Genomic DNA, 72,089 nt, shown 5'->3' with positions numbered 1-72,089 from the left:
TAAAATTGAATTTGTTTTGATTATATATATATATGTACGATTTTATTAAGGAAGTCTAGTTCAATTGATTGAGTAAGATGTGTTAGTGTTATAAACTCTTTTAGTATGGTGTTTCAGTTCTATGGATAAAAGAAAAAGTTATCATCTTATTAATTAGGAAATAAAAGAGAGTGGATAGTAAAGTACTCATATTTATGTTTTATGTGGTTACTTGTAATTTGAAGTTACTAAAATAATTTTTTAATTAAATTTTAAATAAGTTACTTTAATTTATTTTTTATTTTAAATATATATATATACATATATTTTAGAATAAATATATATTTTTATAATTATCTAATTTAATATAAATATATATTTTAAAGTTATTTAACTTTAGTATAAATACATGTTAAAATTTGATTATTTGTATATTTAAAAATTTATATCCGGATAAGTATACATAATTACTCACACACAAAAAGTAAATGTCCAACTTAGTCCTTGAACGATGGTAGAGGTATCCAATAGGTCTTTGAAAGATTTTGTGTGACATCTAGGTCATTGAATTTTAACTCTGTTATATAAGTTAATCTTTATGTTATTCCCAGTTATTAACTCTATTAGTTTGTTGAATTGTTAACAATTAAGTGTTAGGTTGATACTTAGTCTTTCTCTCCTAGTTGATTGTTCTTTATTTCCTAACCACCTAATATATGTGTGTATATATATATATATGGACAATAATGCAAGATTTAGGTGCTTTGCAATTAGTAACAAACAATTTGTTATATTTAAATATTTTGGTCATGAGTGCTTTAATTAAAATGGAAGGTCATTGTCTATTTTTGTAGGATTTTTGTAGTTGGATTTTTCTTTCTCAATCATCCTTAATTTCTTTGTTGTTCTGGTTATAAGTGTAGGATCGTAAACCTTAAATTATTGAATTTGGAGTTTGACAAAATGAGTGGTTGTTATGAAAGATCTCAAATAAGGATGTGTTAATTAAATATGTGTGTAGGAAAGAACTTAATGCAATGGTCATTTTTATTAACTAGGAGAGATCATACGTGTCAACGTGAGAATTAACTATTGACTAGTTATGAGACTAACATAATTAACAACTAAGTATAACATAATGACTAATTTACATAACAAAGTTCAAATTTAGGGACCCAAATATTTCAAAAATCTTTCAGGGATCAATTGTTCACTTTTACCATCTTTTAGGGACCAAATTAGATGTTTACTCTCTTTCTTTCTTTCTCTCTCTCTCTCTCTCTCTCTCTCTCTCTCTATATATATATATATATATATATATATATATATATATATATTCATAAATACATACTTAACAAATATTCGTGTAGATACAAGACAAGTATAGAATAAATCTTTATTCAAAATATAGGTAAATGAGATAAAAGTTTATTATATATCCTTGTTTTGTGTCATTAGCATCCATAAATACCCATAATTCCTTATAATAAGGGGATACTAAAATATAAATAATTGCATAAAATATTATTTTCCTCCTAAATTTTGGCTTGCTTTATGTTTGTGACACTCTTTATCCTACATGCTAATATACTCATAAAATAAAAGAGACAACAAAAAAATTTGAAATAAACTTTAATAAATGGAAACTAGTTCGTAAAACTTTTGCATAGAGAAAGTCACATTTGTTAAACATAAACCAAAACTAAGAAATATTAACACAAATGACTAAACAAAGTCATTACAAAACCAAAGAACTAACATAAGTCCTAAACATTGTGAAAACTAATGAAAGCATGAAATTCTACCTAAAACCCTGATGTTACATCCTATCATAGCTCAACTATCCCAAGCATAAGACCTAAACCTCGTCTCTAGCATCATCATCAAGATGATGAACTACACCTGTAAAACATATATTCAAGAACACAAAACAAAGAAAAGAGAGTGAAAAATATCCCCTTCTGACTATTAGTGTGAGATATAGTTAGATAGTCACACAATAAATACATAACATATACAATACTTGATCAATATAGCATTAGCAATTGTAACATAAACTCACTTAACATATTAACAAGTCGTGATTCAAACCAATGCAATGGGCACAAACTTCACTAGTCTATATGCATGTTGTGTCAATAAAACACTTCAACCCTACTTAGAGGCATACATAAAGTAGCTTAGGAAAACATATGGGATCAAGTCATCACAACACTTTACACTAGGAGAAGATACACCAAAGTGCATCAAGATAGTGGAGTCGTGCAAGTTATATCTCATGAACACAAACAAACAGAACTAGAGCTGCAAAACCCATCTATCTTAATGGTCATGAATCCCCAAACTCACACAGGGATACCTTCTTTGGCTATTATGTTTTGTATCATATCCATCACTAAAAACATTTTATGCTCATGATGCATGTCACACAAGACTTAATAGACAAATCACATTATATCATCTTCAAATGTTCACATCATATATCATAATCGCGTCACTGCTAGGCAAACACGCCCAAACTTTGTCCTAACTAAGCCTCAGTTTAGACTTCATGTCACTTGACCATCACATGGTTTGCACGTGTATATTCCATACATCATCATTAATTAACCTTAAGGAATAAGCATATAAGTAAATATTTTCCTTAAATATAATACATCATTTAACCATCATTCTATATTCTTCAAATAATAAAGATCAATCACTTGATTAAATACCTCTAAACCCATCATCACATGCATAAAATAAGTATCTAATCACATGTAGGGTGGCACCTAACTCGAGTCCCCCACACTCGACAACCCTTCATGCGGTGCTTGATGCCAAACCAGATTTGATGCATCTACATGAAGTGCAAAAATGACAAAAACCTTCCCAAAACCTAAACCTTTCAATTGCAATTCACATGAAATTCACTATACATATAATACAATCACATATAATGCACACATGAAGCATACGAAACACAAATTCACAACTTATAATCTAAAATCGAGATTTTTCCTTCACAACACACATGAAAAGACAAGAAATTGAGAGTTAATCTCACTATCCAGTAAATAACTCACACCCTATAGCAAAAATACTCACTCCCTCTTACCACAATGATCGTCAGATGAAGGGTGTGAAATTCTGAAATGATCTCTAGAAGCCTTAAGTTCTTCAAACATCTCTTCAAGCATAAAGAGAAAACATAAGTGTAAAATGAAAACCAACTCAACCTTTCTTAAAAACTTAATTTCCTATTTCTCACTTAAAATAAACATTAAATAAAGTTATAAGATAAAGCGTATATAATTAAATAAAATAATCTCAATTATTTTCAAAACCCCCTTAATTAATTAAAACTCTTTTATTAATTTAGGCTTAATTGTACTTCTACTTCCCATATAATATCAAATTTGTAATTTTGGTGATTCTATTTTTAATTCCACAATTTTAGTCTATCAATTGTATAAAATTCGTAGTTTTGATCCCTTCATTGAATATTCATTCATTAATTGTTAAAATTGTAACATTTGTTGTGACCCAACATTTGATAGATACATAATGCTTAATATTTAGTAATGTTTAGGCTAATTTGTACTTTTTATTTTTATTTTTTTAATCACATTTTCATCTCATTTTATAACTTTTATGAGATAAAAGTGAAAGCTAATTATAAAATTTAGCGTAAATATTATTAAATATATTTATCTTGTCATTTATTTAATGTCAGATCATGACTAATGTAACAATTTTAACAATAAATAAATAAACATTCAACGCGAGAATCAAAATTATAAATTTTATAAAATTAAAATATTAAAATTACAAAATTATAAAAAAAATGAAGAACTAAAACTGCAAATTTAATATTATAAGAAGGTAAAAATATAATTAACCATTAATTTATTTAAACAATTTAGACTGTTAGACTATTGAGTAAACCAAATGTGGGGTTATACACTTTCACTTGTACTGTTCACATGTAAATGACTGTAATTAAGAAAAGTAAGGTGGTGTGAGACATAGATATAGTTGTAGGAAGAAAAGAGAGATAATAACACATGTAATTTTTTAATTGGACATAGAATGGTGTATTTAATTAATAGATAATGAACTGAAAAGACATAAAGAAATAAAATTAAAATGAAACTTGAATAGATATAGCACGTTTCTCATCTACCGTCACAAATAATAAATGTGAACTAGTTTGAATTGGTACAAGACTTAATTATATTGGTGTGTAAAATCGTACCATTTCAATTGATTTTTTTTAATTTATATTTATTTATAAGAATTATAATGTAGACAATAATATTCAAATTTAGAATTTAGAATTTACTTCAATTTATCACTAAACAATTCTTTCATCCTAACTTGCATTGGTGATGAAGTAGACAATATATAATTTTACTAAAAATATTTAAAAACACAATAATTCACTATAACTTTATATGTAATTATGTCTTATCTAATCTAAACTTTCGTTTAAATTTTTTTTACCACTATATTGAACATAATAATTCCTACAATTTCAGTCGAGATAATTTAACAAGATATTCAAAATATATATAACAATTTATAATAATTATTGTAAATAAAAACAAGTAGATCGTAATTACATATATATATATATATAATATAAATATATTTTTTATTTTATTTTATACAATTATTTATTATTCATAAGTATGACTTCATTTGATTTAAATCCGTGATTTTTTTTTTATTGATTTTAATTTTAATAAATTTTGAAATTTTAAAAATAATTGTTATTCCTGTTCAGCGATAATGTGTCGTACATGTAACTATATCACCTTATACGTTGCTTTATAATGAATGATATTACTCTAGAATTACAATAGCCATTTAAAAAATTTAAAATTTAGAATAATCAAAACTATTGATTTTTTTATGACCAAAAAGAAATGAACTTATATTTATAAGAACTTATTTTTTTATATTGCACTTTTGATCCTCTTATAATATTAAATCTACAATTTTGGTCAATTTATTTTTAAATATGTAAATTTAGTCTTCTAATTTTATAAAATTTACAATTTTAGTCTTCAAGTTGAATGTTTATTTGTTGATCATTAAAGTAACATTAGTCATGATTTATTAAGTAGATGACATGACAATTAATATTTAATAATATTTAGACTAAAATTTATTATTAGTTCTTTTTTTAATCTCATAAAAGTAAAAAAAAAAAAATTGAATGAAAATGAAAATGAAAATGAGAACTAAAAGTGCAAATTAATGCTAATATTATTAAATATTAATCTTCTTATAATCTACTAATGTTAGATTATGACCAATATTATAATTTTAACGATCAATAAATGAATATCTAATAAAGGAACTAAAATTGTAGATTTTATAAATTGAAAGACTAAAATTATAAAATTAAAAATAAAGAGACCAAAACTACGAATTTAATATTATAAAAAGACTAAAAATATAATTAAGCCTAACTATTTTTAATGTGTGTACATCTAGGATATTTCTAGAGTAAGCAAGAGACATGCTACAAGAGACATGCTACAGCGGATATTCATTAGCCCCATTCCGTCCCAAATTTTGTAATACCATGTATATGAGTTATATTTTTTGGCTAATCAGGGAGGAAAAAACAAAACTACATCACGTAAGATCGAGGGTAACAAATTTCCCTAAAAGCATCCAAAAAATTAGTTATATCTTTCATAGGTTCATGTAATGTGAATGTCGTGATAAATTTATACTCAAACTATGTTATACTTGATAGTGGTATTGAACTTTTTTAATTTAAATGACATCTAAGAAATAATGTATTATAGATTGGTATCCAAACTTAGTTGTTGATCTAGCATGTGTGTAAGCCATGGAAAAGATCTTGTTGGTTTGATAAGGTCAAACCACTTAAACTGTTCACCCTGTTGTTCACAGGTGAATGTGTAATGACGCATTAGTTGAGGTGTATGCATATATATGGTGTGATTTGGTGTTGTTGGTAGTATAGTTGTATTTTATCTATACTTGTTATATATTAATTTTTTTGAAATCTAACTTATCCTTCCATGTTTTTGTGATGATTAAACTACAATAATTATGATTTTCAAGGGAGTAAGACAGAGATAGATTGGATGGTGATGTCTATTGGAATCATGTCGTTGACGTGTAGCTTGGTACTATTTTTGGACAGTGATTGGTGGTAGTAATTATTTGATTGACAAGTGTTATTTGTTTTTACAACATTAAGAAAATGTTAAGAATTTATAATTAACAGTTTTTTTTCTTCAAAGATTAAAATAAGACAATGACATATTTGTAAGAATTTAAATATTTAAGTCAAAATATATTTATACGCCCGAATAGCACGGCTACCAACTCTAGTATTATTTTTTTTGTCTGCAAAAAGAATTAACAACTTATGAGTGCAATGAGAACGGGCCGTTCTGAAATCAGAACGACCCGTTCTAGATCCTAAGATAACATACCACAGGTGCAATGAGAACGGCCCGTTCTAGTTTCAGAACGGGCAATTCCAGTGCATCATATAAAATTGATATTTTTATTGAAAAATTTATATAATTTAATTTTTATAATTGAATATATGTATTTATTGCCATGTTAAAAATTATGATATTATACTGAATATTATAAATTTTAGAATTTGAAACAATATTAATGGAATATTTATTTTGTTTTATATTTTATTAGAAATGTCTCGTAGAGGAGTAGATTATGTACCTAATAGTGACGAAGAGGAAAACATTGTTCGATCGGAGGAAGAATTGGCAAATGAGCAATTGTTGTCAATAATGAGAAGTGCTATGGTTGCTAAACAAGCTGAAGAAGTTAGAGAACAGGAGCCATTGTCTCCGTTGTCACCCCCTACACCAAAACTTGGGGATGACAATAACGAGGAGACATCTAGTGCACGTGACATTGGCTGTCTTATTCCTGGACCAGCTGGTTTGGTCCAAGCTACCATGAGGAACAGGGAATCTGAAAATCCCTTACCAACACAGCAGTTCTTGTCTAATCTTAACGGACCTGCGATGATGGTGTTCAACTCTAACCCATGACGTTATGTAGTTCATTATGTGAAATCTAGAGGTTTGTGTAGCATATTAAGTTTCATGTGTGTAAAATTAATCATGCAAATAATGTTAATTTTTTTTTTGTTTTATTAACAATAGAGCTACCAGAAGTCACAACATTGATTAATATCAACCACAATTTAGAAAGAGTTCCAACAGTTGTTGCTTTTGTGGAGTCTATGACCCCAACTGGAAGGGGGAATTATACTATTAATTTAAAGGTATGGTTAGTGAATTTTTTATACATTAAAAGAAATTGTTCTGTAATTAATTATAAATATTTATTTCAGGACCCAACTGCAACGATTGGTGCAAGCTTACATTACAAAGTTAAGCAACACCAACAATATGGGAAAGACATTGTTGTGGGGTGTGTGTTAGTTCTGAAACAGGTAATCTTTGTTGTATAATATTAAATTATATGTTATTTATGTGTTGAATTAAATTTGTTTTTTTTTCTTCAGGTTTTCGTGTTTGCCCCAAACCGTTTCCGTGGTCCTTACTTCGTGAATATAACTAAAAATAATGTACAACGGGTGAGTAGTGTTAGTCAAATATAATTTATTGTGTAACTAATATTGTTTAACAAATGTATGTTACATTTTTTGTAGGTTATTCCAAAGGATATTTGATTTAATGAGAAAAAAATATTTGTAATTTATTTTTAGGTTTATTTCTAATTAGGATGGTTGTAATGTAATGTTTTATGTGGATTGTAAAATTAAAATTTGGAGAATATTATTATTAAATATTGGTAAAATTATGCACTTCAGTTAATAATATGTATTTGTTATTGTTTTGTAATTGTGTAATGAAAAAAAAATGGTTAAATTATGCACTTCAAATTATTTTATTATTTTAGTTAGGCTCCATCTGCCTATAAATGTAAGTGTGTGTGTTTTATGTTCAGATAGTTAAAATATTGTAGTAGTGATTTCGAAGAATGGCTTCAGCAACAGTGTTTGCTCTTGTGTCTCAAAATGTTCAGATATTTGAAACTCAGTACGGTCTTGATTATGCCATACAAATGCCATCTAGTGGAAGAGTTATCAAACTTAACGAAGACATGAGACTTGTTGATTTGTTGAATGAGGTACATAGGAGGTTGATCAAAGGGGATAGCAAACGCATAAGTCAACTTCATTATCGTTGTCCAATTAAATACGAAGAAGGAGGAAAGCAATATACTCCATATCCTTTAACCTGTGATGAAGATGTGGCATTCATGTATCACAGATTTGCAGAAGACCCGAATGAATTACTACTGAATTTATTTGTTACTTTTGAAGGTCTGGAGCCTCAACAATTGCAGATGTGGAACATGGTCAATTCATTTGAAAGACAACTAAACTTCATGTAGGTTACTGTATATGTTAACAGTCAATGTTTACTTTGTTAAGTTATAATGTTTAGTTTTGCAAAGGACTGTGTTGTTTGTATCGTTGTTTATTTTGTTAACAATCAGTGTTTACTTAGTTAAGTTCATGTTGTTGTTGTCGTTGTTGTTAAACAATACTTAAGTGTTTGTTAAAGTTTAAAAGTGTTGTCTTAATTTGAATGTAGTACTAAAGTGTTGAAGTATGAATAATATTTACGTGTGTGATTAAGAAATGTGATAATATTTTCGTTACAATGAAAAATAACAATTGAAAATGTAAAGCATAAAGTAGGTAAAACTAACGGCTTAGATCGCATCAACAAAATGAATGGTGTAAAGAACGACCTTGATTACACCGACAAAATCAACGGTGTAGATCATCTTGATTTTGTAATGAACACTGTTCATGGGTCAGAGGTTTTGTGTCCTAGTAACAGGAGAAAAGAACGGCCCTGATCGCATCGACAAAATCAACGGTGTACATGATCTTGAATTTGCAACAAAGACTGTTCATGGGTTAGAAGTTTTGTCTACTAGTAACAGGGGAAAAGAACGGCCTTAATCACACCGACAAAATGAACGGTTTAGATCATCTCGAATTTGTAACAAATACTATTCATGGGTCAGAAGTTTTTCCTCCTAGTAACAGGGGAAACAAACGGCCCTGATCGCACCGACAAAATCAATGGTGTAGATCATCTTGAATTTGCAACAAATACTGTTCATGGGTCAGAAATTTTGTCTCCTAGTAACAAGGGAAAAGAATGGCCATGATCGCACCGACAAAATCAACGGTGTACATGATCTCAAATTTGCAACAAAGACTGTTCATGGGTCAGAAGTTTTGTCTACTAGTAACATGGGAAACGAACGACTCTGATCGCACCGACAGAATCAACGGTGTAGATGATCTTGAAGTTTCAACAAACATTGTTCATGGGTTAGAAGTTTTATCTCTTAGTAACAGGGGAAACGAATGGCCCTGATCCCACCGACATAATCGACGGTGTAGATCATCTCGAATTTGCAATAGACACTGTTCATGGGTCAAAAGTTTTGTCTCCTAGTAACAGGGGAAACAAACGGCCACCGACAGAATCAACGGTGTAGATCATCTCGAATTTGCAACAAACACTGTTCATGGGTCAGTGATTGCCTATACCACACCATGATCATGGGTTAGTGATCGCACTAGAAGGAGAAATCCATCGTATTGTATGTTTCCTATACCACACCATGTATTCTGAGCTATTGCTCAAGTGTGGTGTATCACATGCAGCTTGTGTCCATACACGATGAAGTCGTGTTTGCCACTCTTGCACAAATTGAACGTGTATGCGTGACCAGTCCATGTTATCCTTGCTTCTCAAGGAAAGATCATGCAATTTCTCCTGATGAATAGGAGGCGGAGGAATGTGTTGGACCATCCCAAATTGTCGCATGACACGATCAACGTAATGATACTCGACGATGTGGAAATTAATCAATGGGATAGTTGACCTCCATACTTGTGAGTCCTCAAAACAGTAAGGAGGTAATGTAGGTAGTAACTCCAAGTATGGTTGCCATAGAAACTGCAAAACAACATAACAAATAAGTAGTTAGCAATTATCATTTATAATTACAATTTTTTATATATAAATCTTCAATAAAATATTATAAATTAAGACTTACATCCTCTCTTTTTAAACGGTCAAAATACTCTCTATACTTCACAATTTTATCTTTTGTTTCCTCTCTAGGTTTATGCAAGGCATAATTCCACCTGTTATAAAAATAAAAAAAACCATTAATACTTCAATATACAAATTAATTCTAAATATATTTATTCTTAAATCGATCACAAGTAATATAGTTACTAACCATGCCCCTAGAGGAACATGAAATGTAGATAAAGGTGGATGAGGTGGTGCAAGAAATGGAAACCGATACCATGCCCATAATTGCACTAGAATACCTGAACTACCAATTTCCTTATGATCATAATTCGTGCACACGCACAACTCCCTGTACATATTCGCCAGCACGCATGACCCCCAACTCATTTGACCACAAGCATCCAGGTCTTCTAGGAAACTCAGATATCTAAGGGATACAAAGGAGTTAGAGTGATCAGTTAATAGATATCCCTCGATTATGCTTAAAATGAAAGTTCTAGTATAGCGTTCCAACTGTTCCTGGCTATGTATATGCTTAGAAACATTAGAAAAGTGTCGGTCAATCCAACTCATCCTCAATCGACCGCCAACAAGCATTGACTCAGGGGGTGTCATGCCAAGAAGGCGCTCCACAAGAGCTCCCCAATCCATAGTTGCGTATCCAGTAATGGGTGCCCCGAAGATCTTCAACCCAAGTAACATTGCAACATCCTCCAACGTGATAGTACACTCGCCAAGGGAATGTGAAACGTGTGGGTCTCTGGTCTCCATCACTCAACTAAGGCAGAAATCAAATGATTGTCCACAGGAAAGTAACTGATTTGCGCCACCCCCAAAAACCCAGCCCTCTGTAGAAGATCCTGAATAGCAGCTGGAATCTCAACACCACGCAACTATGATTATGTTGCTCTTCTAACCTTCAAAACCCTATCTTCAACTCCATTCCATATATGCTCAGATATATGGAATGGTTGAAGCCTTAATAACGAATCGTCGATAGGTCCTGCATGAATCATCTGTATAGACATCCTGATATAATTAAACAAACAAACAAACAAAATATTAAATTCAAACAACACATAACTTATAAATTTTCTAAATGCCTAAATGCCTAATTTAATCCCTCATAATAATTAAAAAATTTCAATTGGGTCCCATACATATGTCGTTGTCCTCGTCCTACTCATCTTCGTGAGTGCAATCAGAATGGTCCATTCTGAAACCAGAACGGGCCGTTCTCATTGCACAAAAGGTGTCTTAAATTGGGTTCTGGAACGGCCCGTTCCGAAAGCAAAACGGGTCGTTCTGATACCTTTCATTATTCAGTTACGCAAGCAACCAGAACCCGTTCTACTATTAGAACGGCCCGTTCCGGATCCAAAATAACGACCAATATGTTCAATCAGAACAGTCCGTTCTGATTGCAGAACGAGCCGTTCCAGACCCAGAAACCATAAACGAATCAGCCCATTACATTTTAAATTTTAATATTTAATTCCAAATTTAAATAAATAAACTACAACTCTTACCTGGATAAGAACGTGCAAGAAAATATTTTGTTGTGCGAAAAAATTTCTCTGAAGAAGCATTTTCTTAAAGCGCAGGGAGTACAAGCGTTTTCTCAAAAACAAATTTTACTATCTCAGCACTCACCTTTTAACAGAAAATGGAGGGGAAGGTGTTTAATATGGTGGCGCGTGGGGTGTAGGCGTAATATGTATAATATACATAGCGCCTAGGGTGGAGGCGCATTACCACGTGTCAGAACCTGTACAGATGGCGCCTGGGGGGAGGCTCCATCCGAAAAACTCCTCCCCCCTGCTCTTTGTTCTCCACATCAGACATGTGTCACGTGGGCCCATATAAGGCGCATGGGAGGAGACTTCTTCTGAAAAACGCCCAGCCCCCTGCGTTTTCTCATCCACGTGACCTCCTACGTGTCAAAAATTACCTATTCTTGTAATTTATTATTATTTTTTTTAATTTATTTTGTGTATTTTTATTCTTTTTTTAATTTATCTGGGCCCAAAAGCCAAAAATAATTGAAGAACACGTGTTGCCAGAGCTTTTGGGTGGGCTAGCTAGTGAATAAATGGAAAATTAATTCAAAAACACATTCTAATAAATTGCATTAATATTTTCAATTAATTCCTTTTAACTTTTTGGGCCGCGTAGCATGTACCTGCACCTTCTAATTGCAACAAACAGTAATAGTTGCACATAAATATGCCCAAAATAAAAACATCACAAGTTTAATGAGCATAATTTTTTCTCTTTCTCGAGTTTAATTCTAGTATACAGTTATTTTAAATATTGAAAAAAAGTGTTAGAAATTCCGCGTGGACCAGTGACATAACCATAATAATATATATTCTAGTTATTATTGATTATTATTTATATGTATATATTTTATGCTGTAAACTTTGATTGAGATATTTAATTAATGGTGTAAGAAGGTGTGTTGGAGATCATACATTATCTAATGATATATAATAAAAATATAATATATAAAAATAATTATTATTTTATAAGTTGTAAAACTAAGTTAACTTATATTCAATTATTTGAAGAAAAAAAAATTCTGATATTTAAGAAATTATTAAGTAGTCCTATATTTTTTGTATGTTAAAAAAAAAAAACCTTTCTCTCTTATATTCTTTATGTTGACGATGTGTAGTATCGATCTATATCCAAGTTTTTCATGTAAATATATTTTCTAGATTATAAATTCCAACTTTTTATATTAATTTCGTGCAAAACTTCTTTCAAAAGCAACCATAAGAAAGGAGGTAATCAACTTTTCATATCTAAAAGAAAATGACTTGTTCATGTGTTCTTATAAATAGCCTTGCTCTCAGTTAATTAACTGCACTTTTAATTAAATAACCAAAGTTCAATTTATCTAATGATTATTTTTTATAAAATTTGACAAAAGCTTCTGCCTTTTTAATATTTGATATTTGTTTTTATGGTTAACATACTTTTTTAATTCTTATATTTTTACTTATTTTTATTTTTATCTTTATACATACATTTTTTTAATTCCTTTGAGTCTTTATCATTACTTTGTGTGAAACTTTTTTGATTGAAACAAAAAGAGTATTGTAACCTATTTTTATTTTTTAAGTTTCTTCTTCCATACATAGAGAGTTCTCTGTCAATACTAACCATACTCTACTGTTCATGCTCGAAGGTTCCGGATGCAATAACACATGACACAAGGCCCAATTAAGACCCATATAATTCTATGAGACCTAAACTAAAGTTGAGAAGGGTGTTCGAAGAAACTGTCAAACTTCTAAACAGAGGTTTATAGTTAGAGGCATTGTGTTGCATTTTTTTTAGATCAACATATTTTTTTTATTTTCAATAATTTAAGTTTAATTCTCTGAGATCATGTTCCATTCCATTAAGTAAAATCCGTTGAAAGTGCTTTGCCAATGTAACAGAACTTATTCAATTGATAACTCAAATGATTCGGAATTATCGAAGTGCTCCACCGAGATGCATTCTTGCGTTTGTGGTTTAGATTTCAAGGTCTTTCCTGCTATTACTATCATCTGCACCACGTATTTTCTGATTGAAAATAGTACTCTCTCATCTTAAGAATTTGATATCTGAAGGATTGATAGGAATTAGGAAGTTTAATTCATCTAATGCATATAAAACATGCCACGAGTTTGGTATTCCTATTCTAATAATAATAAGGTACTTACCGATAAAATAGATAAACACTCGATTTATTAGTAGAATACAAGTGTCATACTATAATTATCACCAAACAAAGGATAAGATAATAATGGTTTAAAACTCCTTTTGACTTGTTCAACCAAAATTCCAACCCTCTCTGTCTCTCTTGCCTAAAACCATGAGGGCTATCTCATTGTGAGGCTCTCTTTGCACTCTCCCAAAAGAGACCCCTCACCATGCATGCATGCAGGGGTCACAAAGAAACTAAGGGAAAAACGAGAAAATATCAGAAGCAAGCAATGACCCCAAAAAAGTCACAATCACAACATTCCATGATAGTTGTCAATACAGCTTGAAGCACAAAATTTTGATGAAAGTAATGGCGATAGCTCCGGCGATAATCTTGCAGCCAACTCTTATCATCATCGTGGCTTTGCCTGTGATATATTCCATGACAGAAGCAGAAGCTTTGGTGGCACTAAAAAAATCGTTCTCCAACTCCGAAGCTTTGGTTAGTTGGGTGGCTGATTCGGTACCTTGTAGTGAAGATGATCAATGGCAAGGCGTTGCTTGCAACAATGGCCTTGTCACGGGGCTTCGCCTTGGAGGAATGGGGCTCTTAGGGGAAATAAATATTGATGCATTGCTTGAACTCAAGGGTCTTCGAACTATTAGCCTCAACAACAATTCTTTCTCAGGCAACATGCCAGAGTTCAACCGAATAGGGTTCTTGAAAGGGATGTATTTGCAAGGGAACAAGTTTTCTGGGGATATTCCTCAGGAGTACTTCCAAAGAATGAGGTCTTTGAAGAAATTGTGGCTCTCTGATAACCAATTCACGGGGAACATTCCTTCCTCGTTGGGAGAGATGCCTCAGCTCATGGAGTTGCATCTTGAGAACAACCAGTTTAGTGGAAGCATTCCTAAGATGAATAACCCGGCGTTGGTGAAATTCGATGTTTCCAACAACAAGTTGGAAGGTGAAGTTCCGGCTAGTTTGTTGAAGTTCAACAAGAGCTCCTTTGCCGGGAATTCTGGTCTTTGTGGTGAGAAGTTTGGAAAATCATGTGAAGAGAAAACGGAGAATCCAAGTCCCATTGATGCAAAAAATAGTAGTGGTTTGCCAGGTGGTAGCTCTTTGCAGATTATTGGCTTTATAATAGCGAGTGTGGTGCTTGTCTCGCTTGTTGTGTTTTGTATTGTGAGATCAAGGCGAAAGAAGGAGGAGGGGAGTTTTGTCATGTTTGAAGATATCAATGAAGGTGCAGTGGAAGTTCAAGTGACTGCACCAGTGAAAAGGGATTTGGATGGAAGTTCAAGTGCAAGTGCAAGTTCATTTTCAAGTTCAACAATTAGAAAAATATCCTCCGGCAGAAGGGCATCTGGTCAAGGTAAAAACGTGGGGGAACTTGCGATGGTGAATGATGAGAAGGGTGTGTTTGGTTTGCCAGATTTGATGAGGGCCGCTGCGGAAGTGCTGGGAAATGGATGCTTTGGATCTTCTTACAAGGCCGTCATGGCTAATGGAGTGGCAGTGGTGGTGAAAAGGACTAGAGAGATGAATGTTTTGGAAAAAGATGATTTTGATGCAGAGATGAGGAAGCTTGCAAAGCTCAAACACTGGAATATATTGAGCCCTTTAGCTTATCATTTCAGAAAGGATGAGAAACTAGTTATCTCTGAGTATGTTCCGGGAGGCAGTCTACTGTTTTCACTTCATGGTAAGACTCATTCTTCCTAACTTACTCAGTAATATGCGTAATAAAAACTTAGTATTAAAGATCAATATAAATTATCAAGGTGATTGAAAAATAGCACTAAAATACTTGTTGCATCTAAGTTTTGTCCATTTCAAATCTGGTTTAATGCATCAATTGGATAAATAGAATAGAAAGGAAAAGGTTTCCATAAGCTTAATTAAACACTTATATGTTGGGAATAAGGGATTAAACATGAAAGAGAAAAAACACAAATGAATTTGACACCATATAACCTTAACACATCATATCTATGAGTCTTTAAATAAACTCTTATCAAATAAGAACCGAGAGTTGCTATGATATTTAGAGATGTTTGTGTTAAAATAGTGGATTAAGTCTAACTCAACCCTACAAAACCGGCTTGTAGGGTGAGGGTTGCTTTCCACTTATATATTATTCAATTGCCTAATCTCTAGTCGATGTGGGACTTGGGTTTTTCCCATACACCCCCTCACGTCCAGCACTATTGGGCTTGGTACGTGGATAAATGGTGGGTGACCCTTTTTAATGATCTAGGATTGGCGGGACTTGGGTTTTTCCCAATACACCCCCTCATGCCTATGAGGCATGCATCAATGGTGGGTGGCCCATTTTTAAAGTGGATCTAAATGGCTCTGATACCATGTTAGAATAGTGGATTAAGCCTAACTCAACCCTACAAAACCGGCTTGTAAGGTAAGGGTAAGGGTTGCTTTTCACTTATATATTATTCAATTTCTTAATCTCTAGTCGATGTGGAACTTGGGTTTTTCCCAATACACCCCCTCACGTCTAGCACTATTGAGCTTGGTATACGTGAATAAATGGTGGGTGACCCTTTTTAATGATCTAGGATTGGCAGGACTTGGGTTTTTCCCAATAGTTTGAAGGTCTTTGTACAGTTATTTTTTGAGCTAATAGTTAAATGAGTTTCCACACCAAAAGAGAAAAGAGGAGAAGGAGAAAAGTTTCTCAATAATAGTGCTAAAACCCTTGAATTTTCGAAGGTAATAGAATTTCTCTATATATAGTAAGCGTGCAATGTTGTGTTATTTGCAGGTGACAGAGGACCATCGCATTCTGAGCTTGATTGGCCTGCTCGTTTGAAGATAGCACGTGGAATTGCTGAAGGGATGCGTTTTCTTTACACAGAACTTGCTACCTATGATCTACCACATGGCAATCTCAAGTCCAGCAATGTTCTCCTAGGACCAGATAATGAACCAATGCTTGTAGATTACGGGTTCAGCCACATGGTGAACCCTTCCACTATTTCACAGGTGCTATTTGCTTTCAAGGCACCAGAGGCAGCACAACATGGCCAACTTTCACGTAGTTGTGATGTTTACTGTCTCGGGGTTGTCATACTCGAGATGCTCACAGGGAAATTCCCCTCTCAGTACCTTAGCAATGGTAAGGGTGGAACTGATGTGGTGCAATGGGTTGAGAATGCAATCTCTGAGGGAAGGGAATCCGAATTGCTTGATCCTGAAATTTCAAGCTCTAGGAAATCACTTGGAGAGATGCAGCAACTCCTCCACATTGGTGCTGAATGCACTAAAAGCGACCCTCAGCAACGGTTAGACATGGGAGAAGCTATTAGAAGGATAAAGGAGTTAACACCCGAGGGTGGCCATCAAGAATCAAGAACAATAGAGGTCTGGTCATCTCCTAGAGGGTCTCCGGTATTTGACAACCAAGAACCCGGGATTAGACATGGATCAAACAGCTTCGGAAGCAGCAGGGATAATTTTGACTTCTAGGTAACACAATTTAGATTGTCTTCATGGGAAAAAGAACGAGTCATGTGTGTATCTTTTGGAATAACCAGGAAAAGAGTGGCGATTATGGATCAGGGACTTGTGTTATTTGGTACATTCCTTAGAATTTTGATGTTATAGATCAGAGACATGTGTATACTTTATGATACTTAAGTTTACTGATATCTCAGTTATAGGATGAAGCTTTGTAAATAATAAGAATTACCTTTTTCTGTTTTTTTTTTCTTCCTTTGTTTGTACGTAAATTTTTGTAGTCACTGATATAAAAATCTTTACTTACTCTCCTACAAGTATCGTTGGTTACATCAAGCTGATTAAGACTACCAATAGCTAGAGAAAAAAATTGTAGTTGCGAGTTGTTTTGTCTGAGTTGTGATAAAATGCACACAAACACAAGTGTTTGCCGAACAGAAAAAATAGGTTATACAAGTGTTGACCAAGTGCTAATTTATTTAGTGGAAAAATTCACAAGCTAAAGACTTCAGAATCACTTAATATTAATTGTTTTCACATATTTTCCAGAAACCCTACTTGGTTTTCCTAGTCTAATTAAGAGTCTCTAGCATAGAAGTATAAAAATGTACTCTCTCATTTGGGACGCAAAAATGTTATTTCAGATGAAGTTTGTAGGTTGATTGTCTCCTCTGGTGGACGTGGTCAGCTTGGTGCTTCAAAATGAATTGAATATATCGTAATCTGTGATGATTGTTCGAGTTAATATATAGAGGCTATACAGTTTCGGAAATCATATAAGTGTTTTGAGGGTGAAATAGCATGTACTTGTAACGAGTGACCGAGAGTGGTGGGATGTGGGACACCGGGGAGTTGGAGGACAAAAACGTAAACTAAAAGATTACTCTAAAAATATAATACTTCATGTGACTAATATGTCCTAACCATTGAATTTTTAATTAATATATCTAATGGTTCTAAATCGTGGTTCATCATGGGTGAGGAGGCATTTAAGTGTTTCATGATAGAAGTTTTCTTAATTTTAAACATAGTATGATGTATTGTTGACTTTGATCGAACTTTGAATTAAGGCGTATGTTAAGTGAACAAAAATCTAGGATATATTGATGGTTGTCTTACTTTCTAACATAATTAAGATGTTGGGGATAAGGAATAAATGTTCATTAAGGATGTTTCGATGTTCAAGTAAGTAGTAAGTCTCTTAAAGTGACAATATGTATTTATAGGAGATTTAAAGTTAAATTTTCAAATTGAAGATCTAAGGTCTCTTTAAAGTATATTATGTTATTCTAATATAGCAAAGATATAATTTTACTCTAAATTAAAATAGATTCATTGTTTATAAGTATTTTAAAATTTTGTAACCAAGTAATATTGATTGGGGTTAACACTTACGATGAGTAATGTGAATCAAAATGGTCAATTTCATAAATTTTAGTTGAGTTTGATGCACCATGTAAGTTTGTTTTTAAAAATATTATGGTAGGCAAGTAAGAATTAAGGTGAGAGACTTAGGAGATTTTATATTTTCTTGTTCAAGTATTTAGATCTTGTACTGATATGGAAGATATTCTAATTATCTAAAGGTCATCCAAGTTCTAAAACATTCAAATAACTTAATTTAGCTAAACCTAAAACCTATATCTTATACATATATGTTCGCATATCAACATCCCAAATTCTTTTGGGGATAATTCCAAAAAGTCTTGGAATAATTATCTCTTTCTTCATTTAAGTCAACTACTTAAGTAGTACTCCCAACTAATTGGACCGTTACTCTAACGAGATTAGCCTAGGTCAATTGACCAAACAATTACAAGATGAATCTACATCAGATCTCAATTTTGAGAGATACACAACTTATCAATCTTGAGTACAAGATGTAAGAAGGTTAACAAGTTAGTTAAACACACATTACATTCTAATTCTATGGAGTACACAACTCCACTAATCTCAAATTTTTTTTTTTCCAAAGAATCGATTAAATACATTAAATTTTGATTGTCAAAAATACAAGTTCTATTTTAAAAAGACCATGAGCAAATAAAGATATTAAGATATATATAATATTTATTTAAAAGGATTCAAGATAAAAAAATTGTTTAAAACTTATTTCCTTTTAAAAAAATGTTTGTAATAAAAATAAGGTTTTTTTTTATGTATTTGTTTAAACTGTTTTTAAAAAATAAATACTATCTACTTCAAATTACTTTTTTAAACATCACTATGTTTTAGAAACATCTTTTTTAATTTTAAACAAACTTAGCCAAAGTTGGATGTGACAAAATTCAACATTTATTTACCTCCATTGTCAAGCCCACATAGAAAAATGAATAACGAGGCAACTCGGTCAGTATTAACTCAGTAGTATGGGGTGCAATAAGTGAATTGAACTAAGTAACGTTTTTCTCTTTTGGACCACAATTAGGTCACCATATTTTAAACGGGCTACAAAAAATTCTAACTTGGGCGTGTTGGCTTGAAAATTGACAATCCAGTTATGTCCACTATTTTTTTGTGGATTATTTTATTTTTGCCTTTGTAATTTTTATTTTTAACAAATGAATTATTTGAAGTTTTAGATTTTATTTACAAATTAAAATCATTAAACTCAACTAGGCTTGATAAACTTTTTTATTATTAAGTACGAGAACCAACTTTAAAAAAAAAAAAAGTTGAAATAAGAAAGTTAGGAATAAATATTTACCAAAACAGTACAAAACGACCTTGTTAAATACCTTAACACGCGCAGACATTAGAAGCTTCAGATAGTGACCACCAGTTTAGCCAATATTTATTGCATAGGGTGTTAAATATAAATTCTAATAGTTTACAGTTGTAGTAGTGATTCATCCATGATGATTGGACAAATAATTTACAAACAACTTTTGAGGCAGAGTTTTTTTTTTTTTTTTTTTATAAATTTTTTTTATCTTTTATAAAGTTTTTAATAGGAGAGATTTGTTTTGTTTGGTGAATGAATAGAAGAGGACAAAAGTTTATGATTAAATAATGTTGCTTAAGTCAACCATAATGTAATGTTCACAGCATGCTACAGCTGGACCTTCATTGAAATGCATAATATATGTTAATTAATTGAAACTCTAAGTCTCAGCATATCCTGGCATACAACAATAACCCACAGTACTCTTCCATTCTGCAAATTTGGATATCCCTTATTATCTGTACTTCAAATCTGTCATCGAATTTTTAGGTGCCATAACCATAACAACAATTTCATCACACGCTGATCTGGCTCTCCTCACATGACATTATTTTTCAAATCTCTATAATATCTACACTCTCACCATATTCCCATATTTCAATTTCTTCTTTGAAAATACATTTTCATATTTTATAATTGTTGCTATATAAACAAGTTCAACATCGATAAAAAAAATAATTTATAAAACACATATTTTTTTAATAATTAAGAGAAATGATCATAAAATAACTTCAACAATAATTATATTCTTGACCCATTATTTTCATTTCTTTTATTCTTCATATTACAGTTTTTTTTTTCTTCTTTTCTACATTGGAGTCACCAAAATTATATAAACTCGAGTATAATGAGTACCTTTTCATTTTTTATTTATTTATAATTTCTTATATCAAACAGATGTAAAATTTAAAATTTTTGTCTTAAGCCTATGAAATATGTGCATAATAATAGTAATACTTAAATTAAATATCACTAGTGACTTAATTATTTTCGGTCTTTTACTAACTTAGAGTAACATTTTCTTATTTACCGTGTGTGGGACAAGCAAACATGTTGTACTTCTAGAAGTTTCATCTAAATTAGTAAATTTCACTCAAAATTTAATTGTAATATCTTCAAATGATTTGGTTGCACCACCACTCGTGCAACTCTAAATTCTCAACCATTTTGTCTTTTTGTTAGTAAAAAAACAATTTGTTGCAGGAAGAGAACGCCTTGAACCCATACTATACAAGATTCCTGAAAAGAGAATATTAAAAAACGAACTAATTTTTGTTCATCATACACGTAAAATTGTAAGAAAATCTCTCTTGCTCCCTCCCATGGCAATGCTATAGATTATTTAAATGTGTGAATATTCCTTTTACGTGAAATGCACATGTCATTCAATTTCAATATGTAGTGAACAGGAATATGTGCTAATTAATTGCTGACTAAAATATTTTCTAACATGGGGATTAGGGACAAACCTAAGCGAAGTCGTGCATAGCTAGCTTGCAATATGCTTGAGTTGTGCAATACAAATTGTATAAAGTTTACTAATTTATTCAACCATTCATTTGTTGCACCGAATGGGAGGTTTGGAATTGCAATTTAATTTTAGGGTTATAATTATGATGTTTGAAAATTTTTTACTGCAACATTTAAATAACATTTTTAAGGTCTAATTTTATAAAAATTTTAATATGACTAAAGTTGGTATTTTTGAATTTTCAATCTTAAAACAATTTCTGACCTTACTCTATATTGTTCAATTATATTCATTGTTTTTTGTGTCCACACCATTGCCCGTGCATTAGAGTTTTTCATTGATTGTCTCGAGTATAGAACAAGAGAAATTCTATGGTACCCATCTTATTTGAGAGGGTACTGATACAATTTTTTATATTTTATATTTTTAATAATTTATTTAAATAATATTTATGATATTTTATTTTTTTATTTTTTAAACTATTTAGTCATTTTATTTTTATTTTATATATTCTAATTTATTTGTAATAATATTATTATATATTTAAATAGTTTAATTTTAATAATTTTTTAAGTATATTTTTTATCTTTTTACTTAAAATTTTTGAATTTTTATATTATAATCTTAATAATTTTTTAAGTATATTTTTTGTCTTTTTGTCTTAAATTTTTGAATTTCTATATTGTAATTTTAATAATTTTTGAATTTCTATATTGTAATTATAATCTTAATTTTTATAATTTTTATAATATTATTGTCCTAAAGAGATATATGTTTTTACACATATGACTAGTTACACTAGAGTTTACCCACATGAACCAACACCTATCATGTTGATTTTGAAATTGAATTAATATCTTTGTCATATTAACATGAAAGAGACAACATTACAAAAAAAAAATTAAAGTCGAAGACTAAAATGATTAAAAAAAACTACAAATATAAGGACTAAAAGTATTTATAATAGAAGTTGCTTATAAGCAACTCTCAACCACTTTAAATGGGTCCTACTGTGCCACATCACTCATAAGCAAATCATACTATATTTTTACAATCTTTGCTCCAATGAAAATTGCTTAAAGCACCCCTACTTTTTTACAACTCATACTACACTTTTTAACACCTCACACTATACTTTATGATAAATTTTTATAAAATTAATTATTATGGATAATATATAAATATGAATAACAAACAAAAAAAATGACATAATAAAAATTTTTCAATAATAAAAGAAATTACATAAAAAGAATTACCAAAAATTACAACAAATTAAATTCAATTACAATAAAATTAGTCTAATTTGTGTAAATTAAAATTACAATAATATTTATTCTCCTAAAGTGTGAACATCAATTTATACACACACCACCAATGGCTCTCTCAACGGTTCTCTTGTCTATCAACAATTTAATCCAACGTTTTTTCTTTTTTTTTAAGTCTCACTTTCTCTTTAAAGTCTCGTCTCTCACTTTCTCTTTCTTTTTCTCTTCAAGTCTGACTCTCACTTTCTCTCACTTTCTCCTTCTTTCTTTCTTTTAACCAGTAGGGGGTTTCGCCCGATTGAGGGATTCGGTGGGGGTTTCCACGCGCGCAGCTGACGGGTCTGGTCGAGGGTTGCGCGCGGCTGGGGGGTTCGGGCGGGGAGTTTCGCACGTGCGGCTGAGGGGTCCGGTCGAGGGTTCCGCGCGTGCGACTGAGGGGTCCGGTCGGAGGTTCCACGCGTGCGGCTAAGGGGTTTGGTCGATGGCTCCGCCCGCGATTGAGGGGTTTGGTGGGGGGTTTCCGCACTCGTAACTGAGGGGTCTGGTTGGGGGTTGCGCGTGCATGGTTGGGGTGTCCAGTCAGTCAGGGGGTTCCGCATGCGGCTGATGGAGTTTGGTCGGGGGTTCCGCGCGCGGCTGACAGGGTCGGTCAGGGGGTTCTGCGTGGTGGAGGATTTTGGAGACGCGTGCGCTTCGCGAACGATTTCTGCCAGTGCATGCGACCACGTATGCTCTAAGCACCGTTGCTTCTACAAGCAACAAAGAAATTTTTTTTTAGAACTTGGGCTGCCACGTGTTGAGATTTTCCGTTGAAATACTTTTGTTATAATTGTAAATCAGTTTAATTCTATTAACGGTCTCAAACACGGCAAGTATACCGGTCGTTCAAGTAGTAAAATTATCGTATCCACAGGGATTAGAAGGTAACATAAGCATTTATTGACTATTCGTGACTAAAGAATAATTCCATTTTTCTAGTTTTTTATGTAAATGTGAATTGAAAAGCATGACTACTGGAATGTTAAAACTATAAAATATTGGTTTTTGTGTGGAAAAGAGTAGAAATGGTATTATGGTTTTTGTGAGATTGTGGGGTCAGATTTTACCAAATGTCAGACTAATGATTCCTTAATCTCTTGTTACATACATTGCTTAGTCAACCCATAAGTTTACTCAAACCTAATCCCTTAGAGCAAGAGCCTAGGTGCGGATATTGAATATCAATTCCTTGAGTACCCAATATCTACACCCGCATTACGGGCTAGGGTTTAAGACTACTAATGGGCTAAGCTCCATTCCTAGATACATTTCCCTCTAGGCATTTGTTTCAGAGCTAGTTTCAATGGTTATTTTCAAACACCCAATGGAACCTATATCATGCAAAGGAGAATCAATCCAAAGCAAGCATTAAGAATAGAAACAACACAACAATGAATGAACAACATATATATATATCATTAAAAACGTAAGGATTACATTAGAATTCGTTGGTTACATCTAACCCCACAAAAAATGGGTAGAACCACTCAAAACAATGAGGGTAAATACAAAATAGAGATGAAGAGAGAAATGAAGAACCGAAGGAAAGACCCACACACGAACGACTCCAAGCTCCGGGAATCCCTTTCACAGCTCCTAAAACGCGCCCAATGTGTGAATGAGGAGAGAAACCCCCGAAAATGTCTTCAAATACGAGCTTGGGGAGTCAGATTAGGGTTACGCGCCCGACGCATAAGTCTTCGCGCCCGGCGCAGGCCTTCCAGGGAAGTTAAGCACTTCCTGCCTCAATACATGCCCGGCGCAATTCCTTTTACGCCCGGCGCAATGTCTTCCAGAGAGTTTCAGGTACTCTCTGTCTCGATCATGCCCGGCGCGGGTAATGTGGCGCCCGGCGCAGTCACTCTTCTCTGCTCCTTAGCTTCTTAGATTTCCAATCCAAAGGATCTTCTATCCTCAATTCTCTAGCTCAATACCTGCACAAAAATGAGGTGTATTAAGGTATTGTTAGCTACATTCTGGGTTAGCTATATCTGCACAAAAAATAAATAAAAAAGAGAACAATTACCTTGCAATGGTGCAAAGGATGAGTGGAATTGTTGAATAAGTCTTGTCCAAAAAGAAGCATAATTGAGACTTAACACCACATATGTTTACTCCAACGGGGATTTCTTGTAAGCATCGTTGCTTACAAGTAAGATACATAACAATCACCTCCCACTGGAGGTGCTCTAAAAAATCTATTTTAAACTATAGAGACTAAAAATGATTAAAAATAAATATAAAGATTAAAAAGGTCTATTTTTAAACTATAAGGACTAAAAGATAAAGTAAATAAAACTATAAGGATTAAAAAAATATTTTAACCTAGATTTTTTTATCACCATTCTTATTCAACAACACACATTATTTTTTATTGACACAATACTAAAACCTATCTTTTTCCTTTCTTTGCTTGTTATTTGATATCCTCCACCTCACATGTGACAAATAGCATAACAAAGAGTGCTTTAATTAAAAAAAAAATTAAGTCCATGCATAAATAACTAACTGAATAATACAAGTTTGGAAGAAGATACTATATAATTAACTCTTTATGTCAAAACTTCAATAATATCTCCAAAATAAAGTTTAATAAAATATTCTAACATCATGTCCTGGAAAAATTTGAATAACATAAATAAAAGTCCTAACGACGTCTCAATGTCACATTTCTTATCATAGCACTTTCATACAAAGACTAAGTTTTATCACCAACATCATCAACACCTTGATGAGTCTCACTAACAACAACATACATACAAAAAACAGGAAGTGAGAAAGATCTCGCTCTGACTTATGACGTAGAATAATGTTGGGTAGCCAAACACACACAAGGACAACACACACAAATAAAGTAATCTCAACAAGATACAATATGTATCAATTTGTCAATTTGCATGACCCTCACAGGATCCACACACACGATTTGTCAATATGCATATGATGCATGTCACATACAAGACTCGATGCAATATTAATATCATGATACCAATATGTTACATTCACAACAATTTGTCATTTACAACAATTTGTCAATCATATTCCATTTGCAACATTCATTCATCATAACATCACAATTATATAAATTCAATTATCATACCCAATCATATCCCTCAAATAATCCCAGAGTCATCAATATAATTCACCATTAGCTTCAACAAAGAAAAAGTACCAGATGTAGGACGACACTAGGAGGCAACCAACCCATGCCCAACGTGATGCATCTATTGAGCACACGAGCCCTTTGAATGACTAGTGCTCGACATTATTCACTTCACGCCCGATGAGGTCACCATAGAGAGCTCCCAAGAGTTCCTACACACTGACGTGAGTGGCATAGAGAGCAACCTTTACTCCTAGTCACAACAACGCTCGACGTTGTATCAAAAACCAACAATTTGCAAATTTTTTTTTGAATATTATACAACACATGTACAAGATATTAATTGATGAATCCAATCAGTAAAACACTTAAAAATATCAAGAATACACTTCTAATAAGCACAAATTACACATATTTGCACACTCATATCATTTCCTCATACAATCACCAAAAATGCATTCTCTTTGGGTTCCCACAAGAACCCACGAACAATCCAAGATTTACAATATTAGTTCAATGTGCGAAATTAACCATATACTTATGTTAATAATATCAATTAGAGAGTTGAAGAATCATATAAAAGACAAAAATGCATCACAAGTCATAAATTGATATTTCCTCCTTCATACAACATATACAACAAAGAAGAGATTAAGAACCAATCTCACTATCCAATAGATATCTCACGCCTAGAACAAGATTACTTACTCATCATGTACCTTGATGAACAATAGTCCCCTGTACCCTAATGAATACTAGTCAAAGGATGTGGATTTTTAGGATGATCTTCCACCAACTTTGATTCTTCTCTCAACTCTTCAGAGCGTATGCATAAAATAAAAAAGATGAGAATGTAAAAATAAGAAACTTTTGTAACCCCTCTTTTAAAAACCTAACCCTCATTTAACCTTTAAGTAAAAATATTTTAACTAAGGTTCACCTCTCCTTCCCTTAAATATTAATAAAACATATTGTAATGAAATCTACATATTTCATGTAAATAAAATATATAAATTTATAACAAAAAAAATTATCCCATCATTTATAAAAATTAAAATTTAATAATTAATGAAAATCTTGGCGTGTTACATGTTACGATTCTCATTATTATTCATTTATTCTTATGAGATTCGCTTCCATTTCTTAGAGGACTGATTTTCTAATGGACCTTCTTTCATTACATGTATTTTTCTAGTATATAGTTTATAGTGTTGTTTTGTTTACGAAACTATTCTTCTAAATGAAAGTGATTGCCTAGTTGTGCAAAAGAAATGTACATTTTTTTAATGTTTTATACTTCTTTTATAGTTATTAAAATGAGTAAACAAGATATTTCTCATCCGTTGTGCCTTCCATCATGTACCTTGCTTCAGGATTTTTGCCAAAATTCCTTAGCTGATCCAAAAGTTTGATACATACCAAATAATGTGTCACATATACCTTTCAGAATGTGTTTAAGACATATACCAAAAGTTTGAATGTGTTTGATACAAACCCTAGTTATCATATTCCCATTTGTATTTCTCACGAGTTTCAAAATTGTATCATATTCTCTATTTACTAGTCATAAAGGCTTTGTTTGGATTTGAGGATGGAAAATGGGGAGTGGAAAAGGAGGGATTTGAAGGGAAAGTGAGGTTGTTTAGATTAAGGAAAAGTGAGTGGAAAGTGTAGAGAAAGTTTGTGAAAGTTTGTGAGTGAATTGATTGATGTGATAGATAAAAATAAATTTTATAATTGATGATTTTGTAAGATTACTATTTTGCCCTTAGGTTAAAAAAAGTTATTATAATTAAAAGATAAATATAAAAATTTTAACTAAAAAAATAAATATAAAATGTTAATTTAAAAAATAATTTAATTTAAATATTTGCTTTAAATTTAATGATAGATAAAAATTAAAAATTTAATAGATGAATATGTAATTTACACTTTTACGTTTGGATTAAAAATGAGTATAATATTATTTATTGTAAATAATAATAATTACAATAAAATTATATTAATAGGTATAATTTATTAAAAAATAATAATAAAAAATGATAATAATAATAAATATTAAAAAAATAATAAGAATCATAATAAATAATAATGATACTAATTATAATAAATAATAATAATATTAATAATAATGATAATAATAATAATATTTATAATAATAAATAATAATAACAAAATATATTATGATAATTATATTTTCTAACATTATTTTATTAAGGTTTATGAAAGTGTTATTATTTTAATTTTATAAACATGTATTACTTTATTTTTTTTATATTCCCACTTTTTGATGTCAATATTTAAATAATAGAATTTTCTTAATATAAAAAAAATGTACAAAATAAATTAAAAAAATTAATAAATTATTGACATAAATTAGAATGAAATGAAAATACATTTGTTAATTGTACAAGTTAATTTTTACCAATTAAAAAATTAAGAAATTTTTAACATTACAAAGTAGATGAGTAATAACATATTTGTAAAATGGAACAGAAAATACAATTCAGTCATCAATTAAGTAAACAATAATTAAATATGACATAAAATAATAGAAATGAAAAATGTTGCAACTAAATAAAACATATTTAAATTACAATAATAAAAAAGAAAATAAGATAACGTAGTTTATTCAAATGAACGCTGAAAGTCATCAAATTTTTGTTCGAGGTCATCAAGCCTGTTATGTACTCGATCGAAACCTGTGTTAACATTGATGGTCAAATTATTTAATCCTTCTAGTAACCCTTGAATGCCAGTCCATATTTGGGAAAGCATTTGACCATCATACTAGACTGGAGTTGTTGTGTGATGTCGGCAGGCTGCTCGTCAGCATGGTCCTTAGGCATTGCATGGTCTTCATCTTCAACATTTTGGCCATGATCATGATTATCCCTGCCATGTAACCAAACCCCGTTGACATTCACGACATTTAATCTTTTCAAGGTTTTTTTATTAAAAAAAAATGTCCCCACCCTAATTCGACTGCAACATCAATTGATAAGTCTACACCAGAAACATCCAAAATGCGTGAAATTAAAATGGGGTTTGGAAGAGGCATCCCATTGTCCTTGCATTTGACCATGTGTTGCCTGATATAATGGGGCCAATTGATCAAAATGTTATTCTTTAAGGCCCATAACACAAAAATGTCTTCCTACAAGAGTTGGGAAAAGTTACTTGATCGGGGAGCCAATATATGGACGTAGACATAATTTAGGAGTCTGTCATTAATGTTAAGACTTCCTACATTTCTGACATTTCGGCCCTGCAACTTTGGTCTAATCATAGATGTTAGTGCTATGTCACGGTCGAACTGCATCTCCTCTGGGATGTCTAGAAATGATAATTTTTGCCGCTGATACTTCAAACTAGCTAGAGTTAACCAATCATATGGTTTTATTTTTATCTTTGTTTTGTTCACGTCACTATAGAGGAAACCAGCTTCAGATACTCTCAAGTTCGAATAGAAGACCTTAATAAGATCTTCAAAGAAATCACATTTGAGAGCCACAAAATGCTGCAAACCTTGATATTCTATATGGTGGTGAAAATACAGCCCTGATGTGGCAAAGTAGCTAAAGTCCATAACCTTTGGATGAAGGACTATCCTGTGGTAAAACTCCTTGCCATATTTAATCATTTGATCACGCTGACTAAAAAAACGTGTCTGATTTAGAACTTGTTTAATTTGTGGTAGTCTGGGACCAGCTGCTCTGTCCGAGGTGGCAGGAGTTTTTCCTTTTATTTCTTTTGAACTTCTTTTTCTTGAACCGGATGCCATACCTGAAAATTATATATAAAATAACCAATAACAAATATGATATTAAACATAAGACATATTCCATAAAACATAATTGCAAGTAATAACATTAAAATGTGTCTTTGACCATTAATAAATACTTTTATAACATTATGGTCAAGTTTACAATGTTTAAACCATTAGTAAAACATTACATACAATGCATAAAAAAATATAATAACTACGAATCACAAATCAACCACTTTGACCCATGAACTTTAACAATTGGTTGAGGCGGAGATGTGGGGGTAAGCCAAAAAGTCGCCTAACATGTGATGGATTATTACACAAAAAATCATAACACTGAACCATAACTTACTCGTCTTGCAGGTTCATAGAGAATAACATGTCCCATATATTTGATTCAGAATATTGAACTGTTGATGTTCTCCTCAAGATATTAACTTGCTCATTAATTACTTCATTTCTTCGTTCAATGGCGACCACTTGTCGTTCAACAAATAATCTTTGGGTCAACGCATTACCTTGACCAAGGTAATCTGTAAATGCATCGAGCCTCGTAGTTAGCCTGTCAAATTGTGCATCCATCACATCAATCATTGGGGCTTTTCTTTTTGTGCCTCGAGATGACGATGTTCCAGTAGTACCACCAGATGCAGCAGATGGCACTGACTGAGTATCATCACCAGGACTATATGAACCAATGTGTGGTGGCGACCGATATGTTATATCAAACCCTGCCTGAAAAGGGTCATCTTGTGGTATGTTATCCACATCATCGTTCAAGTTGACCGTTACACTTGGCATACCGATATTTCTACGGGCTTGTCGCGTAGTCCTAGCCATATGGCCTGTCGCCCAATCAACTCCCCATAATTCTTCCATCAAGTCATAGTACCTAATGGAAGACACTCTCCATTTAGCTGCAGCAGGCTTCGCCTGCAAATAAAAACCATGATTAACACCCATAATTGCTATGTTTCACTAATTCAATAAATCATAAATGTTAAAACATTACATGTAGCAGGTCATCCCATTCTTCAAGCTCAGCTGTAAACCGTTTCGTGGACTCATCCCACGCAAATCCACTAAGTCCACTAAACAAGTCGTGAACCTCCCGCCATCTATCCTTCAAACTTTTTTGTCTATTTTTAACATTATTTTTCGTGATACCCGTTAATCCAGTCTGTCGGAGGGCTTCAACAATATTATTGTATGCTTGGGTTGTCCAACTACCATCAACCCGATTGCCCAACCTAGCCTCGTCAAGCATGGCAGTCAATAAACGAAAGTCCATGTCATCAGTCCATTTCATGAACTCGCGGACCGTAGTCGAGGAATCAGGTACAACACTTTTTCCTCTGTTCATTTTCCACCTATTGCAAAAACAAGGCATGCAATGATGATAATGATATGTAAAATTTATGAATGAAAACTTGTAACAGAATAATTTATTACAATTACAACAGTACATATTATTAAATACATTATTAAATACATGATCTAATTATTAGTATAATTTGTCCACATTTCATATGCTATAGCATCCCGTATAGTTGACCCTTGCCTATGATCATCCTCACGAGCTTGAGTTGACATTGTATCCACAGGTTGTTCCATCAACTCTCGATCGACCTCTGCTAACAACAATTCATCATTGTCTACGCCTCGAAGAAAATTGTGTAAAATGCAACATGCTAGTACAATATTCGTCATTGTATCGAATGAATAATGAGGTTCGATTCCACTAGCTATTATAGGAAATCTTTTCTTCAAGACACCAAATGTTCTTTCAATCACATTTCTAAGTGAGGAATGTCGATGGTTAAACAATTCGCTTGGGTTCTGTGGAGCTCTTCGAGAATACTCTTTAAGGTGATATTGAACCCCTCGATACGGCATAATTATTTGTCCTTTTAACATAAATCCAACATCCCCAAGTAGTATTTACCTAATTAAAGTCATTGAAGTTATACTCATTATAATATCGTAAGTACGTTACTATACACTAATTACGAAGTAAATAATAACTAACCTTGTGGTATGATAAGTGGATCCTCTCTACCTAGGACATCCTTTAATATTCTTGAATCAGATGTTGTTCCTTCCCACCCTCCTAGAACATATGTGAATTTCATGTCGAAATCACAAGCTGCGAATACGTTTTGGGTTGGCCAATCTTTTCTTCCATGAAAACGGGGGGCATCTGATCTTGCTACTTTAACTCGGACATGAGTTCCATCTATTGCCCCTAAACAATCCTAAGTACAAACAATATGATAGTAATACCTTATTATTAATGTTCAAATACGTGTATGTGATGTAATACTTTAGTTTGGCACTCAATTACCTTAAAGTACGGGTAAAATCGGCTATTGTTTAAGATATAAGGATGAACATCTCTGCCTGATGGCTGAACTAACATTTCTCCCTCCAACATAATGACCGCATTCAACACGTTATGAAAGTGTCGACTAACGGTTTCCCCAGATCAATGCAAAAAAATGAAATACTTCGATTTTTAACGTTGTGTCCGATAATATGGAGGAATTGAGCCACTTGTTCTTCCACTTGTTTTTAATGAATGTCGCAGGTCTCATGCGAATAATGTCACGACATTGTTCGGTGTGAATAAGGTATGACATCAACTCATTCCTACGACGTTCTTTTTGAGAAATGAAGTCCCTAATGTTACTTGTGGGACAACGTATGGTAGACAATATATTTAACCCAAAAGCTACGAGACAAAGGATTGTCATTGCTCCTACTTGGATTCGCATTTGTATTTGACTTTGTATGTGTGCAATTAAATTCAAGTCCAAATCATTATCCATTTCTTCATTGTCTAAACTAACAACATCGATATTTTCGTATGTCATCTGAATATTTTTCAAAATAACAAATTTATTATTCTAATCAAATATGATTAAAAACGAAACTGTAAACCCTAAAAATAGATAACTGAACTTTAATATATATAAAAGTGAGAAGATAGAAATATTAATATTTAATATTAATATTGAATTTATATATATAAATTAAATAAATATTTAATTTATATATATATATATAATTATATATTAAATATTAATATTTAATATATATATATATATATATGAAAGAGTATTAAATAACCATATTTATTAACAAATTAATGTGGCCAGAATGACTCGTTTCGAATCCGGAACGGCCGTTCTGGACTCATTTGTCATGCCAAAATTTGATACCCAGAACGGTCCGTTCTTAGACCAGAACGAGACGTTATGGGGTTACAAATTAACCCACAACGACCATGTATGAAACGGCCCGTTCCAAAAGTGGAACGACACGTTCCCAAAGTGGAACGGCCCGTTCTGAGTTCGCATATTGCTCATAAAATTGATTTTTGGAATGGCCCGTTCTAGGTTCGACTGGAAGCGAAAATAGGCTAGCATAATCGATTATGCATGGCACATAATCGATTATGGGCTTGCATAATCGATTATGCTTCCTTCGAAATGAGATGAAACTTACCTTCAATGGAGGAGCCCCGTCGAGAATCAGTGAGCAACAATCACCCTCGCACCAGCACACACCACACAGAGAGCTTCCAACTCTCTTATAAACTCATTTCAAACGTGCTGTGCCACTCAAGGACAAAGGTCCGTCAACCATGGCAGAGATTCCTCTGCTGCATGGCACAGTATGCATGCATGGGATAGGGGAGGTCCGTGAACCATGGCAGAGATTCCTCTGTTGCATGGCACAATATGCATGCATGGGACAGGGGTATTATCAGATTTTCACAAATATTACGTGACTTTCATCTCTTTTCTTTGCTTTTGTGCGAGGACGGCAACGACGCTTCTCCCCCTTTTCTTCGCCTTTCTTTCCTTGCAAAACACCCACTTTCTTCTCCTTTCGTTGCTCGTAAACAGTAAATCACTAGAAACTGTGACACCCTCTACCCCACATACTATAACACAAATAACAAAAATTGAATAACAAATTTTTTTTCATAATTGAAATACCAAACATGTTTAAATAGAGGGTATCGCATCCATAACTTAAACAGTAGCTTAATCAGCAGAAATTACATAGAAATAATATAAAGTCTTCCTAAATAAGTTTATAAAAACATTCTAATCTAATTTTATCTATGCCCCGGTATCACATGTCCTATCAGAGCAAATCCCAACATAGAAGCCTAAGTTTCATCACCAACATCCTCAGTCTCATGCTGATAATTACCTGTAAGATAGTCAAGGAAAAACAACACAAGAAAAGGGAGTGAGAAACATCTCACTCTGGCTCACAGTGTAGAAATATACGCCGGATAGCCAAACACAAACAAAACAGGTATAATATAGATAAATTAATAAAATCATCACATCTCACTCATCCAAGACATCAATTTTTCATATAACATTAAAATGCACATGTATGGACACGGGCAACATTTTATCATGCATGTGGTGTCAGTAACATATCACATGGCATATTGCCACTAGCAATACACGAAGAGTAGTCTAGGAGTACATGTCGGGTCACACCCTCTGCGCACTCTCACTAGAAGGACATTCTACCAGAGTCTCATCGGGATAGCTAAGCCGTGCAAGATACATCCCATGCACACAATGGGCGAGACTGAGACTTCCAAATCGAGCTATCTCCAAGGACTAATCCCCAAAGCTTTTACACTAGGGGCCCTTCTCTGGCGGTGTATTCCATATCGTACCCTTAAAAACATTTATGCACATGATGTATGTCAATCAAGACTCTATGCATTCTCATATCACATTATTATCATCACATCTCATCATCACATTTCATGATCATATTTCATCATCATATTCACATTACCACATTATCACATTATCACATTATATTCACCATTCTCACATAGCACTTTAATCCATATTAAAACTCATCTATTTGCGAAATTAAATACATATTTACACTCTGTAAACATTAAGGAACAAAACAGAAAAATCAAAAGGTAAAACAGAAAACATTTAAGATTTGCCTATTTCTCATAGGGTTCCCACAAGAACCCACAGAGCACTCTAATTCATATATAAACATTCATTTTCAATATTAACCACATCCTCATGCATCACATCCAATAAGGAACACAACAAAGCAATCAGAAGGCAAAACAGAAAACATTCATATTTTGCCCGTTTTCTCATAGGGTTTCCCGTAGGAACCCATATAAATCTCAAATCATACAATTACAATTTTAAAACTGAAATTAATCATTTGTTCAAGCAATTTATACAATTAATTACATACAAGAGGAACAATAGATGAAACATATACAATTGGGGAAAACCCCTCATACATGAACAAACAACAAATACAACAAACACAGGATTGGGGGCCAATCCCACTACCCAACATATATTCCCACACCCAAAGCGAGGTTTCTCACTCCCCCCTTACCTGGATGAGCAGAAGACGAATGGTCTTGGTGTGATCTAAGATCGTTCCTGAGTTCTCTTCCTTAGAGCTCTTTGTTTCTTTTTTTTTTTCCCTAACCCTTCAGAACGCAAATGAGGCACATAAGGTTAACACTACCTGACTCCTTTATTAAAATTAATCCATTGGGTTGGTCAACCTAACCCATTTTCCTTCTCTTCTAACCCATTTCTCTTTTTCCTCAAAATAATTAAATAAAATAAATACATGTATATTATAAAATATTTTTCCAATATAATAATAATATATTTCTGACTCAAAATATAATAATATAATTTCAATAACAAAATATCATATAAAATCAACCTTCTCTTAAAACATATAAATATTTATTTAAAAATACTAATAAAAATACTTATTTAATACGTACAAAATAATTGTCCAAAACAATAATTATTTAAAACGTACAAAATAATATTCCTCTATAATTATTAAAATAATTATGACCAAATACCATCTACTACTACTAATAATAATAATAATAATAATAATAACCTTTTTAAAAACTGGGGTGTTACAATACTTCCCTCCTTTTAAGAAATCCGTCCTCGAATTTCTGAAATGAAGAGGTTCGACTATGACTCCTTCATTAAACTCAAGATTCTTCCTAAACATCCTAGGCAAACCCACAACAAAGTCTAGACGCATTATCTCACCTCCAAACAAGGACATCTAAAGGCTACAAAAGTTCAAAAAGGCTTCTGATGTTCTGTCTTAGACTTATACCATACTAAACATGAGTACACAAACTTCCTCTACTCCTCTCTTCACCTTAGGTCACCACGCTTCCGCTGCGCCACTCTGATACATCTTAGTAACTCGTAAATGGATGCTAAGAGTACTCTTATGTCCACTCTCTAAGATCATCTTCCTAAATTCAAGATTACTAGGCCATAGGTCCTATCATTGAACCCCAAAACACCATCAACTTCCACTCGTAAAGGGCTATCTATACTCCTACCAATCCTCTCCACTTGGTTCACTAAGAAAGGATCTAACTCCTAGGCTTCTCTAATCTCGTCCATTAATTCATTAGTCACTTCAACATACTAAATTCAATGCTCCTAAGGGTGAGCTAACACATCACGCTTAAGTCTCTAAACTCTTCAATCAAATCCAACTCTTAAATCATCAAAGACGATAGATGAAAGATCATCCTACTCAAGGTATCTACCAGAATAATAGCTTTATTTCTATGACCCTCTCCAAAGATCAAGCGCCTAAGCGTAAGTTCACTAGGTACACAGAATCATTCTCCAAGTCTTACCACTTCATCTATACCCAAGGCAACTCTTCTCTCCATTACCTCGTCCTATAGCCTCATAGCTTGTCACCAAAATGAATCAACTAATTGTGCTCCCCCGATTCTTCTTTGATAATTCACTAGTTACTCGAGTCATACCTAATCTCACACTACTAAGGGTAACCTCATAAGTCAAGCTTAAATCCCTAATTTGAACTAAAAGATCCATCTCTCTAATCATAAGGAAAGTCAAATATAAAGGTTTCTTACTCAAAGCATTGATCACCACATTGGCTTTACCTAGATAACAACTAACATTAAAATCCTAGTCCTTAAGAAATTCCAACTATCTCCTTTGGTCAAAAGATATTTAAGGCTCTAACGATCACTAAATACCTCAAGCTTAGAATCATATAGGTAGTGTCTCCAAATCTTAGTATAAATATTACAACCGCTAACTTAAAGTCATGGGTAAGGTAATTCCTCTCATGATTTCTCAATTTCGTAGAAGCATAAGCTACTACCGTTCCTTCTTGCATCAACACTCCGCCCAAACTTATCTTAGAAACACTACTATATACCATAAAAGGCTTACTAAAATCCAGTAATATTAGCACTAGCCAACCTTTCCTTAAGAGTTTGGAAACTACTCTCACACTTACTATCCCACACAAAGACAACACTCTCCCTATTCGACCTAGTCAAAAGTAATGCTATCTTAGAAATTTTCTCAATAACTCTCCTATAATAATAAGTTAATCTAAGAAAACTCTTAACCTCACTAACTAACTTTGGTATCTCCCTCTTAAGTACATCTTCTACCTTAGATAGATCTACATTATACCTCCACTAAAATCACAAGACCTAGAAAACTCTTCTTATACAACCAAAATTCATACTTAGATAACTTAGCCTAAAGCTATCTTGGATAAATCCTCACTCTCAATTCCAATTTGATGATAGCACACCTTAAGGTCAACCTTACTGAACACCCGCTAATTGATCCATAAGGTCATCTATCCTCATATCAACATACATGCATATCAAATCATATTAGAATACCTACTTCAAACAATCGATATATATCATTCATAAGCATGTACGAATCAATCACCATTTACTCCATACAGCATATACATGAACCAACTTTACCACATAACATCATACAACCTTAAACAACCTCTCAATCCACATGACATCTCAGAGTCATGACAAAAATCAATTTTTATCCTTGCATTGCCTAACGATTCAAAAATATCATGACACCATACATATCCCTTCAACAACGATCAAAGAAAATGATACCTAGAGAGTTATATTCATCCAAATGATCTCAAACCTATCTCAAAAGAAAGCTAAGAGAATAAGCTACAACTCCTATGAAGACATAAGATTCTAAAAAGATCATCTTCTTAGCTAAAAATTTCAAAAACAGCAGCAGATATATTCAGCGCTTACAGCTAGACCTTTGATCACCAAAGTAGCTATAACTGGAGTTATAGAGCTTCGTTTTACCTGATTCCAGTTCCATTGAAAAGATAACGTCCAAGACTACAACTTTTGTGAAGACCATAAAATCTAAATCTGTCAATATGGTTTAGAGTTGACAATATCATAAGTCATCATATATATGCTTTAGAGTTGCAACCATTACTGTTAGAATGTAACTTATTTTGGAAGAGAAATAAAGTCAAGCACATATGCAAAAAAAACTCGATTAGAGTTTACCATTTATCTCAGTTACCTACTTCACCACATGTGACCATGAAACAAGTATGTCACACATCAATTATCATGCATTGTAAAACTTCAAATGTTGAAACATAATGGAGACAAAAAAATAATTATCATATCATTAGAAAAATAATTGAACCAAACTTCAAAATTGTCATCCAATTAAGTTCTTTAGTCAAATAATGCCTACAATTACCACTGAAAAATAATTGAACTAAAGTACAGCTGGAAAATTGGTGTCGATGGTTCTGCAACAAAGAAAAAGCCCAAGTCTCTAATGCACGTAGAACACTAAGCTTTAAACTCAATTCACTGCATCAATCTATGCAAATATTGGATGCAATAGGTATATAATAATTCCCCTCTAGAATACATTATTTTCAATATGATTAAACACACACTTTATTTAAAGAAAATGAACGTACTTATTTATTTATTTACTTTTAATAATAAACACACTTTTATATATATATAAAAAGTATTGCCTTTCTTTAATTTAAGAAAAGATGACAAAATTAATTGATCTCAGGAATTTAATTGTATTTGTAGGATGATTCATTTATTATCGTGTAGATAATAGTTTTAATATTGTTTCTTAATGATCATGTCTATTTATCATTGATTCTGTAATATATGGAGCCTGTCTTATTAAACTTTTTTGTTCTTTTTGTCTTGTTAAAATTTTGGAGAAAGAAAGGATAAGAAGGTATTGGAAAATGGTGGCAACAGGACGTGACTTTGTTGAATCCCATTGGCTGCCCATGAATGATTTTGATAAAGACCGTCGTCTATGATTGCTACATTATGCCTACCGCAAATATCAAGATTCAATAATAATCTATGTGTTAACAGAATTAATTGAATCCGAAAAAGACTAATAAATTATAAAACTTATGTTAATCAACTTCGCTAATTCTTTGGTTTTTTCTTCATTATTATCAGATGATTTATGTATGATGGACCACTGTATTTAATAATTAAAATATTTAAATGATTATTTGCTGATGCATATGGATTAATAATATAGCGGTCCACCATCAACGTTTATTTGTAGATATTTTCGCTTGATTTTTACGAATTACCTTGCATTTATGGTTTTCCACATTTTATGCGTTCGTAAATGGAAAAATTAGAGTGTATGGATGTGCAAATATAAAATAGAGTTAACCACCGAAAGTTGTTGTTGCGTGTGTTTTTTTAAGAAGTGTTTTTTATTCAGGGTAAAATTATAATTTCATACTCACAATGGAAATAAACTCGAATTAAAAATTGTTAAAATCATAACAACTTTGAATTTGACTTAAAATTGTTAATATAAGTATTTTGATATTTGTATTTCTCAAGACAAAATTCAATTCCTATCTTAGATATTAAGTTTTTCTTAAAGTTTATTACTAAAATGAGCGGATTTAGTGTTAGAAAACTATAACTTCTAATTATATATAAAAAATATAAATTTAACCAAAATTAAATGATAAAATTATATAAGAGTAAAATAACTAATATATATATATATATATATATATATATATATATATAATATGTGATTATACCTTGCTTTATTTAATTACTAGGTATTTTATTGGTACAAGTTATTTCACACACTTCTATAATTTCTCTTATTACATGTAACTTTTCTTGCGAATTTTTATGAAAAATTCGCAAAAAACGTTGTTTCTACAAATTTTTCTACAAAATTTTATCTGCAGGTAATACCTTCATAGATAATATATTTTTGCAAATTTTAAAATTTACAGGAAATTTTTCAGCGAAATTTCTTGAAAAAAAAATTCGCAGGAATAGTTTTTACAAAAAAAATTAAAAAAATTACTATAAATTCTATCAATAATTCTTCAACTTTCAAGTGCTCACAATGAATTCATCTGAAGCATTCTCCAACATGTGATACATAATCTTTTAAATTTTAAGATTGTAGATTATAAGCCTAATACTCAACCAAACAAATCAACTTGTAAGCTAAGTGTTGCCCCAACTTATATACTCTTTAATTGTTTTATTTTTAATCGATGTGGGACTTGAAATTTTTTAAAAATATTAAACTTATAAATTTAAATATATTTTTTTTATTTTTCCTGCGGATTAAAATTTGCAGGAAAATTCGCAAGAAAAGTTACTTGCAAATTTTTTTCTACCATTTAGTAAATACTTGTGAATTTATTTTTGCAAGAAATAAAATAAAATTCTTACAATATTTTCTGCAAATTTTTACCATGGAAAAAAATCTATGATCATTAAAGTTGTAGCAAAATTTGTAAGAAATATCTGTAAATTATTTTTCGCAAATAAATTCGCAAACTACGAATATTTTTTTGCAGAAAAATTCACAGGAAAATGACACTTTTCTAGCCGTGGTAATTATTATTTTTATGATTAAAATTATTTTTATTACTCAAAATTACATTAGTTATCATCATTGCTTCATTAACTTTTTAAAAACTAATGTTACATTCCAATATTATCTATTTTTTATTTTACTATATGTATCACTCTATTATTATCTAATAAAATATATTTAATAATTATTTTGTATTATGTATTATGTATTATGTATTTTTATTTTACATTCCAATAAGTTTGCTATATATATCATCGATATTATATGATTGTTACCCTAATGCTCATACTTTTCCATTTTTATTTTACTATATTTTCTTTTAAAATAAAAATCTAGTTAGTAATGCTATTTGAATGCAATATTGCAAATTTACTAGTATTTAGATTTTTTTTTTTTTTGTGAAGCACTAGCATTTAGGTATACCGGATTCTCTTTAGTCCTCTTGAACGAAGAGTTGTCTACTTTGTAAATTTAAATTAGAGAAATGTCAGTAAAATATTTTATATGTAAAAAAAAACTCTTTCTAATTTATATTTTATATGGACCGAAATTTATTAAAAATTATTATAAAATATAGGTTCTGTTTATATTTATGAATCTTACTCATAATTTTTAATTATAAATAATTTTTTTATCAATATGAAGAAATATATTAGAAAATAGTGTGTTGGCTACTTAATAATGATTCCTGGTAACTAATTTTATTTTAAATAAGAATCGATTTCAATTAAAAAAATAAATAAGAAAAGGACAATTAAAACTTAGAAAAGTATACAAAGGCATGATTTCCGTTTTTGAAAAATTAAATGATAAAATATCTTTTAACCTTCTATAAATTTAGTGCAAGTTAAAACTTTACCTCAGCCCTGTTCATCTTTGGAATTAAACGAAGAATCTAATAAAATGTATTAACAATATAATTTTTATATTATCTTTTAATCACAAATTATTATTACATAGTAAAATTATTATAATTTATAATAATTAAAAAGTCATATTTAGTATAATTAAATTTTATATAAACTTTTTTGCATGACAACTCACAATATATGTGACTATGATATTTTGCTCCATGCTATTTCATTTATTTTGAAGTGTTCAAGCAAGGTCATCTAATAGTCATGAAAATTATTAGAAAATTCCTTTTCCTTTCATAAAGTTATTTATTGTACATTCTGAATTCCTAATCAATTACATTAGACTGTTTAAGATGATTAACTGACTATTTATTTGCAACTTAGCACTTGAGCCTAAAAGTTGGATATTGTCTAAGCTCCTAATTGATTACATTAGACCAACTAGGATACTGATCTGGTGACCTCTTCTCACCTTAGAGTTCATGTCTCAGGGTTGTATACCCTTTGGACTCCTAACTCATTACACTAGACTAATTGGAATAAATTGATCATAATGTTTGATTGAGTAGTTTCATGTCTTGAATCCAATAGGAGATAATGAACTACTCTTTTTAGCTTATTTACTAATCACTGTCAAATCTTTATTAATTGACCAGGGACAAATCTAATGATTGTTTATGATGGGTAGAAAATTTGTACAATCATATTAAGATTTTCAGAATTATTATCATAAAATAAATTCGCAATATGAATATGTATATAGTTAATGCTTATGGTTAAGATGTGCTAAAATTACTATGTAAAATATTCTGAATTTGCATAATCATTAATTTTTTTTAAGAGAAGATCTTCCATATTAAAGCATTTATTAAATAAGTCTATAAAATTATAAGGTTAATATAAATATATAATTCTCTAAATTATCAAATACTGTTGATTTTCATTAAATTATCAGTGTAATTTTAAGTATTAAAGTGATTAATTATTTAATAATTTAAAGGATTAAATAATGATTTCAAATACTGAAATAACTATTTATAATTTTAGAGACGACTAAATTAATTATGATTATAATTTTCGATGTTAAGATTAAAAAAGATAAAGATTGGTTACTTGCAAATTGCAGTGATGCTAAAAGAAGATTTAATTAATTGATTCTATACTATTAATTTTTGTCTCACACAACATGATGAATGATTGGATACATAAATATTCCCTACCACAAAATGTTCATGGCTGATAGTGCAGTGGGGTTTTAGGGTAAAAGAGACTGAGCAGTAATCACTTCTCAAATTAAACTCCAATGGAACTGGGTCCTCACTCATGTGACCATTATAAAGGAACTCACATAGTCTTCACAAATTCTAAAACCCAGTGTCTGACAACATGGGTTTAACGATATTGACTTAAATTGGAAACTCCCGGCAATTGGGGAAAGACATGTTTTTCTTGTTCCTAATCATAATCAAGGGAATATCTATACATTAACATTCATGCTAGTAATATTCTTTCCATAATCATCAATGGTGTTTCATATAGTTTGGGAAACCAGTGAAAATGGAAAGTAAAGTAGAGCCACCATTTTGGAATCAATAAAGACAAGCATTGAAATCGGAAAACTATTGTCTAGAATAACGTGACACACCTTGTAACTGTGCCAGCACTATTGGAGCCATATTTCACACCAATGTAATTTTTTTTTGTCCCATACAATTGCGTTAGGCCACTAGAGGAAAGGTTTCTAAACTGAACTGTTTCGCAACAAAACTAATGCAACAGTACAAATTAGACCTCTTCATTTAGAAAGTAACTAAGGAACCCGTTGGGGATAATTAAGGATAAAAAAAAAAGAAAAGAGAGGAGCGAGGGAAATTGGCCGGAATGTACTGTGAAGATTCGAACGGCGGCATTGGCATTTAAAAAGTCAAATGGTTGAAGCAATGATATGACTCAAATAGAAAGAGAAACACTCTTTACCTCACTCTCTTAATTATTTTTCCACATAGGCAACGCAAATTACCCGAAACGAAACGAAACGAAACGCAGCAGCAGCCTCTCTCTCTATAACTTTCTCTCTCTAACATTCGATTATCGTGATGGAGAGCCTCCCGCTGGAGACGGCGGAGAAGATAATCCTCCGGTGGGACTCGACGGCGTCGGAGGAGGCGCGCGACAAGATGATATTCTCCGGCGACAGGGAGGACGCCGATCTCTACCTGCAGGCGGTGGACGAAATCCAGCGCTCGCTCTCCTCCGTCACAGTCTCCGATAAAGTGAACTCCGCCATTCAGATCGCGATGGCGCGCTTGGAAGACGAGTTCCGGAACATCCTCATCTCGCACACCAACGCCTCCTTCGACCCTACCTCAGAAGAAGAATCTCACCAACCGAATCAAGACCCTCCTTCTTCCTCTTCCTCGCCGAAGCACCCTCGCAACAACGACGATAGCGACGAAGTTGAGAAGACCTCGCTGCTCCTCCGCTTCGACAGCGACGGCGCCGCCTCCAGCGCCGCCAGCAGCTACCGCTCCACGAGCAGCATCCGCGAGCTCGATCTCCTCCCCGCCGACGCCGTCTACGACCTCCGCTGCATCGCCGAGCGCATGGTCTCCTCCGGCTACCTCCGCGAGTGCATCCAGGTCTACGGCAGCGTCAGAAAATCCTCCGTCGACGCGAGCTTCCGCAAGCTCGGCGTCGAGAAGCTCAGCATCGGCGACGTGCAGCGCCTCGAGTGGGAGCAGCTCGAGAACAAAATCCGGCGATGGATACGCGCCGCCAAGGTGTGCGTTAGAACCATCTTCGCCAGCGAGAAGAAGCTCTGCGAGCAAATCTTCGACGGCGTCGGAACCGCCATCGACGACGCCTGCTTCATGGAGACCGTCAAAGGTCCTGCTATTCAGCTCTTCAACTTCGCCGAGGCGATTAGTATCAGTCGCCGGTCGCCGGAGAAGTTGTTTAAGATTCTCGATTTGCATGATGCTTTGACTGATTTGATGCCTGATATTGACGTTGTTTTTGATTCCAAGTCCTCGGAGTCGATTAGGGTTCAGGCTGCTGAGATTTTATCCCGTTTGGGTGAGGCCGCGAGGGGTATTTTGTCTGAATTTGAAAACGCTGTGCTTAGGGAACCTTCTAGGGTTCCTGTTCCTGGTGGCACGATTCACCCTTTGACACGTTATGTTATGAATTATATAAGTTTGATCTCTGATTATAAGGTTACTTTGAATGAGCTTATAGTGTCTAAGCCTTCCACGGGGTGTAGGTACTCCGGGGATCCTGGGATACCTGATATGGATTTGGGGGAGTTTGAGGAGAAGACTCCTTTGGATGTTCACTTGATTTGGATTATTGTGATTTTGCAATTCAACTTGGATGGGAAGTCCAAGCACTATAAGGATGCCTCTCTGGCTCACTTGTTTGTGATGAACAATGTGCACTACATTGTTCAGAAGGTGAGAGGGAGTCCCGAGTTGAGGGAGATGATTGGGGATGACTATTTGAAGAAGCTTACCGGGAAGTTCCGGCAGGCGGCCACGAGTTACCAGAGGGCTACCTGGGTGAGGGTGTTGTATTGCTTGAGGGATGAGGGGTTGCATGTGAGTGGGGGGTTTTCTTCTGGGGTGTCCAAGAGTGCTCTAAGGGAGAGGTTCAAGGCCTTCAATGGGATGTTTGAGGAGGTTCATAGGACTCAGGCAGTCTGGCTGATACCGGATTCACAGCTCAGGGAGGAGCTGAGGATATCGATATCAGAGAAGCTGATTCCCGCGTATAGGTCGTTTCTTGGGCGGTTCAGGAGCCACATAGAGAGTGGTAGGCATCCGGAGAATTACATCAAGTACTCTGTGGAGGACCTGGAGGATGCTGTTTTGGACTTTTTTGAAGGGATTCCTGTTTCCCAGCACTTGAGGAGGAGATCTGAGTGATGGAATGGACTAGTGGAGTTAAGTGAAGTGAAATGGAGTTTTGCAACTTAGAAGCTAGGACATATTCTTTTAATTTTTTCCATGGAGCGTTCAGGTGATTGAGTGCTGGCCAATCTGAGATTGCTCAAGCTCTCGGGTGCTCCAACAAGATTTACTACCACGATCCAGGATTCTCAGGATGGAAACATTAAGATTCTCTAATCTTGTGTTGAAGATTGGTGTGGCTTGTGAAAAGCCAAGTAGCTACCTCACCCTGAATGCTGCTACCTGTAAGCAAGCACGTTATTTGATTTTTCACCACATTCTAGATTTTGTTTCATTTGTTTATATTGGAATTTGTTGTACTTGTGTGTTTTTTTTTATTTATTTTCTCTAAGGTCTGAAAAGGGCTGTTTCTTTTGTAGCTTCAAATGACTCTTATACAATGTGATAGTTTTGGCACTAATAGATGCATGTTCAAATTGAAATCTCAGTCTTAGGTACCTTTCGCCTTTGGGCACCTGTATCTTCTGTTTTTTTTTTTTTTTTTTTTCTTTTCTTTTCTTGTATCTAACAGATTCATACGAAAAACAGAAGAATATTAGATGAATGCGCACACACCACACAACACGTGAATTGTTGATCTTGTGACTTTGATAAAAGACCTTGCTTCAATAAGTCACGGTACATTTGGTTACCAAGTAATAATATGTACCAAGCCTTATAGCTCTTGGTATGGGCGATCCGATTTGAACTACTTTCGGTAGGCTGCATTCTTGGACACTACAGTGTTGTAATTGGATGTTAGTGCTGGTTAATGGTGAATTTACATTCTCTTGACCAGCTAATTACTAATTACCTATTGCTTACAAGTGTTTACAGTTTTATTGAAAGGTTGTGTGAGGCTCATTCTGAAAGAAGGCTAAGTTCCTGTACTTGAATGGTAACTTTGTAAGCATATTCTTAACCTTTTAACGGAAATACGCCATAATTTCTTATTTGTGTTGTTGATAAGCATTCTGTTTTTGACTTGTCCCATTCGAGCAGCTTCAGAGTCCCTTCCTGACTAGAAAACTAGAAGCACTTGGTAGTTCTTCAGGGGATGAGTTTTGGTAAGATAAAAATAATTGGTGTTACGGGTAGAAAGGGACTCTTGTCAGAAATTCAGAATGGAGCAACAATATAGAGCACCTAACTTTTTGTATTTTAGATTTTTAGCATATCAACGGCGTCAATGACCTTGGAGAGGGTAGGTTACTCCCTTGACAGGAGGGACTGCCACATAAAGAGGTGGACAACAATATTTACACGCCACTTCAATTACATCATTTTTGCATCACTTTCCAGTAAGGGAGTGTTTTTACAATAAAAAAAAGAAGAATCAATGAACTGGGTTTTGTTGTAAATTTGAAATCACAATGGGATATTAGTAAACATTAAATATTACATTTTCTTATAAAAACTTTTAATGAGGAAAGAGTAAAGGAAATGGTGTGTAACGATCATTTTTTATAGGTATTGATCTCAAGAGTTATTAGAGACAACCCAGAAGCTCATGCAGTTTCGTGCTTAGAGACAGCACAAGGCTAAAAATCTGTGGTTGGATCACCTAAAATTCTGTTTCCATTTTTGTTAGCTGTTTGTCACGAACTTTGCTTCTGCGTACATAATCTGCTTATGTTCAATTCAACATCATGAACAGGAAACAATATCAGACCTTTCCAGCGAAGCTGGATCAAATCATTATTTTTTATTCCATATTTACTTAGATAAAAGATCATGCATAAATGAAAACGAAAGCAATTGTTCAAAATTATTTAATATACTTGATGTATATAGATGGATTTATGTTTCTTATTTATAAAAATGAAGATTATTTTTCATAGCTTGTTAACTACATGAAGGCGAAACACTATTTGTAGTTGCAAATGACATACTGCGCAAGGGACACAAATTTTATGAGTTTTCTGTAATAAGAGCTCACAATCAATTAAATGTGGGAGTATTTTATAGCAATTTTACTGTCTGAAGGTTAAGAAAATTGTAATATTAGAAGGGTCAATGAGCTCACAATCAAATAGGGGTGCGTTTAAGTTGATAAAAATAAAGTTTGCATTACGTTGGGATTAACTTATTTGTATTAAATTAATCTACAAATAAAAAGTTTGCTGGGATCCTTATAAATAAGTAATTTTTTCCCAATAATTTGCACATCTGAACATGGAACTTAATAGACTGCTGTTTACCTCTCTTCCTCCTTATAGGCAAATGATTGAATTATTCAAGTCCTAAAAAGTAAAATTGCTATTGATACACAAATAAAAGTCAGGATTCATTGAAAAAGACAATAGAAGATTCAATTCGTTTTGATAATTGATAAAAACTTTTTAAAGACTATATCAACTCAACTCTATCTTTAAGACGCAGCAATGTCCTTAGTATCACGTAAAAATAAACAAAAAAATCCATGGATTCGAAACATAATTCATCAATACTGAATAGTAAAAAACTAATATGTGCTATACAGCTGGAAACTTGAAAATGTAAAAGTTCTTGCAAGTGTCCCCACATGTATGCATGCACATGGATAACATACTAACATATCTCATAATTGAAGAAAACTTCCTTTGTATAAGTAAAAAGTGACTAAATTATATTCTTGTGCATTGGCATCACAGGAACACACAGCACTCTATCATGTAATCCAATCTCGTAAGGATCTATTTGCTGACAAAACATCGAGAGTAAAGGCTAATGAAGGAAATTAAAGAATAAAAGGAAAAGAGTCATGGGGCTAATTTTCAGGAGGGATACAATTGAAGCATAGAATCAGAGCTACATTCTAGTTTATTCTCTCTTGTCTTCTTCTAAATCATCATTTGAATCCCCGTTACTGCTTTGCACTGGTCTAGCATCTGGCACACTTGGAAAATCTTTTGAAGAAATAGGTGATGGTTTTATGAGCGTTAAAGTAGTTTCATCCCTATCAAACTCATCGCTCCCATCATCACGGTAAGCATATCTGTCAAGAGTGAGATACAAATGATGCATATGAACAGAAAGCATTAAAGAAAAAGCTCATTTTGCTCTTGCAGACATTAAAGAATAAAGATGGATAATGGAAGAGGGTGAGGGGAGGGATTTATACCGTGTTGCACTTTGAGATGGTGCCCAAAGAATGCAGATAACACACAGGAGAGAGTAAGACAGAACTTGCCAGAAGGCAGGGATGATCCATGCATTCTGCCACTGTTCATTGTATACATCATTTGATTTGAAATAAAGCTGAAAAGAAAGTTGAAAAGTTAGCACTTAAAATATCTAAACTTCATTGATGTATTAAATTAATAAATATGCAAAACACATCTACTTCCTAACACATTCCAGCTCTAGTCTTGATCAAAATTTACAACTCATTTTAATTTGTTTATAGCATCTGAATCCACTGATTGCATAGACCAATGCCCTTGACCCAGCTATAAGATAATTACGCCTAGTTAACACAAAGCAATTGAAGCATGTTTCTTCCTTTGAATTACCTCATAACATATCCAGCCTACAGATACGATGACAGCTGCTGCCAAAGCATTAGTAAACTTCCGGTAAATATCCAATTTTATCATCATCCTTCTGGTCTGTCACATGAAAAGCACAGAAGAGTCAATTTTAGATATTCACATTAAAAGACATGAAAGACTGAATTATCCGTCATCAAATTATGTGGTGCAGCATCATAGCAAAAGTTTAAGATAATCAGCCTAATTTGTACATAAAAGCTATAAAGTAGAATAGCATTCATAGAATAAGATCATCAGGGTATGATACTTTGAGCTTGGAAAGAATATCCCATTATTTTAATTAAAAGAATTACACTATAAATTGCCCATTAATTGTTGTCTTCCTCCAAAAGTATCATGACATAACCATTAAATATCAAACATGAAAAAAACAAACTATTGGCATACCATAGGAGAGTTGTGTAATGACCTCTCCCATGTTCCTTGATTACTTCAAGCACTTCACTCAATATCTACCCGCCTTTATATCCTGATTTATTAGTTACAAATGAAACGGTTATTTTTTACAGCAATTTTCACTTCCAGAGTCTTCTGCTGGATAGCTATATCACAAATACTGCCCTGTTGTACTGTAAATTTCAAAAAATACCATACCATAATAATACTCCTGCTAATTGCTACCCACATAGTGTTGTTTTACATAAAAACTAACAAGAGAAAACTAATTATATATGAGACAGAAGAAAAAAGCTCACTGATTTTCATGGAATAAAGAATATTGGGACAATCCATATGAATACCTGAAGCTTAGTTAAAGTTGCAGAGAGTGAAGTGAAAATCCAAAGAATGAAGAACACATCCAATACTGCAGAAGGAAGAACCAAGAACAGTTTTGCCTTTCCAGAAAGATCACTTACGGCACCAACATTTTCTACCAATTCAAGAACTTCAGATGCAAGAAAGAAGGTTCCACCAAGCATAACTACCTTTGATGTTAACCCACCAAGGGTAGGTCTCACAACACCATAGCCCATTGAAACCATTAAGATGACCAAACGTGCCACTGTCCGCTTAACAGTCCCAAAGGTGACTGCCCATATGGTTGTCCCAGTTGGCCTGATTCCAGTCTCACTGAATTCAGCATAGTCAAAGTACCACAGTGCCATCTCAAACATGCCTAGGGTTATCACTAGGGTGATGCAGTTCTGCAGGGGAAATATTTCCTTCCAAAATCTAGCATATTGAGAGAACCAAAAGATCCCAAGCAATACATATGCAAAAGACATGAATTGGTAGAAAACTTTCATAGGTGCCATTCTACCAGGCAAATAACCAGAGGGATTTTTCCACACAGTTTTCCCTTCCACAACCAATTCTTTAAGCCTTGTGTCACAATGGATGAAATACAAGTTATACATCCCAGTTTTCGTGATTTGTATAGTGTTCAATGGCAGCACTGCCTCTTCATCATCCATTTCAAAAGAGGCACCAAAAACTTGAGGCCAGTCAGGATTCTCCACCGTAGGGCGGTAAATGACCTGCCCTTCGGTACATACACCGAGTTTAGCTAGATCACCCGTGCAGCAGACAGCCCTTTGACCCCCATAGGCCGAACCACCAATTCTTTCTCTATCTTCAACTTCAAAAACAACAGCTTGAATTGGCCATGAACTAAAGTTCGAAAACTCCTTGTTTCTCCGAAATGTAATTCTTTCAAACCTGGTTCCCACATTACAACAGAGATAAAATCCAATCAACAAAACAACATCAAAAACCAGCATAATTACCAGCAAAGTACCAAACAAAATTTAGTGGTACGTATCATGCTTTGGGACTGACAGCCACAAAAACAAACAGTTTTCATCAAACTAATGCAAATCCTATGAGCATCCTAGCAGCTTTACTTAACATTTTCAAATCTGACAAGTAAATTTGTACATTTTACTTACACATTGAAGTGAATAAAAGGGCATCTACATCCACTACTACAACAATAATAAATAAAAAAATGCTACTTTTACCAGAAACCTCACCCACACCCACACCCACACCCACTACACCAAAAGCTGAATGCAAACTTCAAACAAGTTCCAAAACACGTCAATTACATTTTTTTTATATACAAAAAGACATAAAATAATTGTGAATCTAGCAATAAAATGTAATGAAGAATGAGGAGAAACATTAAAAGGAGATGAGAGTGTGAAATGACCGTATGTAAGAGCCTGGATTTGAAGGTGGGGAGGAGGTATCGGTGAGATTGGGGGCAGAAGCGTAAATTCCTTCGCTGCCTCCATGAACGACGAAGGCGTTGCCTTTGGCGGAGAATTTCTCCCCTCTGTAATCGTGAACCGAAGCTTCGGCGCAGAGGGATAGCAGCAGCAGAAAGGCCAGAAGAGAGACCCCACACATTTTCAGAGAGAGAGAGAAAGTGGATCTACGAAGGGACGAGTCAAGAAGTGTGAGTGTGTGTGAGAGAGAGAGAGAGAGAGAAGAAGAAAAAAGAGTTGAGTTTGTTAAGATTGAGGTTTGTGTGTATACGATGAAAGAAGAAAAGGAGTGTCTGTGTGTCCTTCTTGAGTTGAAAAAAAAAAAAAAAAAAAAACCAGCTCAGGTGAGTGAGGGATTTAGATTTAAGAGGTTTTAACAGAGTGATTAAGAGGTAGATTAGTGAAATTGAGGGTGATTAGTGAGAGGATGCAGTTGGAATTATGTTTAATTTATGATATATGATATTGACACAAATTAATTTCTGTGATTGTTTTATTTTTAATTGAATAAGTGCTAACTGGATTCTCTCCGCATTTTCCTTGTTTTCTTGTTAGTGCGGGAAATGACAGAGGTGTCGGTGTCTATATATTAATTGTAAAATAAAAAATAAAAAATAAAAATTGTCATTTTCGTACTGCGTTTTAGGTGTTGACTGTAATTTCCTTTAGCTACTGATGTTATGATTCTTGAAATTCAAACGACGTGCCTAAAAAGTCATTACTATTACCACAGCTGATTTTCTTTTTATTTATATAATATTTAACTTACAATAATAGTTTATTTCTTTATATAAAACTAAATTCATTTCATTTTATATCAGTGGGATTGAGACACAAACTAAATTCATCTTATTTTATATTAGTTGAGTTAAGACATTTTATATTTTTATTAAAATTAAAATTAAATAATAAAAATATATTAGTCTAATATTCTTTTTGATAAAATACTAATTAGACTAATATCTTTTTTTGAATTCATAAAAAAAATATTAGTCTAATTGATGTTTTAGTTGGTCTCTAAATCATAAGATCTTGAGTTTGATAAAAAAAAATATTAATTTTTTAATAATAAAAAGATATAATAGTATATTAAATATAGAGAGTACTATAGTTACTAAAAAGAGTGTTTCCTGTATATTAATATAGATGTTGATTATTTTTAAACTAAAATAATTTGAATTAAAGTATGTTATCTTAATTTGGTAAAATGTATTAATTATAAATTTTGTAAAGAACATGTATTCTAGTTGTTTAAAAGAGAGATGAGTATTAATTAGGAGAAAAAAATAATATGAAACATATACTCTAATTGATTAGAAGATATATGTGTATTAATTGTAATACTATGCGTTTTCATTAATATTGTTGATTGTATTAATTTAAATGTTGTTGTGATTAGTTGATTAGTTATTGTGAAACTCTTAATGATTTAGGAATCTTAATGAGTTTTGTTGTTTGGAAGTTACTTTGAGCAAAAGTCAAGTTTGGTATATTATAGGGAATGTATATAAGATTTTTTTTAAGAAATAGACTTCATAAGTTTATTTTCTTAAGAAAGTTAGAGAGAGAAAGACTTTGGAGCCGAGGAGAACCACTTTCTCTTCCGACTTCACGAGATTTCTTATATCCTTCCTCTAAGAGTGTGAATTTTAGTAGTTGGTTAGATCATTCAAAGCTTCAGAGTCAAGAATCAAAGTAGTGGTTGTGACCATGCAAAGTTGGTTGGAAAAACTCCATCTTCTTCCTTCTCTATCTTTTCTATTTGATTTAGAGGTAAGGAGAGTTTGTCGATTCTTATTTATTGGATTCTTATTGTTACTTCTCTATCTAAAATCATCAATTCGAATTGTAATGTTGAATGGAGATAGGATTGAAAGCGGAGGTTGTGTAGTTTGGGTTGCTTGGTTCTTATGAGGAGAAATTGGTGTTTGAAGAGATTGTTGATTGTATGCTGAATTTTATTGCTTATATGAATTGTGTATGATGTGTAGTTGTGAATTCTAGTGTTGCAAGTTGAGTTTTCTTGAGTTTTAGGAGCGGATAGCCAAAAATGCGAATCTACCAAGTGCAAAATTTATCATCGTGTCGAGCATAACTTCATGGCATTGGGCGTGATGCATGTTAGAGGCTCTCTACCTCATTGACACCAAGCGCAAAATTGGTAGTGACGAGCGTGAATTAGAGGAGAGCTCCCTAACTTGATCATGTCAGACGTGGGTTTGGACCATACCAAACATGATTAACACATGGACTCTTTGTCTAATTCATGTTGGGTACGGGCAGTTTGGCTTCGAGCGTGGGTGGGCTAGAAGCTCTCTGCCTCAATGCTGTCAAACACTGAAAAAGTGGCACTAGGTGTGAGTTGTTAAATGAAAGATGATTGATTATTTGATTAAATGTTGAACATATATGTAATAAGTTGAATTGCTCACACGTTGCATATTGTTGTTGATATAATGTGATGGTTGTTGATATTATGTTGATCATAGTTGTAAGTTGATTTAGAGTTGAACTATGTTGGAGTTGTGTGTTGTGAAGTATTGAAGTAGGTTTATTGATAATGTTTAACACATGGAGTCAAATTGTGTTGATTGACTTATGACTAAAGGAGAGGTGTTGTTTTAAAACATGAAGATCTCATTGTGAGGATAAAGTGTTGTTGCGCTTTACGAGTCCAGTTGTTGAAAAACCTTCAAGAAGTTGACTTTTAAAGTGGAGTGTTAAGTCTCCTCTAGGTCCTTAGTTGATATAGTATGAAAGTCAGGTTGAGTTATACTAACTATAAAGTGACCAATATAAATTAGTATAGGAGTCAGGTCGAGTTATACTGATTATAAAGCTATCAAATGTAGATCTGTATGGGGGCAAGGTTGAACCATATATATATATAAAGTGACCAAAATCGAGTAAGGCACAAGGTCAGAGGCCAAAATCCCTAACTAAGTACTGAAAAGGAGATAGTATTTGGAAGCTAGTTGGGGGCCAATTCCATAATAGGCTTAGCTATGAATGTTAAATTCATAGTAGACTCACACTCAAACTATTCTAATCCTGACAAGAATACTAGATTTTTCTAGTTTAAGTAGCAAAATTCAAAAAATTGTATTGTGTTGTAGATTTTTATCCAAATTTATTGTTGATCTATCAATTCCAAAAAGATCGCATTGTTAAGTTTGTTTAGTAAAATCAAGCCATTTAAACTACTCACTTGTATTGTAAGAGATCCCTTAGTTGAAATGTGTGACAACACATTGTGTTGTTGTGTTAATAAATTGTAAAGTTGATACATGTTTATATGTGGTATTGTTGCTTAAGTTATTGTGTTGTGTGCAAGATGTGTTGATAAGTTGTAAGTTACGATGTTGTTGTGTTGTTTAAGTTGAAAAAACATGTATGAGTTGTATGGTGTGGTTTATGTTGATGTTGGTAATATAATCATACTTTACCTATATACTTGTTATGTTATTTTTTGTAAGTTTATTCTTACATGTTTCTTTGTGGTTGAACTCTGATGGTCATACTTGGTATGGGACCATGAAAGGGATGCATTGGAGGAGAAGTACATGTAAAGAGCCATGTTGGTGGATGATAGAGTTCTTTTGGTGCTACTTGAGAGTAGCTATTTTATAGTTTTTACTTGACTAACAACTAGAATTTTGTGCTTTTAGTTTGGATTTGTTATAGTTATGTATATATGAACAGAATCTATGTTATAATTTCATTGAGGAACATTTATTATTTCAGTTTGTATATATGTACAAGAACTACTTGCATGGTAATCTTAGTTATTTAATTTTATGCTTTTTTCTATTATAGTTGTTGAGTTGTAAAGTGTATAGACCTACCAAATCTCTACACTAATTAGGAAAGAGAAGTAGTATAAAGATAATTTTGAAAAAAAAAAATATATAAGTAAAACAAATTTATTATTATCAGCTAAATTAATTGTTTTTTTAATATTGGTGAATTAAGTAATTGAGTTATATATATAAGAATGGAGATAATAAAAACATAATATTTAAGAAACTTTTGGTACAAAGATTGTTTTTACTTTTCCATGAATTTAAAGTAGGGAAAGTTAATTTCCCATATTTGATTTATTAGTTAAAAAATAATATTCCTAAAAAATATCGTTGTTTCCTATGAAATTGTTCCCACGAGATTGGTAAGAATCTTACTTTTCCGAGTGAAATGAAAATTTTTATTATGATAAAAATATCATATTGCCTTTATTTATTTATTTGTCTATTTTATGCAGTAAAAAAATTATTTTTAAAAATTATTTATAAATATTCTTAAAAACTATTATGATTAATTAAATGAATTTTAATCATTCGTAGAAATTATGATTATTGAAATTTACAATTTTCAAAAATCATGATTTTGGGATACAAATTTTTTTCTTGAAATTTACAATTTTTAGAAATCATGATTCCAAGACACGAAATTCAAACAACATGACTAAAAAGTGAATATTATTATTACTATTATTTCTATTTATAACAAGTAATTTAGAGTAATAGCTTATTCTAGGGGTGTTCAAAATCAAACTAACCTAAACAAAAAATCACAAATCAATAAAAAAAAATGAAAACGGGTGGAAAATCACAAATTAACAGGTCAATTCAATTTTTAAATTTGCTAAACTACGTAGTTTGGTCTGATTTTCGGATTGGAATGTGAAACCACTTAGACCAAATCACGTTGCACTTATATATAAATATATTTTTTCTAAATGCATAGTATATGTATAAAAATTGATACATCACATAAAAGGTGTTTTATAAAATTGCAAGTTACTAAAATATGTTTTTCTCACAAAAAATACGTTATAATATTTGAACAATATTTTGTAAAATTATAAGTTATCACACTAAAGTTTAGAATGAAAAATTATGAATTATTTATAATGTTTGAAAATAATTTTTTTAAGCGACAAACAATATATATGAGAAAATATTTAATATGATAATGAAAATTATATTGAAAAAATATTTTTACTAAAATAATAAGATAAAAATTGGTGTTATATGCCTTAAGTGATCAAAAATATTTTGGTATTTATATACTTCTATTTTTTTTTGACATACAATCTTAAATAAATAACATTATATTATATATTTGTAGTTGATTGTTAAATAACTAATTTGAAGAACCACAAAAACCAAACCAAACTAAATCGTAAAAAATTGGCTTGGTTTGATTCGAATCTCATAATTTATTCAATCGAATCACATTTAGTTTTGGCTAAAATCCTAATTTAGTCCCTTATAATATTATTTTGTTTCAATTTAGTCCCATTTTAATTTTTTGTTTCAATTTGGTCCCTAATAATTTAAATTAGTGCAATGTCGGACTTCTATCCAAATTATTTGAACGGAGTTAACTGTTGGTCACGTGGATGCCACATGGATGCATATGTAGATGCCAAATTTATTTAATGCATCTGGAACCAGAACGGCCCGTTCTGAAACCAGAACGTCCCGTTCTGGTTGCACTCTTGGTGTGTTAATTTTACACCTAGAACGGGCTATTCCAGATGCAAAATTAACACACTAATAGTGCAACCAGAACGGGCCGTTCTGGTTTCAGAACGAGTCGTTCTGGTTCCAGAATGCCAAACACAAACAGTCGATGATTATAGTTTACAATTGTGAATCGTGCAAGGAAAAAGACCCAAGGTACAAAGTATTTCAAACACTAGATTTGGTAATATTGTCAATGGGAATTGATAACTTCAATTGCTAAACATTTGGGCTATACAGTGTATCATTAAGGACAATGCAGTGTATCACTAAGGACAATGATAGTAGGTTTTATTTCATTGTTAGTCAAACTGGAGTGAACCATTTACTACCAAATTAACACTATACAGTCAAGGATGAAACGACATGGTGTTTTCCCTTAAAGTCATTAACCAATGTACCCTAATAACAACAACCCGTTCTTGAGGAGGTACAACGTGAAGTAAAGGAAGAGGATACACAAGACCAATATTTCACCACACAACCACATGTACAGGTAGATAATGCTGATATCTTATCAGCCATTCAGTGTTATATGGTGGATAAGATGTATTATTGGCACCTTCAGCGTTATCTAGATGATTTTCCTTCTCAGTAATTTCTTTGAACTTTCTTAGTATATGCTATGTTATGGATTTTTGATTTCAGTCTCTGAACCATATTTCTGTCTTTGAATTTATGATATTTTATGAATTTTTATTTTCAATTTTTGAATCATATTGCAGCATTTTGTTGAACGTACGTATGTGGTTGGCGTTCTGGAACGACCCGTTTTGAATCTAGAACGTCCCGTTCTGCTGCACTCGTGGTGTGTTAATTTTGCATCTGGAATGGCCCATTATAGATGCAAAATTAACACACGACATGTGCAACCTGAACGGGTCATTCTGGTTTCAGGACGGATCGTTCTGGTTTCAGGACGGATCGTTCTGGTTCTAGGTGCATTCAAGAAATTTGGCATCTATCTATGTATCTACGTGGCATCCACCTGGCATCCACGTGACCAACAGTTAACTCCGTTTAAATAATTTGGACGGAAGTCTAACATTGTAATAATTTAAATTATTAGGGACCAAATTGAAACCAAAAATTAAAGTGGGACTAAATTGAAACAAACAAATATTATAAAGGACCAAATTAGGGTTTTAGCCTTTAATTTTCTTGTTTGATTCAAATGACTTTTAAGATAAAAAATCAAATCAAATTGTATCACAAATACACCTAGCTTATTCTTTTTTATAAGACTCAATTTATTTTGTCATAAATATTAATTATTTTTAGAATAAAATACTTTTAATTGAAGTGTGTTATTTTAATTTAATAAAATACATTAATTATAAATTCATTAAAAAATATATATTCTAATTAGTTAAAAAAAAAGAGATGAATATTAATTTAAAAAATAATATAAAACACATACTCTAATTAATGAAAGATATATAAATATTAATTAAAAAAAGTAGTATGAGGATAACTTTATCAAAAAATATATAAATAAGACATTTATTTTTATGACTAAAATAATTATTTCCAAGAATTTGAAGTTGAGAAAGTTAATTTCACATATTTAATTTATTAATTAAAAATGACATTCCTAAAAAAAATTATTTCTTGATAATATTTTTTAACTGTTTTTTATGAAATCGCTCCCATGAAGGCAGGTGAGAATTTTAATTTCCGAAGTTAAATGATTTGTGTTAGCATTATTTGTATATATGTCTATTTAATGCGATGAAAATCTTACAACTATATTGCACAATTTGAAGCATTTCATCCCCTAATCAGAATGTCGTTTACGAAATGAAAACAGGCTAAATTAATTGACAATTTTTTTCAAAGCAAATGAATAATAGTATTAATTCCTCGGGATAATATTACAAAGGAAAATTCAAGAGTATTCAACCCTCCCATGAAAGGCAATAATAGCCGAGAAAAACAACAAAATATCTGAACTGAAGAACAGCCCGCTATAATATTTGCGGACGGGAGGTGAAGGATGAGTGAGGGTTGATTACTCCAAGTCAAGGAATTCCATTCTTTTCCTCATAGTTCCTTTCAGATCTGAAGCCTCCCTTTCTGCTTTCTGTGCCTGCAAAATCACAGTTGCACTCAAAAATTGAAAATTTTACAACTCTACATAATTCAATTATTGCTTAAATTAAAGCAAATTGCAGGACTACATATATAAAGTAATGGACCCAAATATATATAAAGTAAATGATATATAATGTCATTCTATTTGGGAGACAGCTCTCTTTTACAAAAAGTGTGCCTAGTGTTTTTATGTAGTGGCAGTTTTAGGATGTCAATTTTCAAGTCAGGACTTTTTATTTGAAATTATTTGTTATTTAGAGATTTTATCTTATTTCAGTATATACTAGGTTTATCTTTTTTACTCTTCCCTATATACTTGCTATTAGCTCTTATCAGTTAAACTGCAAACTGTGAAGCAATAATCAGAACTAAGAAACATTACAATACATACAATAGCTAGATACTATCTTATCATTAAGGTTAGTTTCAAAATCAAAGGACAAGGAATATGGCCAGGAAGAGCAGCAGATGGATGGGCTTATCTCAGTTGAGTTATCATGCCGCCACCATAAGACAACTTCAAGGACGTCCTAACTAACTCAATAGGAAAGAATTTGGTAGGCAAAGTTTATACATAAGTAATTATTATAGGCTCGTCTAAATGAGTCCATAGTCTCTGACCACTTTTCTTGCTAATCATTGTATAGTTTGCCATTATTTTCCCAGCCAAGATTACTTACCAAATGATTAACAGGGAACAAAAATACACATTCTGTTTGATTCCCACACGCTTTATATGTTTATGATGTAATGAAGGTTTGTAAAGAAAAGAAGGAAAGCAATGAAATTACAACAATGACAAGTGCCTAGACAATGAATGTCAGGTCACTATAGCATTTACTAAAGTGAGGAAAAATAAGGAGACAGAAAATAGACACAAAGAACATCAATTAAGTAAAGAAACAATTTAAGAATATTTACCCTCTTGATTTCTGCTGTAGAAACACGTGTCATATGTTCAGGAAGTTCCTCCCTCTCCAAGTCCTGAAAGTTAAAAGACAACATGATTGAAAACTAAGATTTTAACAGTAGAAAATAATTTAAGATGCAAAGGGAAATATTTAGTAATCTTACCAGCTCACCAATTAGAACAACATTTTCCCCACGAATCACATAGAGACCCAAAGGTATGTCACAATACAGATCACCAACAATAACCCTCTCACAGGCCCCTTCAAGAACCGCATTAGCTGCATATTATCATGGGAAATTTTAGAATGTCACCCTATAGCATGTCAAAACTTTACATAATTTGAAGACAAGTTGGTACCAAATTGATCAAAAGAGCGAAGTGTCCCCATGAGCTTTCTACCATCTCTCAGTAATACAAGAAGTTTCTCTACAACAAAAAATTAGTGTCAAGCTCTACATAATATGAAATCAGCTTCACCTCCATTGAAAACCCAGATTAATTTACCACACCCAACTGGTTTTCACTGCTTTTGAACAATATCTAGCCCAAAACTCTCACAGAAATTGCTGAATAGGACAAAAGCAATGTAATATCAAAGTTATTCAATTACACAAATTACAATTCAAAAGCAATATCATTTGCATCCATAGTTCAACATAACATGACATATTCTTATGTGTTCTCTTTTGCAGGAGCAACTACAGTTTTCTGGCATTAAGGGGTATGTCAACCATGGACAAACATAGGAGCAGTTTAATACGGGAAATTACAGCAGAATTGAGGAAGAATAACACTTAAAGAGTGAATAACAAATATCCACAAAAACCAAATTGAAGAAAATAAAAGGAAGTCAAACATTTGAATTTGCTCCTGTTGACCATACATGTTGTAAATTTTGGCTCATAGAATTATATCACCTATCAACCATGTCTATATGTTTCCATGTTCCACAGTTCCTCACACACTATAGTTTTTAACTTATTTAAACAAGAGGCTCTGGGATATCAAGCTAATCATATTCCCTATCTTACCATTTATAATTTTTACTTTTCATACATTCAGCAGCCAAATGTTATCATTATCACGTCACAATTACATTTAAACAATTTATCACTACTCAGTTCCTTAATGACAATTTGAAATTCAAAGCATGAATTTTTTTTTTTTTGCTTTGGTATACATAGTCTTAAAATATAGGCTTGGGCTTAACTTAAACTCATAAAACCGGTTTGTAAAATGAGATTTGTCGGCCACTGGCCCTTCTCCCTAATTGATGAGAGATGTTCAACTCACTCTTTCCACACCAAGAACAAAACATCTCGAATGTTGCAAGATTGAACAACTATAGGTGGTTTGACAATGATTGTGAGTGGTGTAATAAGTCTAACAATAGTTGCTAGGATAAATTTTGATACCATCTCAGAAAGATGTTTGAGTCTAACTCAAACCTTACAAATCTGATTCTTAAGATGAGGATACCCCATCTTAACAAACATGCACACTAGATATCTACCAGTCAAAACTGTGCCCCTTCCCCTGCCCAACAACATGATTATAACTAAAACGATAGTCAGGCACAGATAACAGCCGAAGAACCTAGAATTCCCGATGAAAATTGAATCACCAGCTTCCATAATGAAAAGAAAAAGCTATGCATACTATCTCAAGTGTGCAATCTTCCTCCAAGTAAAAACCAATATATGAGAGAGAGAGAGAGAGAGAGAGGGCTCACTATCAAGATAGCTGGCTAGTGAAGTCGAGAGGTAAATATCCTCAGGGCCTGCCCAAGACATTGTGTGTTTTCGGTATCTGAAAAATCACCGAAAAATTCCTCACAAACCACACCAATGGCATTACCAGCGCCAATCCAAGTCTCCTGCTTGACCCCCAATCACTTGAATTCCACAACCTCAGGTTTCAGATTGAAATCGCGGAAAGGAAGAAACCCAAGAGATGCAATCGCAGGGGGGGAGTGGAAAGGGTGAGACTTTAGTTTAGGTTTAGGGTTTGGAGATTCAGATTTGGGATAGATCCAGAAGGGAGCTGCAGCTTCTGCCAACCGGGGTTGGTTTGTACGGTCTGTTCAATCAAAACAATACCACATTTCATATTCCTTAATTCATTATTATTATTAAATCATAAGCAAAAATACCTACTAATTATTAAAAATATAACTCACTTTTATATATTAAACACTAATCACTTTAATATTTTTTTAATGAGAGATTTATAAATATTATTTTTATTTTTTATTTAATTTAATTTTTATTTTTATAATTATTGATAAATTAAATATTAATATTTTTAAATTTTATTAATAAAAATATATTTTTACATCTTTATATATTTAAAATAAATTTATTAATGTCTTTAATCCCTATAAAATTAAAAAGTTTTGACTTTAATTCTTGTAAAAAAAATATTTTTATTCTTATAAAATTAAAATGATTATTTTTAGTCTTTATTTTTATATAATTATTTTTAACTATTTTTATTTATTAAAAATTTAAGTAATCATCTTAAATGTTACTTATAATCGTTACTGATATAATTTTGATATTTAACGCCTCTAAAAAAATTTATATCTTAAAATAAATGTTATTTATTCAATTTAAAATAATCATTAGAGACAGAAAAAATAAGCTTAGATTTTAGAGAGATAAAAATAAAATAAAAAATATTTTATTAGGATCAAAATTAAAATTTATTATTTTATAAGGATCAAAAATAATATTTATAAATTTTATAAAGATGAAAAAGAAAGAAAATTTTTTAGAAGGACCAAAATCAAAATCATCAATTTTATAGAAATTAAAAACATATTTAAACCTTAAAAATATTTATTTACACAAATTTTAAATATAATTTATATATTTAAATTTAATATTTATTTAATGTATAATTTATTATAAATTTTAAATTATATAATAAATATGTATTACATATACTAAAATACTAATGAATTTTATACACAGGATCGAGTCTACAATTAACAATTTATTAGTAATTATTTTTGAGTAATTTAATCATTTAATATGATGGAAATAATATCTTTTTAAAGTTTAATATGCCTCCTTGAAAAAGCTTTTATATCCATCGTTTGACTTTATGATGGGAGGAAGAAATTTAGCTTTTGCGATCGATGATAAAAAAGTTATACTTTTACATATTATTTTTATATTTTATATGATTTTAATATGTATATATCGGGAGTATATATATATATATATATATATATATTAATAATAACTATTATTAATAATTAATAGAGAGATATTTTGTGTCTTTCTATATTTATTTTTTGAAGGATTTTAAAAGAAAATAATTGTAACATAAAAAAATTAAGATTTTTTTTATTATTAAAAAAAGCTAAGATTTAAATACAAGTATGATCATCATAGTCCAATAACATGAAAAACTTGTATGTAAGGAAAGCAACATATAATAAAAATAATTAAGTTAACTATAAAAACAATTTCATCTCAACTATACAACAACAATCATAAAATCAACTATATACACAACTTTAGAACAATTAACACAATATCATCTTCTCAACTTAATAACGCACAACTTAATAACACAGAACAACATAAGTAATCATTCACTCAATTAATTTCTTTACAACTCAACATACAACTTAGCAACTTGATAACATATTATAAAACTCATCAACATATCAACATAGAAACATTGCAACACTACAACTTATCAACACAACAACTTTACAACACAACTTATCAACACATCATATTAACAACACAACAACTTTATGCATTATCATGCATTTCAATTAAGAGATTTCCTACAATACAAGTGAGTAATCTAAGTGGATTGACCCTACCAAAGCAACACAACACAACCTTTTTGACTTGTTAGTCAATATCAAAGTTGGATATCAATTTATTTTCAACAAACCATGATTTCTCGAATTTCACCACTTATACTGCCAGGAATAGAATGTGGAATTAACCCGTTGATGGAAATATGCAAAAGCCAAGGAATCCAAGAAGTGATATATTAAAGGAACCAAGAGGAATGAGATGATTTTGAAGACTCTTTCATATGTTTGTAAATGTAGTAGTTACTTGTATAGGTTTATTTTGCCTTTGTATTTGTGAGGCATTTTGTTTCCTTTTTATAGATCATTGTATAGGGAATTTAGAATAGGTTCTTTGGAGACTTTTACTCCATTTGACCTTGTATTAAAGGTCATTCATTTTTACTTTTTCAGTAGTAGAAGTGGGTAACAAATAACAAGGCTTGAGGGTGTGTTTAACAATTGGGCCAGAATTGGGCATATGCCAAATTTTACATATTGAACTTGTTTTGCTCCATATTTTTTAAGGAATTGATTTAGCTAGGTCTCACCATCATTGGATGAACCTAGCTAAACCAAATTCAAAATCTTTGAAATAAATCAAGTGGAGAAACAAGCCCAAGGCTGCTTAGCTCTCTCATTTGGCTAGATTGTTTCATGAACCTTGGAGCCTTAGGAAGCTTGTTCCACAAGCCTCCTAAACTAGAGTGGACGGTCAAGTTAAGCCAACCATGGTTCACTTGAACCATGGTTAAGCTTAGCTTCCTCCACAAGCTTCCTACTTTTATATATTCCTAAACCTTTCTTTGTAGAAACTTTTGGATGTTAATGAACATAATTTTCACTCAAAATTCTCTCTTCCAAGAGCCAAAACCGTGGAGAAACTCTCTCCCTTAGGAACCTTCACAAAGGACTTTCTCCTTTGTGCCTTGGTTTCTCACTTCTTTTTCTCCTATAAGAAGAACCAAACCACTTGAGTGGCTTCTACAAGCTTTGAGGCTTGTCTTGCTTATGCCATTTTCAACCATTGATGAACCTCCAAGAGCTAGATTGGACAATGGATGGAGCTTGAGGAAGAACAATAACACTTCATCAAGTCACTTCCATCACCCTTCGATTATCCTCAAAATACTAAGCACATTTCCAACAATCAATTAAGGATTATACCCATCGACTTCATACCTTATTCAAATTGATCACTTTTAAACTAATATGGCTCAACCTTACCCCTATACGATATCAACTAAAAGACTGAAAAGAGACTCAACACTCTACTTCTAGAGGCAACAAACTCAAAAGGGGTTTTTCAACAATTAGACTTTCAAAGTACCACAACACATATCCACACAATGACATATTTCAACTTTTAAAATAATACCTCTTCTTTAATCCTAAGTTCACAACATAGTTTAGTAAACATGCTTCAAATAGCTATACAACATAGCCCAACAACATGCATAATGCACCATGCATCTTATCAACACAACACACGAAGAATATGACTTAGAAGTTACAAGTCTAAAAAGAAATCATTGCTTCAAGATCAATTGAACACGCTTTGAGCGAGCCAAATTCTCACTAAGCGCCCAATAGCTCGCTTTGAGCGAGCTTAGATAAAGATTACACCTGGGAGATGCAACTAGCTCGCTTAAACCGAATGATTACATGATTTAAGTGAGTGAAATTTGCTTAGAGCGATCAAATGAGTGTTCTGAGTGAGTCAAGTTAGAGACCACCTCTAAAATGATTGAATAAGCTTACATTTGCGAGCCACCCGACGCTCTAATTGAGCATACACAACAAATACAACATACTTCAAAAACATGATTCATCAACTTAAACAACTCAACTTCTCTCAACAATTTCAATCATTAGTTTATACCAACTTCACATGAAATCTTCAAATCAACATATATACATCACAAATAACTCAGATTCAACAAAATAAGTAATATACAATCACAACATGCAATCACAACATGGACCTAAATCATCAATTCTCCTTCCAACACAAAGAAAACCCCAAAAACATATTCCTTAGGGTTCTACCCTTCAACTTTCATCATAAATCATGATTCGAGCATGGATCCAACACAACAATTCAACATATTCATCTTAGAAAATCAAACTACAAGTACTACAAGAAAAATCAGGATTATCTATGGAAGAAATCGGTAGATAAGCATGAAAATCCGTAGATAAGTCTTAATTATCTACAGATTATCTAAAACCAAAAATTCATAGGTAATAAGGTCATAGATAACGTTACCTACGAAAAATATTTACCAAATATTCTTAACATCACTTAGAGCATATTTTTTTTTGCCTTGCATTGTTATCTACAAATAATCCGTAGATAACCCACGAAAGTTGTTATCTACGGATAATTTTTCGTAGATAACCCACAAAAGTCGTTATTTATGAATTTTATCCGTAGATAACATTATCTACGGAAATTTTTTTGTAGATAACCCACGAAAGTTGTTATCTACAGATTTTATCCGTAGATAACCTTTGAAAATTTTTTGTTTAATTTTAATAAATTTATTAATGTAACAACTCTCATATTTGGTCTCTCAATGATGCTATTTCCGTAGATAATATTTCGTAGATAACTAAACATTATCTACAAAAAAAATTTCATAGGTAATATTCCCTAGATAACTAAACATTATCTACAGAAAAAATTTCGTAGGTAATATTCTATAGATAACTAAAAATTATATACAGAAAAAATTTCGTAGGTAATATTTCGTAGATAATAACAGTTTTTCTTGTAGTGAAGCTTCTCGTATCTTGAATCCTCACAAAGGGAGGAAAAAAGAATGGCAAAGACCGAGACTTCTCGAGCCTTCATCATACGACAACCTCAATTTCTAATTCTCAATTCCTAAACTTCAAATCTCAAGTCAGCTACTCCAATCTTTGTTCCATGAAAGAATTAGAACACTTCTATGAAGTAAGAAGAAATAAAGGTCTCTTTCGACTTGAGAGTCCATCTTCCTAAAATTTATCTCTAGAAAGTTTGAAAAATAAACTTATTAAGTTTAAGTTCTTAAAAAATCTTATATATCTTTTCCAAAACTTTGTCAATTTTAATCTTAAGATAAAACAACCTCAAACAACTAAACTCATAAGAATTCATAAATTTTTAGAGTTTTAAAAATCAAAATATGTCATTATAATTCATTTAAATAAAAAAATCACAACACAATGTTACATTATATATAATACTTTGAGAGTTAGTGTAATGTATATGAAGTATCAGTGTAATGTTTTAAAATTAATTAAGGAGATAAAGATTACAAATTAAGGAATATTGAGAAAAAAATTGATAAAACTTTAAAGAAAGTTAATGTAATTTACTCAAGTAAATTACATATAGTTAGATGGTAATATAAAATATTTTCTTACTTTTAATACATGTGTTATTTATTATTTTTATATCTTGTGTTCAAGCATAACTTTTAGATTACATTTCTATATACTCTCATGATCATTTTATTTATTAATTTTCTTATTTATTAAAATATTAAAATTATTTTGTATTTTAAAATATTAAACATATTAATTTTATTTAAAATATTGTTTATAAATATTAAAAAAATAATAAGTTATGTAAAAAAATATAATATGCAATACCTTATTAAATTTGAGTTTCTGACATTTAATCGTTTATTAATAATTTTTTACATGTAAACTATTTTTTTTTGTCAAAAGTTGTGTCTATCTATTGTGCTATGAATGTTAGGAAATATTTTTTATACAATAAAAATGGAACATTGTTTGTTATTGTTATAATTTTAAAAAATATTTTTGAAATTAAGAATATGATAAAAAATTAAGTAAAATAAATGATTAAAGTATACTCAATATCATAAACGATCGACGCCAATTATTTGATATTCGGAAATGTTACTTAAACCAGAAAAAAGTTTAACTAAAATATCATAAATTTAAGTTTTAAAGCTTTTTATTAAAATTTACAAATTGACCAAATTATAATAAATAAATAATAAAATGATTTTGTTTGTGGTCAATGTTGAAAAATATGTCAGAGCGTTCATATTTTTTTTAATCTATTATTGGTTTTTCTTTTAGACAATCAGTTATTTGTTTTAATCTATCATTTTCATTTTTTTCTAAATTAATTTTAATTATATGGTTCACATTCTAATAGTAACCTTCTTATATAGGCACCATCCCGATCCCTGTTCAGAGGTGCCTGGCATTAGCCCATAGATTTCGAGGGCCCAAAAAAAGTTTGCTTTGATATATATTTTAAAAAGCTCACGATATTGCTTCGATATATATTTTTAAAAGCTCATGATATATTAACTTTTGATACGTGAAATATTTTTATATTCCTAAGAATCTTAATGAAAGTGTTAGGTGTATTATTAATGTAGAAACTAGGAAGATATATATCTTAATGCTTTAAAAAAAAATTCATTTGATGCTTACATAATTCACCACTTATTCACAATTTTAGCTTTTCGCCTTCTATAGTTTTGTAACAAAGAAAATATTTTATGATGAGGGGTCCTTTATCTACTTTTTATTAAAACATATAATTTTTTATATTTAAAAATTAAATATTTACTTTTTTATTAAAATAGTTACTTAAATTTTAAAATATTTATATATAACGAAGCATTTGTCTATCATTTTGACCTGAGCCCATACAATGTCGGAAGTAGTCCTTGCAAACTAGAAACTAGAAAGTGCATACCAACAATTATAAATGGGAATGAACAATACAAAAGAAAAATATAATGCAAAAGTTGTAACCGTGTCTTCAAAATACATTGAGGATACCCGAAACACTTCATGTGATGCCAAATAATCTCAAATGTGGGAATATTTTTTTTAATTTTTATTCTGATGGTATTTAGAAAAGATTACAGATAATTTATTTGAGTTTATAGAAATAAACTACTTATATAATTTTTTTAACTTTTTTCAATTAAATTATTGATGTACTTTATTAAAAATAAATTATTTTTAACATTTGAACCTTTTTTTTCTCGTAACTCTCTTTTTAATATTTTTTATGTTATTGATTGAAATTTATTAGAAATTACAAATTTTGTATCTTACATTTCACTTAATAAATCTTTCTTGATTTAGTAGAAAAATCTATCAAAATTTATAATTGTCAACTGATAGTACTCGTTACAAATTTGAACGAAAAAGATCGAAATTGTTGCATCTACTAGGTTTTTTGGAAAGTATGAAACCATCAGTTTTTTATAATGCAAAGAGTTACTAAACACATCCCTTATAACAATGGAAGAACAGCTAATCTAACTGTAGAAAGTATTATTCATTAATCCCAACATGTTACAAAGAGAATAGGTGACAAAGTGGAGTAAAAAAAGGGATGAGAAGTGTGTACAGCGTACAAAATGTCTAGCTTTGACATTACAGATCACAAATCCATTCTATGATTTTCCACAACATGAGTTGTTCCACGTTCGCAGACACAACCATGAAAAAATAACTGCCTCTGCACTATGCACCACTCATTTCTTGGTACATATCACAGATAAACTTCATTTAAAAAATTTGAGAGAGCTCCACTTCCTAGTCTCTACCCTTCATCATCATGTACATATGTCTTCAACTTCTTGCTTCAGTCTGAGGGGAAAATATAAATTGTCAATTACTCACTTTGCAACTTTAAGTGTTATGAAATTGATATAGTACTACTTATATATGGATTTAATAATGATTACCTCAACTGCTACTAATAGAGCTGATAAAAATAAGAGGCAAGTTTATATCTCTAGAACAATATCTGCAAGAGAAAAAATGGTATATTATTAATCATAGCTACTTAAGTCAGTGATTTTTATTTCTACCACGTTGTTCATTAAGATGTGGCATATGTCAAAAATGCAACTTACATTCAGAATCAGTCTTGACCCATTTGCAGCCATCACCACTTCTCTCATCTGATTCATCTTCACTCCTGTTCCTTGTACTCTTCTTGTCCTCTAAGCACTTCTTCATCAATGATGCCCGAGAAGAATTTTGGGTGTAAATTTTCTTGTGAAGCATTGTCCTCAACAGCTGTATATTAACATCACTGGTCAGTAAAAACTAGCCCACAGAAATTGGAATAACACCTAGTCCGGAGAAATTGTTGCATGATCTATGATCACTACGAATTCATGGTCCTAGTCAAATTTTGATGGAATTTTATTAACTCTTTCTTGTAAATTGAAGAACTCGACCAATATCACGTAGAGATTGACTGATAGCATGAACACGTGTAGTTCTAGACCATATAATAATTTTTCTACCTAGTTAGGCAAAAGAAAGATTATCAGCAAAACAAAGGGGTACCTTCTCCATTCTTGATTCTTGAAGGGTATCTATAAGGCTAGGTGCAGGAGCAAATCCACTCCTACAAACAAATATCTTCTTCAGTAGGAAAGAAATAGATTTCTTTCCAATGGCTTTCTTTCTGTTATCTGCACAAATGTCTTTGCATTTATCAAGTATGACACTGAGTGTCTTCTCAATATCTTCTTCTTTATCTTCTGATTCACTGCATAGAGCATTGCTGATTCTCCTATCAACCTCCAAGCTTGAAGGGCAGTTAAGAAACCTGTCCAGAGGAAGCTCAGAAATTTCCTTTTCCACATTCGGTTTTCGTCTAAGAAGTTTAGTTAACTCCTTCTGCAGGTTCCCAATTTCTTCAGGAGTGAAGTCTGCTATTTCCTCTGATGAAGATAGATCCTCTTGTGTGTTTTGGTCATCCAAGTTTTCTTTGATTTCACTGTTATTTCCAAATGTTCCTATTGCTAGTAAACCATGAGGCCAATCGCTGAATTCTTCTCGAGGCTCTTGTTTTGCATGATCTGTGCTCACAACCAAAGGAAAAAACATTATTATAAGATTCCCAAGGAAAGGATTAATGTTATTCAACTGAAAGTCTACAAATAACCTTAGTATATTAAGTTTACGTTGGATCAAGTTTAAGTACCAGAATGTCAAATTGTTAGCAGAGGGCGGGCGGGGGGTGGGGGAGGGGGTTTGTATATCAATCAAAACTTTGATTAAAAAAATATAAATTGAATCTTTTTAAGTTTTAACATTAAAAAACTACCAAGTTATTATTCAATATTAAAGATATATATAATTGTTAAATATAAAAATGCCAATTTAACATTTTTGAAGTTCTTAATATTCCTACATACCAGCACCTTTGATATAAATAAAGTTGTTTTTCGTGTAGTTTTTATTTGATTGGAAACTAAGAAAAAGAAAATGAAATTTGAGAGAGAGAGAGAGAGAAATATGTAAATATTGAACATATAAACATGTCTTCTCTCTGTCTTTCTCTATATGTTTCGAATTAAGTCACCCTTCCTTCAGAGAGAAGTAAGTGTATCAGACAATGAGTAATCTTCCATCATCCTATTGGTGCTAGAAATTGACATCATGCATTAACACACGAAAAAAATAATTAACTGAATAGTATAAAGACTTACATGTAGTAGTAGTTGAATGTGTATTTGGTTTTCTGTTGTCTTGTTTTCCACCCAATTTATTTTGCATCCAGCTGAGGAACTGCAAGTGAAAAAAACATACCAATTATATTACTGCAACACTTTTCTAACACTAAATAAAGATAACAATCTCACACACCGGCAACACAATGAGAAGACTTACCTTCATTGTGGGAGGACTAAGGCTAAGGCTAAGGTTAAGGGGGAATGAATGAGCTTAGATTGTGTAAGCTGAAGGTACAAGCTAGGTAGCAATAAATATATAAGTGAGGAGAAAAGGTGGTAATGATGGTTGGATGATACTGACAATGAGAGAGAGAGAAAGGTGCCAGGTGTGTTAATGGTAATGGAGGTACTTTTAACTAGAAACTAGTAAAGTTCCTTGAGAGCAGATCTTGAAAACCAATGAGGATTGAGCATTGGGATTAATAAACTAGGATGAGATTTTGATGAATTTCATGGCCTAATTGAGGGTACCCTCATTTTTCTTTTGTATCAAGTTCTGTCTTACCATTACTTCTTTCCAGTGTGTTTCTCTATTTTTGACCAAATACTTCCCCTCATTTGTTCATTCCATTGTTATTATTTTATACACTTATCTCTCCCGTTTTATATTTATAGCATATAAGACATTCTCTCACATTTTCTCATTTTTACTTCGTAATTCGTTTGAGTTCTCTTCCTTCATAAACAACACATGGTTGAGAAGTTTTTTGCCGGTTATTACTCTGACTAGGATATTGCGCGTCACGGCTTTAACCACAAGATTATAGAATTGCTGATCTTTATGGGATTGTGAGAAAGACGGAGCTAATCTCTACACAACTTTAGTAGATTCATGAAGCACACTATCAAAAGATCATTTAAATGCTTAAGCATATTATGTAATTTGTGATGGGGAAACCAACACAATAACAACTAAACGAGAAAGAGTAATACGGTAACAGAAATTAAATCCCTTACTTATAAGAATATGTAAGGAGTACCAACAAAATAGAGCAAAAATAGATAAGTCAAATGTATAAGAAACAAATATTTTTAACGTAGGAAAACTCTTAATGTAAGGGTAAAAATTATGAATTGTCTATATAAAAGAAAACCTCATCTATAATTAACAAGGATACAAGAGAGTCCCCATAAAATGTACCAAACAGTACTTATAATCGGTCAAAGAAAAATCGAACATAATTGCTTCCAATTGAAAAATAAGAAGATGAAAAATCTCAAAATAGAGTTGGTA

At 32.1% G+C, this 72,089-nt stretch overlaps 6 protein-coding genes across 9 annotated transcripts; 2 read left to right on the top strand and 4 right to left on the bottom strand.

Moving 5' to 3' along the window:
• Positions 1-9,602: 9,602 nt before the first annotated feature.
• Positions 9,603-10,859, bottom strand: LOC145957797 (serine/threonine-protein phosphatase 7 long form homolog). Its single transcript, XM_083074205.1, has 3 exons — positions 10,294-10,859; positions 10,105-10,195; positions 9,603-10,004 (listed from the first exon to the last, which is right to left on the bottom strand). Exons 1-3 carry the CDS (start codon positions 10,857-10,859, stop codon positions 9,603-9,605), a joined length of 1,059 nt encoding a protein of 352 aa, XP_082930331.1.
• Positions 10,860-13,916: 3,057 nt separating this feature from the next.
• Positions 13,917-17,588, top strand: LOC109812629 (Leucine-rich repeat protein kinase family protein). Its single transcript, XM_020376620.3, has 2 exons — positions 13,917-15,499; positions 16,577-17,588. The coding sequence occupies exons 1-2, from the start codon at positions 14,149-14,151 to the stop codon at positions 17,278-17,280; spliced, it is 2,055 nt and encodes a 684-aa protein (XP_020232209.1). The 5' UTR covers positions 13,917-14,148; the 3' UTR covers positions 17,281-17,588.
• Positions 17,589-43,152: 25,564 nt separating this feature from the next.
• On the top strand, positions 43,153-51,198 carry EXO70D1 (exocyst subunit exo70 family protein D1). 4 transcript variants are annotated; one of them, XM_083074824.1, is made up of 3 exons: positions 43,153-45,479; positions 46,072-46,132; positions 46,237-51,198. In XM_083074824.1, exon 1 carries the CDS (start codon positions 43,384-43,386, stop codon positions 45,208-45,210), a length of 1,827 nt encoding a protein of 608 aa, XP_082930950.1. In that variant the 5' UTR covers positions 43,153-43,383; the 3' UTR covers positions 45,211-45,479; positions 46,072-46,132; positions 46,237-51,198. The 4 variants fall into 4 exon arrangements, with proteins under 4 accessions (XP_082930950.1, XP_082930949.1, XP_082930948.1 ...); XM_083074823.1 differs by having other exon boundaries at positions 46,072-46,140; XM_083074822.1 differs by having other exon boundaries at positions 46,072-51,198.
• LOC109812626 (Lung seven transmembrane receptor family protein) lies at positions 47,801-51,119 on the bottom strand. Its single transcript, XM_020376617.3, has 5 exons — positions 50,920-51,119; positions 49,508-50,426; positions 48,729-48,824; positions 48,338-48,474; positions 47,801-48,211 (listed from the first exon to the last, which is right to left on the bottom strand). The coding sequence occupies exons 1-5, from the start codon at positions 51,117-51,119 to the stop codon at positions 48,037-48,039; spliced, it is 1,527 nt and encodes a 508-aa protein (XP_020232206.1). The 3' UTR covers positions 47,801-48,036.
• A 7,096-nt stretch (positions 51,199-58,294) lies between the features above and the next one.
• On the bottom strand, positions 58,295-61,608 carry LOC109812598 (sm-like protein LSM1B). The gene is made up of 5 exons (XM_020376591.3): positions 61,242-61,608; positions 59,867-59,935; positions 59,671-59,786; positions 59,518-59,580; positions 58,295-58,591 (listed from the first exon to the last, which is right to left on the bottom strand). Exons 1-5 carry the CDS (start codon positions 61,300-61,302, stop codon positions 58,514-58,516), a joined length of 387 nt encoding a protein of 128 aa, XP_020232180.1. The 5' UTR covers positions 61,303-61,608; the 3' UTR covers positions 58,295-58,513.
• Positions 61,609-68,533: 6,925 nt separating this feature from the next.
• LOC109812597 (protein NEGATIVE GRAVITROPIC RESPONSE OF ROOTS) lies at positions 68,534-71,826 on the bottom strand. The gene is made up of 6 exons (XM_020376590.3): positions 71,013-71,826; positions 70,832-70,910; positions 69,681-70,198; positions 69,239-69,404; positions 69,068-69,129; positions 68,534-68,969 (listed from the first exon to the last, which is right to left on the bottom strand). Exons 1-5 carry the CDS (start codon positions 71,016-71,018, stop codon positions 69,110-69,112), a joined length of 789 nt encoding a protein of 262 aa, XP_020232179.2. The 5' UTR covers positions 71,019-71,826; the 3' UTR covers positions 68,534-68,969; positions 69,068-69,109.
• Between the last annotated feature and the right edge of the window lie 263 nt (positions 71,827-72,089).

Source organism: Cajanus cajan, chromosome 5 (genome assembly GCF_000230855.2).
Source record: "Cajanus cajan strain Asha chromosome 5, NIPB_CcT2T_4, whole genome shotgun sequence".
In the NCBI taxonomy this organism is placed as follows: Eukaryota; Viridiplantae; Streptophyta; class Magnoliopsida; order Fabales; family Fabaceae; genus Cajanus; species Cajanus cajan.
Note: the sequence above shows the minus strand (reverse complement) of the source record. Positions and strands in the feature narration are given on the sequence as shown.

Coding starts and splice junctions, on each gene's coding strand:
- LOC145957797 (XM_083074205.1), bottom strand. CDS start 10,859: ATGGAGACCAGAGACCCACACGTTTCACATTCCCTTGGCGAGTGTACT. Junction 10,196..10,293: donor CATGTTCCTCTAGGGGCATG/GTTAGTAACTAT, acceptor TTTTTATAACAG/GTGGAATTATGCCTTGCATA. Junction 10,005..10,104: donor ACCGTTTAAAAAGAGAGGAT/GTAAGTCTTAAT, acceptor GTTGTTTTGCAG/TTTCTATGGCAACCATACTT.
- LOC109812629 (XM_020376620.3), top strand. CDS start 14,149: ATGAAAGTAATGGCGATAGCTCCGGCGATAATCTTGCAGCCAACTCTT. Junction 15,500..16,576: donor TCTACTGTTTTCACTTCATG/GTAAGACTCATT, acceptor TGTTATTTGCAG/GTGACAGAGGACCATCGCAT.
- EXO70D1 (XM_083074824.1), top strand. CDS start 43,384: ATGGAGAGCCTCCCGCTGGAGACGGCGGAGAAGATAATCCTCCGGTGG.
- LOC109812626 (XM_020376617.3), bottom strand. CDS start 51,119: ATGTGTGGGGTCTCTCTTCTGGCCTTTCTGCTGCTGCTATCCCTCTGC. Junction 48,825..49,507: donor CAACTTTAACTAAGCTTCAG/GTATTCATATGG, acceptor TTCATGTGACAG/ACCAGAAGGATGATGATAAA. Junction 48,475..48,728: donor TAGGCTGGATATGTTATGAG/GTAATTCAAAGG, acceptor CTTTCTTTTCAG/CTTTATTTCAAATCAAATGA.
- LOC109812598 (XM_020376591.3), bottom strand. CDS start 61,302: ATGTCTTGGGCAGGCCCTGAGGATATTTACCTCTCGACTTCACTAGCC. Junction 59,936..61,241: donor ACTAGCCAGCTATCTTGATA/GTGAGCCCTCTC, acceptor TTTTTGTTGTAG/AGAAACTTCTTGTATTACTG. Junction 59,787..59,866: donor TCGCTCTTTTGATCAATTTG/GTACCAACTTGT, acceptor GATAATATGCAG/CTAATGCGGTTCTTGAAGGG.
- LOC109812597 (XM_020376590.3), bottom strand. Junction 70,199..70,831: donor ACATTCAACTACTACTACAT/GTAAGTCTTTAT, acceptor TTGTGAGCACAG/ATCATGCAAAACAAGAGCCT. Junction 69,130..69,238: donor GGTCAAGACTGATTCTGAAT/GTAAGTTGCATT, acceptor TTTCTCTTGCAG/ATATTGTTCTAGAGATATAA.